This window comes from Elephas maximus, chromosome 6, assembly GCF_024166365.1.
Source record: "Elephas maximus indicus isolate mEleMax1 chromosome 6, mEleMax1 primary haplotype, whole genome shotgun sequence".
NCBI lineage: Eukaryota > Metazoa > Chordata > Mammalia > Proboscidea > Elephantidae > Elephas > Elephas maximus.
The window spans coordinates 99,054,324-99,111,758 of NC_064824.1; the positions used below are offsets into that span (position 1 = coordinate 99,054,324).

The 57,435-nt window shown below is 37.8% G+C and overlaps 1 protein-coding gene across 1 annotated transcript; it reads left to right on the forward strand.

Annotated features, from left to right (window-relative positions):
- Nucleotides 1–5,437: 5,437 nt before the first annotated feature.
- On the forward strand, nucleotides 5,438–40,352 carry SGO2 (shugoshin 2). The gene is made up of 9 exons (XM_049887765.1): nucleotides 5,438–5,540; nucleotides 6,805–6,939; nucleotides 7,794–7,969; nucleotides 8,764–8,841; nucleotides 16,849–16,934; nucleotides 25,354–25,595; nucleotides 27,076–30,279; nucleotides 34,831–34,978; nucleotides 40,077–40,352. The coding sequence occupies exons 2-9, from the start codon at nucleotides 6,807–6,809 to the stop codon at nucleotides 40,090–40,092; spliced, it is 4,083 nt and encodes a 1,360-aa protein (XP_049743722.1). The 5' UTR covers nucleotides 5,438–5,540; nucleotides 6,805–6,806; the 3' UTR covers nucleotides 40,093–40,352.
- The last annotated feature ends 17,083 nt before the right edge of the window (nucleotides 40,353–57,435 follow it).

The window sequence follows — 57,435 nt, forward strand, 5'->3', positions numbered from 1 at the left end:
AGAAAGGACTATTCAAGTTCCTTCTCCGAGCCTCCAGATTGTATGGTTTGGATTTATCACTGAAATTCTTTTTTTTTTTCCTTCAGCTATTTGCCATGAACTTTTTTTAAATTGTACTTTAGGTGAAGGTTTACAGAACAGACTAGTTTCTCATTAAACAATTAATACACATATTGTTTTATAACAATGGTTAACAACCCCATGGCATGTCAACATTCTCCCTTCTCAACCTTGGGTTACCTATTACCAGCTTTCCTGTCCCCTCCTGCTTTCTAGTCCTTGCCCCAGGGCTGGTGTGCCCCTTTAGTCTCATTTTTTTTTTTTTTTTTTTTTATGAGCCTGTCCAATCTTTGGCTGAAGGGTGAACCTCAGGAGTGATTTCATTACTGAGCTGAAAAGGTGTCCAGGGGCCATACTCTCAGGATTTCTCAAGTCTGTGTCAGGCCGGCAAGTCTGGTCTTTCTTTCTGAGTTAGAATTTTGTTCTACATTTTTCTTCAGCTCTGTCTGGAACCCTCTGTTGTGATCCCTGTCTTATCACTAAAATTCTTGAGTAAGGAAATACTTGAACCTTTTTAGGTCCTCTGCGGATGCATAAGGTAGAGGTTGGGAAGTAAATTCCAGCCCAACTCCCTGAATATAGTCCAGCATCTAAACCTTCTTTAGTGTAGGTGACAGAACCACAATGAGAACCACTGCTGGAGGTTATCCAGTAAACAGTAGACCAATTCCTTTGATTGTTTTATTCCTCCCCAGAGAAGACACCCCTGCCTATAACACACATATAGATCACAGATAAGGACTCTTGGTGCCTGTCTTACATGTTTCTTGCCATTGCTTAAATCAGAGAAACACCTCAAGTCTCATGGCCCCCTCCCATCTATCCCCAACACTGCTCCTGAATTTTATAGCTAAGAGTTAGATCTAATCATGTCACCCCCCACTTCTTAAACATCTTCAGAGGCACCCCCATTATCCACATGAAGTGAAGTCTTCTTAGCCAAGCACACAGGATCCTTCCACCACCTGGCTTCCGTCTAACCTTTCACCCTTGTCCCACCATTTGACCACATTCCCTGTTCCGCACCAGTGGAACTATTACCATGACAGGCTGTGTGCTGTCAGCCTTCGAGGTCCTACTGCACTTTGACTTCCCCCTGAAAGCTTCCCTTCCCTTTCTCAAGAGTTACTCCTTGTTTCATAAATGCTTAGGTAGCATCCTTGGCAAATCTCACTTATGGCCTACTTATCACAACGTGTGGTAATGAATTGTTTGCTTGTCTGTCTTCTCCTTTAAGGAAAGACTTTGCCTCATCCATCTTTACCTCAAGAATAATGCCAGGTATGCAATAGACTCCCAATAAATGTATGTTGTGGAAAAAAAAAAGAGGAGGCTTGCAAGCCAGCAACATGGGGAAATGCAATGCTACCTGCCCAGACTGCCTTGATCCAAATCCCAGCTGCATCCTTTACTACACATGTCACCTTGCAGAAGTTATTCAACTGTTCTATGCCTCAGTTTCCTCAACTGTAAAAAGGAGATAATAATACCTATCACATAAGATTATTATGAGCATTAAAATGCAGATAAAGGGCTCAAGACAGTGCCAGGACATGGTAAGCACTGATAAATGTCTGCTACTATTGTAATCATTACCTATCCCTCACTCAGCACAGCATGAAGTTTTCATGTTAAAGAGAAATAGAAATAACCATTGTAGAAGAGTAACGTAAAATGCTGTAATGGACTTTTGTCATTCTTGTGGCTGTCCAGTTCAAACTGCCCTTCCTGAGTTTGGGCAATTTCTCATCTTTATGACTCTAAGTGGGAGGCAGAGGATTGCACACCAAGAAACCCTAAAGGAGCCCTGGTGGTGCAATGATTAAGTGATAGGCTGCTAACTGAAAGCTCAGCAGTTTGAAACCACTGGTTACTCCATGGGAGAAAAGACCTGGTAATCTGCTAGATCACCAACTAGGAAGGCCTGTGTGGCAGTTCTACTCTGTCATATAGGGCCTCTGTAAATTGGGATTGACTCGACAGCACACAACAGCTACAAGAAGCCCAAAGAGCCAGACAAAGGCTGTCCAGGACTCTTTTGCAGCTAGGCCTTGTAGTGTATGATGCAACTTAGGCTGTCAAACATAACCTCACCCAGGTCTAGTAACAAGAGCTAGTGATGCCAAGCAGCAGGGATAGGGGAATTGCGGCCCAGCCATGTCCACTTTGTCCAGATGCAGTAATATCAGTGGTCTCAGTGGCAGGATCCAGTGTCACTGCTGGCTGTGCAACATCAACTGTGTCCTCACGAGGCTGTTTTGGTGGTTTGACAATGTCTGTGTCCCTATCTACCACCAAGGGCCCCCTTGGTCCTGCCTGTTTTCCAAGCCAGCACCTCTGTCCACTCCAGAAATGCTTTAAACCACCCAACATCCTTTCTTGCCTCTATCACCCTGGCTCAGGTTTCCTCGGTTGCAGTTCAAAAACCTGCCATACTGGTACAGATAGCAGATCAGATAGTTTAATAAAATGTTAAGTATGCTATTTCTATTTTGTTTTATTGGTTTGTAGATTTGCCCATGTGACTTTGACTTGGGTCCTGTTCAGAGATTGTTTTTCTTGAATGATTTTTGTATTAGTAATGCTAATATATTGTGAGTATGGCGCAGGACCAGGCAGTGTTTCCTTGTGTTGTTCATAGGGTCACTATGAGTTGAAACTGACTGGACTGCATTTAACAACAATAATGCTAATATGTTAAGGAGGATTTTTGGCAGTTAGCCTACCTCTCTTCCCATCTCCCCCATTATCTTTTGTTTGGTGTTGGAGTGTAGATAAGCACAATCAAATTTTAATTGACCGGAATCTATGTAACAGAACCTTCAAATTTTAATTGACCGGAATCTATGTAACAGAACCTTTAGGTAGAGAAAATTAGGTAACTAATGAGTCTAAGAGTAAAGGAAAATGGAGAGGAGTGAAATCAGTGCAGGAGAGTATTAGAATAGAACTGTGAGCTCATTTAATTTAACTATTTTATTTTATCAATAAAGAATATGCAACACATGGCTAATGGCTGAGCTACAACTAACTCTGCATCTCCAAACTCCTAGTCCAGGGCTCTTGCTGCTATCATGTTGTTAGCTGTGTGGAGCTGACTCCAGGCTCATGGCAACCCCATGCACAACAGAACAAAATGTTGCCTGGTCCTAAGCCATCCCCGTGATCAGTTAACAATTGGACCATAGTGATCCAGAGGGTTTTCATTGGCTGATTTTCAGAAGCGGATTGTCTGACCTTTCTTCCTAGTCAGTCTTAGTCTGGAAGCTCTGCTGAAACCTTTTCATAGCAACCCGTTAGCCTCCATTGACAGATGGGTGGTAGCTGCACATGAGATGCATTGGCCCGGAATTGAATCTGGATCTACCACATGGAAGGCGAGAATTGAACTACCAGTGTCTGCCTGTCCATTATACCATAAGACAAATGACGAAAAATCAAGCTGAGATCAGGCTAAACTCAGCCCTATTTATTATATTTCCTAGGTTTATGGTTCTGCATGGTAAGGATTTATATTTTCAAGAGCTTTTTACAATTAATAAAGCACTCAGCTCATTAAGTTGTCTTAACTTCTTTGAAATAAGATAGTCAGGACTTAAAAAAAACAGAAGTTGGTATTCATGTCTTGATAAATTTCTTAACATTTCTCCTACCTCTGACTTCTCTATCTCCCTTTTCTATTTGCTTTGGTTTTGAAGTTGTAGCTACAAAATGAGTCAGTTGAGAAGAAAGCAATATTAATGTATTTGAGCAAAAGAATCTGTTGATTGGAGCCATCATAAAAATATATGGAGTGTTGTTATTTCCATTTTACAAATGAGGAAACAGAAGCCTACAGAGATGAGGCGACTTGGCCAAGATTAAATAACCACTAAATGGCAAAACCATGTCATGGTTTATTTAAAAAAGGATATAATATATATTGAGTATTTAATGCGTTAGGAGGAGCCCTGGTGGCACAGTGATTAAATCGCTCAGCTGCTAACCAAAAGGTCGTCAGTTAGAGCTCAGAAGAAAGATGTGGCAATCTGCTTCCATAAAGATCCCTGCTTTGGAAACCCTACAGGGCAGTTCTGCTCTGTCCTATAGGGTCGCTATGAGTGAGAATCGACTCATGGGTTTGGTTCTGGGTTTAATGTGAAGGCTGGGTAAGCAAGATAGAATGCTAGTTAACCCATTCCAAAAATCAAACCCACTGCCGTCAATTCCAACTCATAGTGAACCCGTAGGTTTTCCAAGGCTATAAATCTCTACAGAAGCAGACTGCTATATCTTTCTCCCATGGAGCTTCTGGTGGTATTGAACCAGCAACCTTTCAGTTAGCAGCCCATCGCTTTAACCACTGCGCAACAGAAATTTCTATAACCAGAACATTCCATTCTCAACCACTATTATTGAAGTTTTTACTGTACTGTACCTTGTAATTTTGGCAGCTGGTAAACCAATAAATAATTTTCTATTTACACAAGATTTATGTAACCAGGTCTGTTTGAGACAGATCTTGAAATATATCAGACTAAAAGGTCTTACCACAATGTATGTTTTGCATCATTTTGTCTAGATTCTCTAAGATGTAAAGTTGTGATCCTGGGATGTGCTTCGTATGAATAAAAGTTTGACAAGGATATAAGGCTGAATGCATCACTATATTATCAATCATTAAACCCTAGAGTTAACAAGCCATTTTCATTCTAATGGTATACATAGAGGAAGTTTTACTCTCTGTAGGTATTCTTTGTATAGGTTATGAAAGTTATTTGTGAAAGAAAGCTAAGCTAAGGACTTGGTACATAAAGTGAATATTTTTTAATGTACTTGAATAGAGCAGAAAATCTATTCTTGTATATTCAGTTTAAACAGACCATTAGTACAGGACATAAATACTACTGAGATCTAGGATTTTCAAGGAAATTTTATCAACACTTTTCCCTCAGAAAAAAAAAATTTTTTTTTTTTTTGTAAAGTTAGAAAAAAAAAAAGAAGGGTGGCGAGAGATTTTAAGTAAAAACTAGATGAAGATGCTGGAATCACAACTGGGAATGCAAGGATGCAGAAGAAATAAAATGTGGGCAGGCAGTCTCACACAACATAAACCTTTAAACAGACTTCAGGTGACCGTCAAGCCTTTTAGCCATCTGGTCGATAAAAGTTTTGTCAATTGAGCGTTTGCTTTTTCATCAAGGAATGTTTCAGGACACAGCAAAACCCCACATGCCCCAAAGGCACAGAGGCGCGCCTTTTCTCTAAGCAGGCCTCGCCCCCTGCTAGGCCGGCCACGCCCCCTTCGGGCCCTCTCAGCAGAGTCCCGCCCCTTCCGCCTCTCACTTCCTCGGAACTGCGCAGTTTTTCACCGGCTACTCGGGACCTGATTGGCTGATATGACAACCGCCAACGGCTGTGGAGTTTAAACCAGAGCCCGGCGCTCGGCTCTGGGCCGAACTCCGGGTGCTGGGTGGTGGTATTCCCACGCGAAAAGAGCGGTAAGTCAGTGATCCTTGGCTTTTGACGTGGTTGCCCCCTTTTTAGCGGAATCGTTGCTTTTCTCGAGCCCAACCTCCCGGCTAGACCCGCGGTCCTGCCGGCTCTCCGCCCTCCGGGATCCCGAGCCGCGCCTCCTGCACCGGCCCGGCTGGGTCTGAGTCGCTACCTCTTTCTTATTCCCAGGATTTGAGCGCCCGACTGGGCGAGGGAGAACTGGCCGTCTGTTAGAATGTCAGCTTTTTGAGGGAAGGGATTTTTGTTTTTGTGACTGCTGTACTCCCTGCGTCTTGAACAGTTCCTTGTAAGCGCTCCATAGGTATCTGCTGAGTGAATGTTCGGGACTCTCTACCCAACTTCTTGAAGAAGTCCTCTCCTTTGGGGCGCTTGTTGAAAAGAGGATCATTATCTAGGCATTTTTCAGCCTTCCACAATCCGCCCTCTCTCCTCAAAGATTAACATGCAAAGTACATTCACCCCAGCCCAGCATCTCCAAGAGTCTCCACCCATTCATTACTCAAGTCCAAAATATTTAAATATCATCAGCTCATAAATCCCAAATCTCATCTAAATTAGGCGTGTGTGAGACTCTGGGTATGATTCATCCTGGAGCAAAATTCTCCGTCTCTGGGCCTGTGAAACTAGAAAAGAAGTTGTCAGTTCCCAAAATACAGTGGTGGAAGAGGCAAAGTATAACAGTTATAGACGATCCCATTCCAAAAGGAGGTGGAACTTCTTTGCTTTGTATATTATAGCCGTTGTTCTTGTCATTCTATAATGTAATTATTTATTCCTGTATCCCTTATTAGATTGTAAAGTCTAATAGACCATAAGTCTAATAAGCAGATAAAGTTTAAGATTTCCTGTCTGCTTCCTTTCCCCCTCCTCTCTAGGGTTAGGTATTTCTCGTCTGTGCCTCCATTAAACTGGGTGTTTATCTCCAAGGTTATACCTCATACTTGTTACCATAACAGTGTCTAACCCACATCGGACAATGCATTCCGTGAGAGCAAGGACCATACCTATCACCTGGCACAGAGATATAACAGGCTTGAATGAAAAAACAAAGTCATTTACTTTTCATATTCTACTTTAGAACACTTTTGATTAGTTCATACTTTCAGATTTTATATAAAGGGTTTTGCAAACAAAATACATTATTAAGCCATGACTATTTCTTTTTAGAATATTCTTATCAGTTACCCTTTTTTATTAATCAATAGTGTGATTTCTTTCTTCCTTTTTTTTCTTTTTTTTTCATTTCAGTGATGGAATCCCCAGTGTTGGAAACTGGCCCACTTTTTACCTCAAGAATTAAGAGACATGTGAAAGACAAAAGAATTTCAAAGACTGCTAAATTGAATGTGTCTCTAGCTTCAAAAATCAAAACAAAAATAATAAGTAAGTGCCATTAGTTTTGAAGTATACTCACATTTTTACTTTTTCCTGGAGAACTGGTATAATATTGGGTTCCTTATTTTATCAACTATAGAAATAGACTAAAATCATTATAGGTAGTCCCTGATTTATGACATATTCGAGTTACAACAAACCACACTTATGACTGTCTTTTTTTTTTTTTTTACATCTTATCATTAGTAATATGTACTGTGTACAGTGTTGCAGCGTGTAATTTGCTGATGTTATTCTCATGCCAACCCCCAAAGACAAAGACAACCCCCAAAGACAGATTTATAAAGATACTGATAATAAAAGGCAATAATAATGAAAACTAGAAAAAAAATGATGTATTCGATTTACGTCAGAAGTGACTTATATGGTGGAGTTGTCGCAATAGAACCCCCCCGTAAGTTGGAGACTACCTGTATATATTTTGTTGATAGACACCTTTTTCATTTGATCTTTTCTGCCTCCTTCAGTTCATCTTAGTTGGGTAGTTATGACTATTTGTCCTCAGTGGTGAAAGCTGAATTTTCATCAGTGAGTATTGACTGGCCTGAGCTGTCTCCTTCGTGTATGTATTATAGTCTTCTTATTTCTATCTCTGTGTTGGCATACCTTCTGCATTCCTCATGACTCTTATTCTTTATCTTTTCTTGATCTTGCGTTTCTTCAGAGCCAAACTCTGGGTACAATTTTTTTTTTTTAACTCCATCTCTATTCTCATTCTCTTATTTTTCAACCTTCAGTTAAAACACTTAGAGAGAAATATATTCTGCCTAAATTAGTTTTATTCAAGAGTAAGAAATTTTAAGTTGCAAGTTCAATATTAACTCTTAAAAATCTTTTTACAGACAATTCTTCCATTTTAAAAATTTCTTTGAAGCACAACAATAGGGCCTTAGCTCAGGCTCTTAGTAGAGAGAAAGAGAATTCTCGAAGACTTACAACTGAAAAAATGCTGTTGCAAAAAGAAGTGGAGAAATTGAATTTTGAGAATACATTTCTTCGCCTAAAGCTAAATAATTTGGTATGAAAACTGTATTGTGTTAAAATTCTGAAGCATAACTAAAATCTTTTAAGGACGTTGTTATAGAAGCTTTAAAAATGTTTTCAACTCTCTAATTATTATAAAAAATCATTGAAAGTCATGTGCCATGTAAATCTGTGTTAAAGGGCAAACATAATAGGATAATAAAATAGGTGTCTTACATCTGCATTCTAAGTGTGGGCTCTGCAAACCAGCATATTACCTTGATCAGCATTTAATTGCATATCATAAGCGAAGCTAGGTGCATTAATACATTTTAAAAAGCTCCTCCAGTAAATTGAAAGGAAAGTTTCCAGAGTGTTTGTATTCTTCCTTAATCCCAGCATTTCACTGGCCACAAGCCAAAGAGAATGAAGATTGTAGTAATTGCTTTTTCTTCCAACTTCCAACTCTGTCCAAGGAAGTTGGAGTGATTAGCTAGATTGTATCCATAGATTCTAAATCTAAAATGAGTGGAAATTTTAAAATGGAAAAATGACCTGCTATACTTGAGGGTTAAATTCCTGTGGCTTACAAACTTTATTCATTTGCCAAGTGATATGTTATTATAAAAGATAGAAAAATGTGGGAAAACTATGATTAATAGATCAAAAGCATTCAAAATATATATATGTGGCTATTTGGACTTTACAGTATAGTACTTTTTTAGCTTAATGTGATCTCAATTATTTTCTAAGTCTTCTTACAGTGAAGCTATTTGTAAATGTATGGTATGATAATAAACTCCAGGTTTTAATTGATTAAAAGTTGTCTTCTTTATTTTACATATGCAGAATAAGAAGCTTATAGAAATAGAAGCACTCATGAACAATAACTTGATAGCTGCAATTGAAATGAGTAATCTTTCTGAGGTAAGTAGAATTGATATGAAAGGGTAATTTGTAAGCATCACTAAGGATAATTGAGATTAGTTAAATCACATCAAGGTTAGAGATTTGTATTTTAAAGTTTTTAGAAAGGAATGAAGATACCAGTTTTAACTAGCTGACAACACATTGTCATTTAGTATAAACAATTATTGAAATTGTTATATAAGAATTAGGTTTTTCTTTTTTATTAAAAATAACATAAGATTAGACAGTTTAAGGGCATATAATGGCCCCTAAATGGACTAAAAGACATAAAATAGGAGAAAGTAAAGATAGCATTTCAAATTAGGAAATAATTTATATTATTTAAAAAAAAAAAAAGATGGACACAAGTGAAGAGATTTGAGGGAAAATGGAATCAGATCCAACTTTATACCATCCTCTAAAATAAATTTTAGTTGGATTTGATACAAAAAGGAAATCATAAAATAAGAAAACACAAATGAGTTCAAGTTAGGTAGGAGAGGACTTTCTATACCTCCAAGCAAAGACAGCATAAAGAAAGCTACTGATAGATTTTCTCATTAAAAAATTTTTAGATGGTTAAAAAAATCGTAAAAATAAATAGCGAACTGGGAAAAACATTTAAGCATATGTCAGATAGCATTAATATTATGAATATTTAAGGTAAAAAGAATATTTAAGGAACTCTTATAAATTAGCCCAAGGAAAATAAAATCAGTAGAAAAATCAGCAAGGGAGAAGGACCAAATTATTAGTGAAATTAACTCAAGTATCTAAATAGGAAACTTGGTGTTGTGAAGGAATAACTAATGAGAAGGCGAAATATACAAAATATATAAGCTGAAGAAATGTTATGAAACAGTATGTGCTGTGAAATCCCAAGTTTAGATTAATTTCTAGATAGATTCTGGAGGCAGTTTAGTGCTTCAGAGAGTAGCTTTTAAATGGACTGCCTATACTGTATATTTAGATCCCAAGTCTGCTGTTTCTTTAAGTCCTGTGATCTTGAACTCTCACTCTTTAACCTTATTTAACCTTTTCTCATTTGCAAGATGCGAATAAAGGTAGTATATCTATAAAGAGTTATTGGGAAAGTTAAATGTGGCTAGCATGTGCCTGGCAATAGAAAAAGTGCAATAAATGTTTTTATTACTTTTTCTATGTATTTTTCTATAAAATTTTCTGTGAGTCTCTTTTAAAAGTCACTTTTAAGGCTGTTTGAGCCTAAATGCATAGTCTTTGTGTTAAGAAGGTAAGAACTCTTTAGACCTATGTAATAAATATTTCGCTCCTTTCTCAGAATATTTATAAAAAGCTAGCCAAAGGGTAAGTACTTGTGGTCTAATTTAATCCACATTTGAATGAAAAAAACATCTGCGTAACTATTCCTGTGAAATAATGGCCACAGCATGTGTGTCTACTGGAATTATAAATGTGACACCTAGGACAACCAGTGACCTGAGTTGTGCTTTGTACGTTTAACAACAGGTGTTTTTTTTTTTTAAAGGAGACAAGATGCTTTTTATTGGGACATCGATTGGTAGTGGTAGTAGGATAAGAGGTTAGGTGTCTTCTATTTTGCTGATGACCTTGCAGGTTAGAATTGAATTGCTATGAACCCGTTACTAAGACTGGAATTTGATATAGGAGTGGGGAGCACAGAATCAGTACAGGAAATGACATGGAAAGTTAAGAGAAAGAAGCAAGTTTGGCAGCGTATGGAAGGGAGGAGGATCATATCACCAATACCCTAAGGAACTCTGGAGAACAGATACCCCTAAAAAAAATTGCTCAACTCTATGTTTTGAGTTGTGTGGTATAAAGCCTTTTCCCCACATCAGGTTTTTAAAAAAGTCTTTAGTAAAGTCTGCATTGTTCACAGATGTTTTTGTGTGGTTTTCTTTGGAAAGCTTGAAGAGGGTTGGGGGTCAGCATCTAGTTTAAGGTAAGAGTAAAAGAAAAAGGGTTAGGTGGATAAAGTTGCTGGAGGATGAAGGGATCATATACAACTGTGGTGCTTGCTTTCTTGGGGTCTTATTATTTAGCAGATTCACTTTTGCATATCTTTACTACTCCTTGTTTAGTCAGCGATGGGGGAGCAACAGATAATATAGACACATGGTACTAATATCAGAACAATATAAGATAAGAAAGTATAGGGTCTCACACATGCTTGTATCCTGCCTCCAGCTACTTTCTTCTCCATTCTCTTCTCTTCCTTCTACACCTCATGCAGGTAATTGTTTTTGTTTGCTGCTTTATGTAAATACCAACAAAAAATAAATATTTTCTTAATTTTCCCTTTCTTACACAAAAAATAGCACACTAGATAGTTCTGTGCCTTACTTGTTTTTAACCTGGCGTGTCTTGGGAAACTCCGATTGCACAGAGTACTTCCTCATTCTTTTTCAGTGCTGCTGATTTACCGAATGGACTTCTAATCTGTTTAACTAGATTGCTGTTACCAGACACTTGGGTTATCTTTGGCTGTTGGCTTGACGTTAGTATAGAATGCCTTTCCTTCTTGTATTTTCAGTTTTTTCCCTTTTTCTGGATAATTCCCATCAGGATGCAAACTGTTTTTGTCTCTCCCATCTTAAAAAAAAAGAAGAAAACCTCTTGCTTCACTTACCTCTAGCTACCATCTCATTTCTCTCCTTTATAGCAGAATTCTCGAGAGGGTTGACACGGTCTCCAGTTTCTCTTGAACCCACTCCAACTGGGTTTTTGTCACCACTCAACTAAAACTGCTCTTCTGTAAGTCACCATTGAGCTCCACATCACAAGAACCTGTGCACATTTCTTGGTCTTCGTATTGACATTCACATGACTTGTAGGACACCACACTCCTAAGTTTTTCCCTACCTTTCTAGCTGTTCTTTTTCAGTTTCTTTGCCAGTTCCTCTTTATTTTCCTGACAGTTAAATTTTGGGAGTGCCCTGGGACTCAGTTCTTAGACTTCTCTTTTCTGTCTGTACTCATTCCCTAAATAATTTTGTCCAGTTGTATGTTTTTAATTACTACTGTGTACTGATGACTCCCAGATTTGCATCTTCAGGCTGGACACCTCATCTTATGTATTCAAATGATACATATCCAACTACATATTTGTATGAGGCATCTCAAATTTCACATATTTACCACCAAACTAGTTCCTTTTGTGGTCTTCATCTCAGGTAGTTACAGCTCTATTTTTCTGTCTTTTACTCATATAACCCATAACTGATCCTTTAGCAAATCCTGTTATCCCTGCCTTCAAAAATCAGTCCAGAATTGTATCACTTCTTACAACTTCACCTTTATCACACATGTCCAAGCCATCATTATCTCTTACATACGTTTTTGTAATAGCATCTCAGTTTTGAACCTCTTGCTTCTGCCCTTGCCAGAGTGATCCTGTTAAAATTTTACTCTGCTTACAATGCTCTAATGACTGCCATGGACCTACAGAAGAACAAACAATTCTGTTCTGAAAATAGTACAGCTAGAGTTACTCCTTGGAAGCAAGGATGGTGAAACTTCATCTCACATACTTTGGACATGTTATCAGGAGGGACCAGTCCCTGGAGAAGTACATCATGCTTGGTGGGGGGGCCAGTGAAAAAGAGAAAGACCTTCAATGAGATGAATTGACACAGTGGCTGCAGCAAATGACTCAAGCATAGCAACGATTGTGAGGATGATGCAGGACCGGGCAGTGTTTGGTTCTGTTGTACATGGGGTTGCTCTGAGTTGGAACCAGCTCGATGGCACCTAACAACAACAATGACTTCCTGTCTCCTCTATTGCCTGATAAGATCTAAAATGGAAACACTTCTTATTTTTTTCACTTCATCTCCTACTCTCCCTTTCCTTCATCTCTTTAGCCTCTTCAGTAGTCAGGCCTCCATCCTCTCCTTCAAACACAGGTAAGCTTCTGCCACAGGGCCTTTGCACTTGTTTTTCTGTCACATGGCTAGTTCCCTCACTTCCTTTAGCTCTTTTCTCAAGTCAATGAAGCCTTCCCTGGCAATCCTGTATACATTTAAGCCCTTCCCCACCCCTGTCCCCACATTTCACATCCTGCTTTTTCTCCTTAGCACTTGACACTATATAACATATTACAGGCATACCTCAGAGATATTGTGGGTTCAGTTCCAGACTGCTGCAATAAAGTGAATATCTCAGTAAAGCAAGTCACACAAATTTTTTGGTTTCCCAGCATGTGTAAAAGTTATGTTTACACTATGTTGTGGTCTATTAAGTGTGCAGTAGCATTATGTCTCAAGAAAAGTACCTACCTAAATTTAAAAATACTTTATTGCTAAAAAATGCTAATGATCATCTGAGCCTTCAGCAAGTCGTAATCTTTTTGCTGGTGGAGGCTCTTGCCTTGATGTTGATGTCTGCTGACTGATCAGCTTGGGGTGGCAGTGGCAATTTCTTAAAATAAACAATGAAGTTTGCCACATTGATGGACTGTTCCTTTCATGGAAGATTTCTCTGTAGCATGTGATGCTGTTTGATAGCATTTTACCTGTAGTAGAACTTTCAAAATTGGAGTCAGTCCTCTCAAACCCTGCAGCTGCTTTATCAACTAAGTTTAAGTAATATGCTAAATCCTTTTTTGTCATTTCAGCAGTGTTCACTATCTTCTTCAGGAGTAGATTCCATCTCAAGAAACCACTTTCTTTGCTCATCCATAAGAAGCAACTCCTCATCCATTAAAGTTTTATCCTGAGATTACAGCAATACAGTCAGATCTTCAGGCTCCACTTCTAATTCTAGTTCTCTTGCTATGTCCACCACATCTGTAGTTACTGCCTCCACTGAAGTCTTGAACCCCCCCAAAGTCATCCAAAAGGGTTGGTATCAACTGCTTCCAAACTCCTGTTAATGTTATTTTGACCTCCTCCCATGAATCACGAATGTTCTTAATGGCATCTAGAATTGTGAATCCTTTCCAGAAGGTTTTCAATTTACTTTGCCCAGATCCATCAGAGGAATCTATCTATGGCAGCTATAGCCTTATGAAATGTATTTCTTAAATAGTAAGACTTAAAAGTGGAAATTACTCCTTGATCCATGGGCTGCAGAATGGATGTAGTGTTAGCAGGCATGAAAACAACATTAATCTTCTTGTACATCTCCGTCAGAGCTCTTGGGTGACCAGGTGCGTTGTCAGAAAGGAATCTTTTTGTCTGAACAGTAGGTCTCAACAGTGTGCTTTCAGCCAGGCTTTGTGTTCCATTTATAAAGCACTGGCACGGTAAATTGAGCATAATTCTTACAGGCCCTAGGATTTTCAGAATGGTAAATGAGCACTGGCTTCAACTTAAAGCCATCAGCTGCGTTAGCCCCTAATAAGAGAGTCAGACTGCCCTTTGAAGCTTTGAAGCCAGGTATTGACATCTCATCTCTAGTTATAAGAGTCCTAGAAGGCATCTTCTTCCAATATAAGGCTGTTTCATTTACACTGAAAATCTGTTGTGAAGCGTAGCCGCCTCTATCAATTATCTGAGCTAGATTTTCTGGATAACTTGCTGCAGCTTCTACATCAGCACTCGCTGCTTCACTTTGCACTTTTGTGTCATGAGATGGCTTCTTTCATTAAACCTCATGAACCAACCTTTACTAGCTTCACACTTGTCTTCTGCAGCTTGTTTACCCTGTCAAGCCTTAATAGAATTGAAGAGCATTAGGGGTTCCTCTGGATTAGGCTTTGGCTTAAGGGAATGTTGTAGCTGGTTTGATCTTCTATTCAGACCACTAAAACTTTCTCCATATCATCAATAAGACTGTTTCATTTTTTAATCATTCGTGTGTTCACTGGAGTGGCACTTTGCATTTCTTTCAAGAACTTTTCCTTTGTATTTGCCACTTTGCAAACTGTTTGGCACAAGAGACCTAGCTTTCAGCCTATCTTGGTTTTCGACATGCCTTCCTCACGGAGTTTAATCATTTCTAGCTTTTGATTTGAAGTGAGAGACGTGTGACTCTTCCTTTCACTTGAACACTTACAGGCCGTTGTAGGATTATTAATTGGCCTAATTTCAATATTGTATTTCAGGGAACAGGGAGGCTTGAGGAGAGGGAGAGAGAAGGGGAACGGCCAGTTGGTGGAGCAATCAGAACACACATTTATCAATTAAGTCTTCCATCTTATATGGTGCCATCTTATGGGGCACAGTTTGTGGTGCCCCAAAACAGTTACAATAGTAACATCAATGATCATTTATCGCAGATCACCATAACAGATACAATAATAATGAAAAAGTTTGAAATACTGGGAGAATTACCAAAATGTGACACAGAAATCCAAAGTGAACACATGCTATTGGAAGAATGGCACCAACAGACCTGCTCGATGCAGGGTTGCTACAGATCTTCAATGTGTAAAAACGCAGTATCCGCGAACCGCAGTGAAGTGAAGTACAGTGAAACAAGATGCGGCTGCATAAAATTTTACTGATTGATTTTATTTGTTGTTCATTCCACAGGAATGTATGCTTCTTAAGTGCAGTGATTTTTGTCTATACCAGAACAATGTCTAGAGCATAGTACTCTAAACTAGAACATAGTAGAGAGTAAGAAATACTTATAAAATGTTGAATAGTGTTTCCTCACTAAGAACAGTGTGTGTTTTTTTTAACGACAAGGTACATGTTCATCTGGCAATACCTATGTTATCGTGCCTTTTAAATAAATAATGTTAAATATTTTCAGCATACATAATGATGATCATTCGTCTTTCTTTTTAGATGTATTAACGTGATGACTTCTTACCACATTAAGCTTTCCTAATTTTGCATTTCCAGAATAAACTTCAGAAACAATTTAGTAATCATTTATTAATCTTTTAATGTGCTGCTGAATTCTTATCACTATTTAGAATTTTTGTATTGTTCTTCATAAGTGAGATTTCTTTAAAGTTTTCTTTTCATATAGTCTTTTTTAGGCATTGATAAACATGTTACATACTAAGCTTTTTAAAAGAATTTGGATGTTTTCATTCTTTTCCTATCCTCTGGAAAAGTGGTATAGTATTGGAATTATTTGTTCTTTAAAGATTAGTAGAATTCTCACGTGAAACCATTTGGACCTGAGACTTTTTTAGTGGGAGTGGTAGCTCTTTGTTAACTTTATTTATTCTATGGATATTAGTCTGCTTAGATTTCTTTCTCTTGTCCCTAGTCAGTTTTATCAACTCTGGGGGAAGGGTGCCTTATTATAGTTTGACAAGGGTGGAAATCTAACCTCCCCATTTGACCTTTGTACCTTTGTCAAAATTTAATAGATTAAATAAATAGGTCTATTTTTGGACTCTGTTCTATTTCATTATCTATTTATCTATCTTTATGCTAATACCACACTGTCTTAATTACTGTAGCCCTCCAACTTTGTTTTCTTCTAAGTCCTTTTGACTATTCTAGGTCCACTGCATTTCCATGTGTTTTAAAATCAGTTTGTTAATTTGGCTGTACTCTCTGTTGCCATTATATACCTTAGCACTGTACTAGAAAAACATGGTTATATGTTGCCTAATCTTATAAAAAAAAAAATCTTGTAGTTTTTATTAAATAATTAAAACATACTCATTTCAGAAAATGTAGATATGCAAAAATTTAAAAGGTGTATTTACATCACCCAAATTCTGAATAAAAAAGCCATTTTAAAATATATAATCCAATATGTAGATGTGAATGTATTACATATATATGTAGAGATATAGTACGTATATGGGCATACACATGTGTATTTATTCCTATGTCAAAAAATTTTTTTTTATACAAGTAAACTTCTTCCAAAAGAAAGTCTGGAAGGTTATATACCAAAATATTAGTTGTTATCTTTGGGTGCCATGATTAAGAATGAACTACGTTTTAGCCTTATCAGCACATTATTCTTATTCAACTATTGAAGGCTAATGGAAGAATTGTTTTATTACTATTGGCATTCTTGTATGATTTAGTACTTTAATAAACATGAATTAATGAGATTAGAAATTTTGCTTCAATTCAGAAAATTTTCTTTGTTTTCAAATAGTTCCATCAGAGTCCCTTTGTACTGCCAGCTAGCCAGAAGAAACGAGTTAGTAAACAGTGCAATTTGATCCGCCTTCCATTTGCAAGGTAATTTCTTCAAAACTTTGTTAAATATTGACTTGGAAACTTCTATCTAAATTAGACTTTGAATAGTTTCTATTTGATTTGCTTCCTTGGAATATAAAAAAAAAAACATTTTAAAATAAATAATGAAAACCTGTTAACATTGCTCTGATAAAAGAAATTGAAGCCATAATCTAATAGAATTCAGTTTTAAACTTTGAATTATTCAGCTTTTCAATAAACCATAGAGAAAGAGGCACAGGTGGATTCTTAGGTATGTGAATTTGAATTACATTGGTTCAGATTACAAAGATTTTATATAACATGATCAGTGTTTGTATATGTTAAGCAATGTTTGGGTTTCACCGACCTGTAGTTACTTACTAAGGTCTAAATGAGATGGTTTGTGGTGTCTTGCTCCAGGTTTTGTGTCTCCAAGATACCAAGGAAACTTACCCCTCCATTTGATAACCAAGCTTGTCTATGGTATCCTGCCACTCTTCAGTTGTTTCTTTCTTTCCCCATGGGTCATCGTTGGGGTCTTCTGCCCCTACACTGCCCCAAGCTTTAAAATTAACTTTTACATTTGCTATTCCCCTCCCGGCCAAAATCCCCATTTCCTGATTAACTAGATTATAAGTCATAGAAAATACCGTAGTTCACACCTATCATTTTAAAGACTGTCATTCAGGCCCAAAGAAGTGAAATGGCTTGATGAATTAATAACATTTATCACAATCCTCTTCCCTCCTTTAGACAGTGTTCTTTTCATTATATAACGTATAGGTTTAAGGCTTTTGTATAAGTGTACAACTAAATGTATGTATATATTGACATTGTATCTGTACCATAGTAAAAAATTCTTAAATGTATCATGTCACTCTGTTCATTCTAGTTTGTTCCATTGATTTGCCTATTATACTGTAAAAATAAAACTAGTATCATATTGCACCAGTACATTTTGCTTGCTATACTTTTGAAATAGTAAATATGGTTGTCTTGTAGCTCCATTACTTAGTTTTCAAAAATGTCTTGGCCATCCTTGTATACTTATTGTTTCATTTAAACATGCAAATCAAGGGTCAACAAGTCTTCCAAAAAATTTCATTGAGTTTTTTTAAGTAAACTTTTGTTTGAAGTATAACATACATATTAGAAAAGCTCAAAAATCTTTAGAGCGTGGCAAATTTTCACTGAGTGAGCACTCTGTATAACCAGTACCCAGATCAAGAAACAGCATTACCAGTGCCTCAGATACCCCACCTTGTGCCCTCTTCTAATCACCATCCACCACCCACTCAAGATAACTACTATCCTGGCTTCTAACATCATATATAGATGGATTTGTTTTGCCTGTTTATAAACTTCATATAATAGAATCATACAATATGTACGAATTTTGTGTCTGACTTCTTTTCCTCAGCATTGTTTCTGAGAGTCATCCATGTTGCTGTGTGTAGTTGCAGATGTACAGATCATTCATTCTCATAGCTATATAGTATTCCATTGCATGATTATACCACAATTTGTCTATTCTTTTGATGAAGAACATTTAATTATTTCCAGTTTTGGGTTATTATAAGTAGTGCTGCCATGTGTATGTCTTTTGATCAATTTAAGTACACATTTCTGTTGGGTCTATAACTCAAAGTATAATTTTTGGGTTTATATATATTTAACTTTAGGAGAAGCTATAAGACACTTTTCTGAAGGGGTTGTACCAATTTACCTTCCTGCCAGCAATGTATGAGAATTTCTGTCATTCTACATCTTCAACACTTGTTACTGTCTTTTTCATTTTGTGGGTATGTAATGGTATAATGGGAAACCCTGGTGGCGTGCTGGTTAAGTGCTACAGCAGCTAACCAAAAGGTTGGCAATTCAAATCCACCAGGTGCTCCTTGGAAACTCTATGGGGCAGTTCTACCCTGACCTATAGGGTCACTATGAGTGGAAATCGACTCGACAACAACGGATTTATTTTTTTTTTAATTTTTATTGTCCTCTAAATGAAAGTACAAATCAAGTCAGTCTCTCACACAAAAACTTATATACACCTTGCTACATACTCCCGATTGCTCTCCCCGCAATGAGACAGCCTGCTCCCTCCCTCCACTTTCTTTTCATGTCCATTTCGCCAGCTTCTAACCCCCTCTACCCTCTCATCTCCCCTTCAGGCAAGAGATACCAACATAGTCTCAAGTGTCCACCTGATCCAAGAAGCTCACTCCTTACCAGCATCCCTGTCCATCCCATTGTCCACTCCAATCCGTGTCTGAAGAGTTGGCTTTGGGAATGGTTCCTGTCCTGGGCCAACAGAAGGTGTGGGGGCCATGATCACCGGGGTCCTTCTAGTCTCAGTCAGACCATTAAGCCTGGTCTTTCTACGAGAATTTGGGGTCTGCATCCCACTGCTCTCCTGCTCTCTCAGGAGTTCTCTGTTGTGTTCCCTGTCAGGGCAGTCATCAGTTGTAGCTGGGCACCATCTAGTTCTTCTGGTCTTAGGCTGATGTAGTCTCTGGTTCATGTGGCCCTTTCTGTCTTTTGGGCTGGTAATTACCTTGTATCCTTGGTGTTCTTCAATCTCCTTTGATCCAGGTGGGTTGAGACCAATTGATGCATCTTAGATGGCCACTTGCTAGCGTTTTAGACCCCAGACGCCACTCTCCAAAGTGGGATGCAGAATGTTTTCTTAATAGATATTATTATGCCAATTGACTTAGATGTCCCTTGAAACCATGATCCCCAAACCCTGGTCCCTGCTACACTGGCCTTCAAAGCATTCAGTTTATTCAGGAAACTTCTTTGCTTTTGGTTTAGTCCAGTTGTGCTGACCTCGCTTGTATTGTGTGTTGTCTTTTCCGTCACCTAAAGTAGTTCTTATCTACTGTCTACTTAGTGAATACCCCTCTCCCACCCTCATTCCCAACCCCCTCTCATAACCATCAAAGAATATTTTCTTCTCTGTTTAAACTGTTTCTCAAGTTCTTATAGTAGTGGTCTTATACAATATTTGTCCTTTTGCAACTGACTTTTAATTTCACTCAGCATAGTGCCTTCCAGATTCCTCCATGTTATGAAATGTTTCACAGATTTATCACTGTTCTTTATCGATGCATAGTATTCCATTGTGTGAATATACCATAATTTATTTATCCATTCATCCATCGATGGGCACCTTGGTTGCTTCCATGTTTTTGTTATTGTAAACACTGCTGCAATGAACATGGGTGTGCATATATCTGTTTGTGTAAAGGCTCTTATTTCTCTAGGATATATTCCAAGGAGTGGGATTGCTGGATCCTATGGTAGTTCTATTTCTAGCTTTTTAAGGAAGCGACAAATCGATTTCCACAGTGGTTGTACCATTTTACATTCCCACCAGCAGTGTATAAGTATTCCAGTCTCTCCACAGCCTCTCCAGTATATATTCTTTTGTGTTTTTTGGGTTAATCCCAGCCTTGTTGGAGTGAGATGAAATCTCATTGTAGTTTTGATCTGCATTTCTCTAATGGCTAATGATCCTGAGCATTTCCTCATATATCTGTTAGCTACCTGAATGTCTTCTTTAGTGAACTGTCTGTTCATATCTTTTGCCCATTTTTTAATTGGGTTATTTGTCTTTCTGCAGTTGAGTTTTTACAGTATCATGTAGATGTTAGAAATCAGACGCTGATCGGAAATGTCATAGCTAAAAACTTTCTCCCAGTCTGTAGGTAGTCTTTTTACTCTTTTGGTGAAGTCTTTGGATGAGCATAGGTGTTCAATTTTTAGGAGCTCCCAGTTATCTAGTTTTTCTTCTGCATTGTTAGTAATGTTTTGTATACTGTTTATGCCATGGATTAGGGCTCCTAACGTTGTCCGTATTTTTTCTTCCATGATCTTTATTGTTTCAGATTTTATATTTAGGTCTTTGATCCATTTTGAGCTTGTTTTTGTGCATGGAGTGAGGTATGGTCTTTTTTCATTTTTTTTCAGATGAATATCCAGTTATGCCAGTACCATTTGTTAAAAAGACTGTCTTTTCCCCATTTAACTGTTTTGGTTCCTTTGTCAAATATCAACTGTACATATGTGGATGGATTTATGTCTGGATTCTCAATTCTGTTCCATTGGTCTATGTATCTGTTGTTGTACCAGTACCAGGCTGTTTTGACTACTGTGGTGGTATAACAGGTTCTAAAATCAGGTAGAGTGAGGCCTCCCACTTTGTTCTTCTTTTTCAGTAATGCTTTACTTATCGGGGCCTTTTTCCCTTCCGTGTGAAGTTGGTGATTTGCTTCTCCATCTCATTAAAAAATGTCGTTGGAATTTGGATCGGAATTGCATTAGATCTATAGATCACTTTTGGTAGAATAGACGTTTTTACAACGTTAAGTCTTCTATCCATGAGCAAGGTATGTTTTTCCACTTGTAGGTCTCTTGGTTTCTTGCAGAAGTATTTTGTAGTTTTCTTCGTATAAGTCTTTTACATCTCTGGTAAGATTTGTTCCTAAGTATTTTATCTTCTTGGGGGCTACTGTAAATGGTATTGATTTGGTGATTTCCTCTTTGATGTTCTTCTTGTTGGTGTAGAGGAATCCAGCTGGTTTCTGTATGTTTATCTTGTATCCCAATACTCTGCTGAACTCTTCTATTAGTTTCAGTAGTTTTCTTGAGGATTCCTTGGGGTTTTCTGTGTATAAGATCATGTCATCTGCAAATAGTGATACTTTTACTTCTTCCTTGCCAGTCTGGATGCCCTTTATTTCTTTATCTATCCTAATTGCTCTGGCTAGGACCTCCAGCACAATATTGAATAAGAACGGTGATAAAGGGGCATCAGCATCGGGTTTTTGGTTTTGGATGGTGGTATAATGAGGTTTCAATTTTCATTTTTATGGTAACTAATGAAGTTAAGCATCTATTCACATGTTTATTTTTTTCTGTTGGGTTGTCTTTTGTTTTCTTACAGATTTTTGACAGTTCTTTGTATATACTATGCCTGAGCTATTTGTATATTACATATATCTTCTCCTACTCTGTGGCTTGCCTCTTCACTTTCTTAATGGTGTCTTTAGGTGAACAGAAGTTCTTTACACAGACGTGTGTGTGTGTGTGTGTGCATAAAAAACCAAACCCATTGCTGTCGAGTCGATTCCGACTCATAGCGACCCTATAGGACAGAGTAGAACTGCCCCGTAGGGTTTCCAAGGAGTGGCTGGTGGATTTGAACTGTCGAACTGTTGGTCTTTTGATCAGCAGCCTGAGGTCTTAACCACTGTGCTATCAAGGTTTCAAGTATATATATATATATATTTCCATTTATAGTTAGTACTTTTGGTACCCTTTTAAAGAAATCTTTACCAATTCAAGATCATAAGGTGTTCTATGTTTTCTTTTAAAAGCTTTATTATTTTCCCTTCACTTTTAGATCTTCAGTCTACCTAGAGTTTTTGGGTATAGTATGAGGGAATGGTCAAGAATCATTTTTTTCATGTGTTTATCTAGTTGACCTTATACCATTTGACTCAAGGTCCAACTTGAGTTTAACCAGTTGACCATTTTTTGAAAAGACCATTCTTTCCCCACCTCACTGCCAATCATTTTTGTCATAAATCAGGCAAGGAGATTAAGAGATTGCTGCTAACAAAAAGGTCAGCAGTTTAAATTCATCAGCTACTCCTTGGGAACCCTATGAGGCAGTTCTACTCTGTCCTATAGGGTTGCTATGAGTTGGAATCAACTCAACAGCAATGAGTTTGGATTTTTTTTTTTGGATATATATGAGTTTGTTTCTCAACTCACTATTACATGAGTTCTTTTGTCAATACCACAGTTTTAATTATTAGCTTTTTAATAAATCTTGCTATCTGATAGTATAAGTCTCTAATTTATTTGTTTTATTACTTTGGCTATCCTTGACCCTTTGCATTCCCATGTGAATTTTATAGTCGGCTTGTCGATTTACACACAGTTGCACACACTGCTGGAATCTTGATTGGGATTGTGTTGATTCTAGTTCATTTGGGGGAAAATTAACATCTTCATAAAATTGAATCTTCTGTCCAGGGACATGGTATAGTATTAAGTATAATGGTTTGTAGTTTTTTGTGTAGTTATTGTGCATAATTTTTAGATTTATTCCTATGTATTTGATGTTTTTATTGCTATTCGCAATGTTATTGGATTTTTTATTTCATTTTTTCTTAGTGCTAGTATGTAGATGTACAGTTGATTTTGTTATATTAACCCTGTTTCCAATGACCTTGCTATTAATTCTAATAGCTTATCTATTTTTTTTTTTATAGTTGTTTTTTTTTTTCATTTTCTTTGGCTACAGTTTTGATATTTGTGAATAGTGATGTTTTTGTTTTTACAGAATTATTGCAATCACTACTTCCTGTTCAATACTGAATACAAGTAATGATAGTGGGTATTATTATTGTGTTCCCATCATTAAAGATGGTGTTTACTCTTGGGTTTTTGTATATTGTCTTTATCCAGATTAAGGAAGTTCTCTTGTACTCCTGGTTTGCTGAGAGTTTTTTTCAGCAATGGCTGCTGAATTTTATCAAATGACTTTTCTGTCTCTATTGAGAAGATACTACTTTTCTCCTTTTTTTTTTTCCTACTAAGGTGAAGAATTACAGCATTGATTTTTGAATATTAAACCACCACTGCATTTCTGCAATGAACTCGTCTTGATGTGATGTATTCTTTTAATACATGCTGAATTCTATTTGCTAATTATTTTTTGGATTTTTGTATGTATGTTTATGATGTAATATGGCTTTTAATTTTTCTTTGTTTTAATGCAGTGTGACAGGTTTTGGCATTTAGGTCATACTGGTTACAGTAAATAGATAAGCACTTTTTTTTTATGTATTTTCTGGAAGTATTTGTGTAAAATTGGTGTTATTTCATCTTTAAATGTTTTGAAGAATTTCTGAGAGTCTAGTTTTTTTCTGGAGAGGTTTTTAATATCTCGTTTCTTTAATACTCTGTTTACATTGAATGTATATGCTGATATATTTAGATTTCTATCTATCACCTAGTTATTTTCTATTCGACCCACTTGTTCCTTTTTTTCTCTTTTATTGAATAACAAATGTTTTTTATTGTTTAAGGTTTCCTGTCTATTATCTTTCACTGTGCCTTTATGATTATCCAATTGATAGCAATATTCATCCTTGATTTATTACACTAATACAAATTAATCATTTTACCACTTCCTCAGTAATACTAATATCTTAAAAAAAAAAAAACCCAATGCTGTCAAGTCGATTCCGACTCATAGCGACCCTATAAGGCCAGAGTAGAACTGCCCCATAGGGTTTCCAAGGAGTGCCTGGTGGATTCAAACTGCTGACCCTTTGGTTAGCAGCCATAGCACTTAACCACTACGCCACCAGGGTTTCCAATACCTTGGAATGCTTTAAAAACACCATATTCCCCTGTCTTGCCTTTTGTTGTTATTATTACGTAATTTCATTTTGTATGTATTTTGATCCCATAAGCAATTACTTTCGTTGTTTTGTGTAGCCAATATGAATTTATAATGACCTACATGTTTACCTCTTCTATTGTACACAACCTATCCTGCATTTGATATTTCTTTCTGAGATAATTTTACTTCTGCCTGAAGAAATCCTTTTTTATTTATTTTAGTGCAGGTTGACAGGCAATGGATTTGCTTAGTTTTGTTTCTTTTCTGGAAACATCTTTATTTCTCCTTCATTTTGAAGGATATATTTGCAATTATAGAATCTTACATTCGGAGTTACTTTCTTTCAACACTTCAGAGATGCCATTGCTAGTAATTACATTTAAATTTTACATATTTTTCAATATTTTTTTCTCACTATCAAAAATTTCTAAATATCTGATTTTTTTTTAGAGTACAAGGCAAGATCTTTAGCATTAGGGGGTATTAATCTTTGTTCTTTGAATTCAAGAATGTCGGTTTATCAGATCCTTTCTGTGAGTTTCTGTCTCCATTTTCCCTGATAGATTTAACTACTATAGGAATATCGTTTTCATTTCTGTGGATGCTTTTTGGAAACATAACAGACTTATTGCTAACATAACTTTATGTACAGTTATACTTGTTAGAAGCCAGAGGAAGAGTTTTGGGTATTCATAGAACTAAGTATAAGAAAAGTATAAATATGATATATAGGTGTTTGTAAGGGTGTTCAGACTTCATTCATTTCTTTAGTATTATTATCCCAATACCCCAACTAGTGGCTATGGAGATAAGAAAGCATTTCTATTTTACTCCAAGTTCTGTGCTACTAAAAACTACCTATTAGTATCTTCATTAAGCACACAAAGGTTCCTAGGTGGGTTTGTGGTTGGATCGTAAATAAATGGAATATAGAAATCACTATTCATGCAATTTTCTAAATAATTTTTGTAAGATATAAAATTCCTTATTCCAGAATTTCCCACTTGTCTGTAGGGTTCCATTAACTTCAAATGATGATGAGGATGATGAGGAGGATCATGATAAAGAGAAAATTCAGAGTGACAGCAACATTATGTCAAAGTTATCACCAGATATTTCTTCTTTGGTATCAATGAGACAACCTTTATCAACTCAGTATAATTTGGAATTGTCATTTCTTAAAGAAAATAACCAGAATGTGCATGGTTTAGAGGATTCAGAACACATTTCTTCTGTTGTTGATGTACTTTCCAAAGGTGAGATTGTTTTAAAAAGTCTTTTTGAATATTCATATGAAATAGTTGTATCTATCTGATTTTCTTCTTGAGGTCAATAATGTATAGACAGTTAATAAGTTAGATCCCTTATAGATTTCCTCATTTCTACTGTTTAAAACTGTTGATGAAATATTTAATTTAAAAGTAAATATGTTGATAAGTGTCAGATCCACAGTAGCCTAATACTATTACTGTAGAAGCAGTGTTTAGAAATGAGCTGGCCTAAAGAGTATTTTCTTGGTTTCCTAGCATATTGTCTTAGTTATCTAGTGTTGCTATAACAGAAATACCGCAAGTGGATGGCTTTAACAAAGATAAGTTTATTCTCTCACAGTTCAGTAGGCTAGAAGTCCAAATTCAGGGTGCCAGCCCCAGGGGAAGGCTTTCTTTCTGACAGCTCTGGAGAATGGTCCTTGTCATCAGCCTTCCCTTGGTCTGGGAGCATCTCAGTGCAGGAACCTCAGGTCCAAAGGACATGCTGTGCTCCCGGGGCTGCTTTCTTGGTGGTATGAGGTCCCCAACTCTCTGCTTGCTTTCTTTTCCTTTTATCTCTTCTAAGATAAAAGGTGGTACAGGCGACACCCCAGGGAAACTCCTTTTACATTGGATCAGGGGTGTGACCTTAGTAGGGGTGTTACAATCCCACCCTAACCCTCTTTAACAATAAATTACAGTCACAAAATGGAGGACAACCACAAACGGATACACACATTTTTGGGGAGACATATTCAGTCCACGACACATATGAATCAAAATATCCCATATACGTATTTAGTTTACCTTCTCCTTTTTGTAGATAAGAAAATTGGGGTCTACATAGATGTACTGACTTTTTCAATATCATGATCATTCAATAGTAAAACAAAAGCTCGAGCCTGTGTAATAGTTGAGCAGGAGAAAATGAAGACACTTATTAATATGATATTTGTAAATGATAACCCTATGCTTGTATTCTGTGGTGCTTATGTATTTGTCATAGATTTTCAGGTTGGAATAGGGAACCATAAATATATTGAATTTTGAGCTTAGAATTATTTTTCATTTCTGAAAAATTATATATTTACATAAACTTTAGTGGCTTGTCGATTGCCTTTTTATCTTTATCAGAGTTATTACTGTGATTTGGGTTCATTTGCTGGCATCCCTCCACTTTAGAAATATTTGTTAGTGGCTATACTTTGGCTGTACATCATCCTACTGTTGGGGCTGAGACACAGTGAATTTTCAGTATGTATTTTCCATAGATATAAATGTAAAACGTGGCTTACAATTATTCTGATTATTTACACTTTATTTTTATAAGCACAGATTCTTAATAGTATAACAATCTTAACAAAACACATCCTACAAAAATCATATCTGTGAAAGAGCTTGCTTTCTAATTTCATTTGTTTAAAATAGTAAATTCCTTTTCACTACTTATTTCTGAATTTTCTTTGTTTCTATTTGTTTTATATAGAAAGCCATTCTCATTCAGACCAAAGTTCCAAGAGTTCCCAAATGAGTGAGATGAAAAGTGTCCAGTCCATCAGCCACAGAAAGGAGAAACCATCTAGTAATGTGACTGAAAGGAAGAAGCATGTACCATCTTGGGAGTCAAATAATCCCTCTGCAAACACTGCTTTTGTGGGAGATTTAGATCAACAAATGATTCCAAATCCGGATTTAAATTGGAGTAATGAGATAAATAATCATACTGATAAAACAAATACTAAAATGCAAGAAGAGGTACAGTGCCTTCCTGGCTCATCTTCTGAGCCTGTTAGTGAACCTAACGCAGAGGGCATGAATGAAGTCCAGGGTAATGATGACTTACAATTGCAGAAAACTGTGTATGACGCTGACATGGATTTAACTGCCGGTGAAGTAAGCCAAATTATTACAGTTTCAACATGCACTAAAAATAGAAGTAATAAAAAAACAAATGATTGTGGAATGAAAACTTTCAGAAAAGTAAAAGATTCAAACTCCAAAAAAAAGAGAGAAAGATCAAAGAAACAATTTAAAAATACTTTAGGTGTGGATATTGAGGAAAAGATTGAAAACAGGCCAGAGAGATCTGCTTTTGTAGATGGCAAAGGCGATTCAGAAGATCCAGACTTTGTCTTCAGTTCTGAACAGCTGGCTCACTTGAACATACCGAAGAAAATAACCCTTCATAATGACTTGGATCAGGATGACGGACAAAGTACACAATGTGATAAAAGGAAAATAACGTATTTAATGAATGAGCAAGAGGAAATAAGCTCTTTCTCCCAAAGTTCCGGTAAATTCCAGCAGGAGAATAAACTTGATATGGGTCAGATTTCCCTTACTTGTAATAAAAGTAAAGCTTCGAGACAGACATTTGTGATTAATAAATTAGAAAAACATAACTTAATCCCAAACCAAAAAGATAAAGAAACCATTTCTGAAAACCTAGAAATCACAAATGAATTTCAAACAGCTGATATTTCCACCAAAGATAATGGAAATTTACATAATTGTGAGACCCAGGATTTGTGGGGCTTGAAAAAGCATGTCACCGATATGCAACCTGTTCAGCAAAATGAATCAAAAGTAAATAAGAAGCTTAGGCATAAAGTAAATCGGAAGACAGAAATAATTTCTGAAATGAACCAGATCTATGAGAATAATGATAAAGATGTGCATGACCTAGAAAAAGTTGACTTTTTCTTCCAAGCCCAAGAGAATAAAGAAACCATCTCTGGAAATGTGGAAGTCTCAAGTGAGTTTCAAACACTTGCTCTTTCCAACAGAGATAATGGAAACCTGTGCCACTGGGAGATCCACAATGTTTTGGGTTTGCAAAAGGAGATCACCAACATGTACCCTCTTCAGCAAAATGAGTCAAAGATAAAGAAGTTTAGGCAGAAAGTAAACCGGAAGACAGAAATAATTTCTGAAATGAATCATACAGATGATAACAAAGGTATTCATTGTCCAGAAGAGGGTAACTTTTTTTCCCTAACCCAAAAGGATAAGAACGACATCCTTGAAAACCTAGAAAACTCAAATGAGTTTCAAACACCTGATCTTTCCACCAAAGATACTGGAAACCTATGTGATTATGAGACTCAGAATATTTCAGGGGTAAAAAAGCAGGTTCATGATATGCAACCTGCTTATCAAAATGAATCAAAAATAGATAAGAAGCTTAAGCAGAAGGTATGTCGGAAGACAGAAATAATTTCTGAAATGAACCAAATATATGAGAATAACCCAGAAAACAGGAAATTCTTTTCTGTAACCCAGAAGAATAAGGAAACCATCCCTGAAAACCTGGAAAATGCAAGTAAGTTTCAAATAGCTGATTCTTCCACCAGAGGTAATGGAAACCTATGTGATTATGAGACCCAGAATATTTTAGGCTTGAAAAAGCATGTCACTGATATGCAACCTGCTCAGCAAAATGAATCAAAAATAAATAAGCTTAGGCAGAAAGTAAATCGGAAAACAGAAACAATTTCTGAAGTGAACCAAATAAATGACTATAACAATGAAAGTGTATATGACCCAATTTCTGAAATGAACCAAATATATGAGAATAACCCAGAAAACGGGAAATTCTCTTCCCTAACCCAAAAGGATAAAGAAACCGTTTCTAAAGACCTAGAAATCACAAATGAATTTCAAACAGCTGATCTTTCCACCAAGGATAATGGAGATGTATATGATTATGAGACCCGGAATGTGTTGGGTTTGAAAAAGCATGTCACAGATATGCAGCCTGCTCCGCAAAATGAATCAAAAACAAATAAGAAATTTCGGCAGAAAAGAAATCGGAAAACAGAAGTAATTGCTGAAATGAACCAAATATATGACGATAATGACAAAGGTATGCATGGTCCAGACAGCAATCTTGATTTTAAAATAAGTAAATATAAAGGGAGACCTGAATGCCAACGCATTAGCAGTGGATACTGTATGGAAATCAACAGTAATGAAAAGGAAAATTGTGATCAAATACCCAGTCCTTACAAACTAATTAAAAAGCATAGGAAAGAATCATCAGGCAAGGCAAAGAACATTTTGCCTAAAGGTAAGCACAAAACTAGTTTGAAGTTAACAGATTGTTCACAGACTTCCGTCTCCTTAGAGTCAGGTTTAAAACAAAGTACTAATGAGTCAGATTCTAATGCTAGAAGCCAAATTGAACTACATGGAAATCAGAGGCAAAGCACTAGGACTCTGAATAAAAAAAGAGATTTCCCCTTTGTAGAAGTGATAGGAGAATGCCAGGTCAAAAAAGTAAATAAAATGACACCCAAATCAAAGAAAAGGAAGACCGACAGAAATCCTTCTCCAGATAGTCATGAAGAAATGGAGATAATATCAAACACTGTTCAGGGAAATTTAGTTGAATCTGAACAAGTTGATAAGGAAAAAATTTTGGAGAATGAGAAAGTTGTCAAAATTGAGCCAGACTTTTACAGAAAGGCGTTTAAATCTTTATCGCAAATACATTTACCTAAAATACAAGATTCTTCTAACACTGTTTTTGAGGATTCAACACCTTTGAGTATTTCTTCTAGTAAAAATACAGTAAGAGAAAGTTTTGTTCCAACAAGCTCACCAGTCTTTCATGTAAGTGATGATGTACACGAGAAGATGAGAGAGATGAAATTTAAAGTCATCCGGAGAACACAAAAATCAGGAATAGGTAAGTCAATACCAGATATAATCATGTCTTTATTTTTTTCCCCTTCACTTAGACAGTAAGGTATTTCCTGTTTTAATTGACATTTTTTATGGAATTTTAAAACAGTATATACCTGTATAGCCTGACCTATAAAAACAACGCAAAGGAATTTAAAGAAAGTGTAATACTTTGAGAAGAGACCAGTGAGAGTATCTTGGGTGTTTACGGCCTACAAAACTGATTTGGCCTTTACCACAAACTTTTCTGTTAGTGGCGTTAGGTAATTTCCTATTACTTTTCTTTTTCTTTTTTTAATTGTGCTTTAGGTGAAAATTTACAGCTGAAGTTAATTTCTCCTACAAAAATTTATGCACATATTGTTTGGTGAGATTAATTGCAGTCCCCACGATGTGACAGCACACTCCTCCATTCCACCCCGGGTTCCTTGTGTCCTTTCAACCTGTTCCTGTCCCTTTCTGCCTTCTCATCCTGCCTCCTGACAGGAGCTGCCCATTTGGTCTTGTGTATCTGATTGAACTAAGAAGCACACTGTTCACATGTATTATTTTTTGTTTTATAGTCCTGTCTAATCTTTGAAGAGTAGGCTTCAGGAACCATTTAGTTCTGGGTTAACAGAGTGTCTGGGGGTCATAGTTTTGAGGGTTCTTCCCAGTCTCTGTCAGACCCTTAAGTCTGGTCTTTTTATGTGAATTGAGTTCTGCTCTACACTTTTCTTCGGGACTCTGTTGTGTTCCCTGTCAGGGCGGTCATTGGTGGTAGCCTGGCACCATCTAGTTCTGATCTCAGGCTGATGGAGTCTGTGGTTTATGTGGTCCTTTAGTCTCTTGGACTAACATTTTCCTTGTGTCTTTGGTTTTCTTCATTCTCCTTTGCTCCTAGTAGGATGGGACCAATTGATGCATCTTAGATGGCTGCACGCAAGCTTTTAAGACCCAGATGCCACTCACTAAAGTGGAATGTAGAACATTTTCTTAATAAACTTTGTTATGCCAATTGACCTGGATGTCCCCTGAACAGTGGTCCCCAGGCTCCAGCCCCAGGTACTCCGTCCCTCAAAGTGTTTGGGTGTGTCCAGGAAATTTCTTAGCTTTTGCTTTGGTCCAGTTGTGCAGACTTCCCCTATATTGTGTGTTTTCCTTTCCTTCACTGAAGTTGATCCTGGTCTACTATCTAGTTAGTGAATTCCCCTTCCCCTCCCTCCCTACCCTCATAACTATCAAAGAATGCTTTTTTCAGTGTTTACACCCTTTCTTGAGTTCTTATAATTGTGGTCTCATGGAATGTTTGTCTTTTGTGACTGACTAATTTCACTCAGCATAATGCCTTCCAGATTCACCCATGTTGGGAGATGTTTCACAGATTCGTCATTGTTCTTTATCGTTGCATAGTATTCCATTGTGTATATTCCATAATTTGTTTATCCATTCGTCTGTTGATGGGCACCTAGGTTGTTTCTGTCTTTTGCTATTGTGAACAATGCTGCAATGAACATGAGTGTGCATATGCCTATTCCTGTGACAGCTCGTATTTCTGTAGCATATAGTCCTAGGTGTGGGATTGCTGGATGATATAATATTTCTATTTCTAGCTTTTTAAGGAAGTGCCAAATCATTTTCCAAAGTGGTGGTGCCATTTTATATTCCTCCCAGCAGCGTATAAGTGTTCTGATCTCTCTACAACCTCTCCAACATTTATTATTTTGTGTTTTTTGGATTAGTGCCAGCCTTGTTGGGGTGAGATAGTATCTCATTGTAGTTTTGATTTGCCTTTCTCTAATGGCACAGGACCAGGCAGTGTTTTGTTCTGTTGTACATAGGGTTGCTATGAGTCAGAGGCAACTCGATGGGATCTAACAACAACAACAACAGCTAATGATCAAGAGCATTTCCTCATGTGTCGTTAGCTGCCGGATTGTCTTCTTTGGTGAAATGTCTGTACATATCCTTCGACCATTTTTAAATTGGATTATTTGTCCTTTCGTTGTTGATGTGTTGCAGTATCTTGTAGATTTTAGAAAATAGACCCTTATTGAATATGTCATACCTAAAATTTTTCCCAGTCTGTAGGTTCTGTTTTTACTCTTTTGGTAAAGTCCTTTGATGAGCATAAATGATTCTTAGGAACTCCCACTTATCTAGTTTCTCTTCTGGTGTTTGTGCATTGTTTGTTATGGTTTGTATACTATTTATGCCATATATTAGGGCTCCTAATGTTGTCCCTATTTTTTTCTTCCATGATCTTTGCCATTTTAGATTTTATATTTAGGTCTTTGATCCATTTTGAGTTTATTTTTGTGTATGGTGTGAGGTATGGGTCCTGTTTCATTTTTTTGTAGATAGATATCTAGTTACACCAGTACCATTTGTTAAAGAAACTATCTTTTCCCCATTTAACAGACTTTGGACCTTCGTCAAATATCAGCTGCTCACAGGTGGATGGATTCATGTCTGGGTTCTCAGTTCTGTTCCATTGGTCTATGTATCTGTTGTTGTACCAGTACCAGGCCGTTTTGACTACTGTAGCAGTATAATAGGTTCTAAAATCAGGTAGTGTGAGGCCCCTATTTTGTTGTTCTTCAGTAATGCTTTACTTATCCAGGGTCTCTTCCCTATTCATGTGAAGTTGGTGATTTGTTTCTCCATCTTGTTAAAAAATGCCATTGGAATTTGGATCACGATCCTTTTTCATATGTTTGAAGAAAATTAAGTGTTTTAAGTGAATATAATAATGAATTCCACTGGTTTTATTTTACCAAAGACAATTACAAGTTTCTTAAGGGCAGGCCTATTTTCCCATTCAGTAGCACTTATATTTTATGTGATCAAATCATTGAACTAGGTATTGTAGAAGATTAAAATATAAACAGTACCAATTCTTCTCTGCATACAGTCATGTAAAAGTAACAAATGGAGGTGTGAAATGTGGTTAGTACTTTAATGAAAGCACAAACATTATGCTAACAGGTTATGATGGAGAATAATTTTGACTAGAGGAATTTACAAATACTTCGCAAATTGAGTAGCATTTCAGGCCCTGAAGGATAGGTAGGATTTTTACCTTTAGTGTTTCTTTTTTATTTTTCCCCAGTTATTAAAATAATATTAATTTATTGCAAAAAATTGAAGGTAAAGAATCAGAAAAAAGCAGGAAAAAAATCACATGGAGGAACTACAGTCAACATTTTGACGTATGCATCCGTACGTTAATGTGTGGATTTTAAAGTTTATATTTGAAATCATACTATATATAAAGTTTTGTATCCCACTTTTTTTCTTCATCTCAAATTAGACATTTCCGTATCAATAAGAATTTTCTACAGGGACCCTAACATTTCAATATATGTATATAGGACACAAGGATTTTGATGGTAAGGCTGTTCCAGGCAAAAGGTAAAAGATAACACTGAAGCAAAAGAAGTATGAAGGTCTAGAATTGTAGGTAGGCTATGTTAGAGAACTGGTGACCCATTTTTCATCTCTGTCCTCTTCATGGTGCCTTCACTGCACAATCAATGACACATGAATGAGTGTGCAGTCATTTGTGCAAGTTTCTGAACAGAGTTGAACCGTGAAGAATTTTTATCAGCCCATGTGCAAATTCAGAATAAAAATGTTAGAGGCTACTTTTCCTCTCAAAATTATTGGAAAAATTTTAACTGATTTACAAATATTTTATTGCTATTATTGTAACATTTAAAATGATAACTTGAAAATTGTTAAGTTTTAAAATGTGTTGACCATGATTTGCAAACCACTACACCCACTGCTCACTTGACATGGTTAGGTTCCAAAGACCAGGCCGTTATACAAAAATCAGCTTTATGCAAGAGTTGGACCGTGTCCACTCTTTGGCACCGGTGTCCCCCTGGTTGCTCGCCGCTCATCGGGCGCCCCCAGTGCGTCTTAGAATGTGCGTGCCTGGGCGGGCCCCACTGGCCCACCACACCTTCCCCACCACGTCAGAATCCAAGGTGGTGGTGGTGATGGTGGTCGGAGGTTGCCGGCTACCTCCGAGCAGCAAGGGCCAGCCATCACCAGGCCACGCCCCAGGTTTCCCGTGGATCGCAGTGCCTCGCCTCCCTACCATCCCTCTCAGCCAGCCCCAGAGAAAGGCCTCAGTGGTGGGCGGCTCCCGGGCCTACGGGCTGGTAAGGTGCAGCCGCCTGGGCCCAGCAGAGCTGCAGAGGTAGCAGAGGGCCTCTTTGGAAGAAAAGATTTCCGAGCGCCTGTACTCGACTCCCGCGGACCAGTCTCCCACAGTCTGCTCTCGCTTGCCTGGGGTCTGGCCTGGCGCCTTCACCTGACCTGGGTAATATGAACCGCAGGTGGCCTGCTGGCCTCACTCCTTCTCACAGACCTCACCCTCTGCTACCCCCTCTGCCTGGCTCCTCGTTAATGCATGAAACAGGCGCATAGTAGATTTTTTACTATTCGAATGTGAAACGTCAGATAACAAGATAGTTGATAAGTAAGGAGTAGGTGTATATTTTCTATATCTACTATTATTTATTTTTTTTTTTTACAAATATTTGTGAAAATATGTTCTCTTTAGGTGATAGAACGCTACAGGACTTAACGAATACTAGTTTTGTTTCAAGTAACACTCCTCAATCTGAAAAGGCAGAAGATCCATCTTCAGAACTGCCAGGCAGAAGAAGAAGATGTATTCCTCTCTCTTTAAAAGAGCCAAGTCTCAAAAGGTTAGTATTTCTGTGATATTAAAGTGGTTTTAATATACCATTGTAAAATATATTCTTAAAAACTCATTCCTGAATTAGTATTGGACACTTCTGAAGTAAATTGTTTGGGTGACTGTAAAGTTGCTGTCTTGTCTTCTAGAATTTATGAACATTGGGGGAGAGATGCTTTCAGTCTGTGCATCCTGTTCTCAGATTTCCAGCCACTGATTTTACCATCCATTGGTAGATCTCACCTGCAACAAGTTATTACTGTGATGCTTGCCCAATGATTTTCTATTTGCCTACTTCCTTCTACGGTTATTAATGAGAATCCTTCTGTAAAGCAGAGCTGTCTCTTCTCCCCCATTTATTTAAATCCAATACCGTGATTATTTTGTTGATGAAATTATTTGAACTTTGGCCATTAGGAGTTCTTTCAGGTTGGCTCCTGTGTCTTTTCAACAAAACCACATACTATTTTGAACAGTTCCTTATTTTCTGACACAAAGGTTTTTCAGACTCAAGTTTTTCCTGCCAAAGTCCTGGAATCAGGCACTTTTCTAAGGAGCCTGGTTCCTTTGATTGGAGAATGGTGTTTAGTAACCAAGATCTGGGATGATTTTGTATATGTATATATATAATTTATCATGTTAAGAAAGTGTCTTTCAGTTCTTGAATGTTTTTATCATGAACAAGTGTACAATTTTCTCAAAAGCTTTGTCAGGATCTATGGAGATAATCCTATTCTTTATTTGCTTAGATTCATTACCATGGTGTATGGTGATGGGTTTTTAATATTGATTCAACCTTGCATTCCTGGAATAAATCCCACTGGGTCATGGTAGATGTTTTCCATAATGTGATGTTGGAGTTTGTTCCCTAAAATACTTTGTTAGAATATATGCACCAATATCCATAAGTGATATGGGTCTATAGTTTTCTTTTTTTTAACTCTCTTTATCTGGCCAAGTATCAATATTATACTTATTTCATAAAAGGATGCTTTGAAATAATTTATGGAGCATTGAGACAATCTGGTCTTTGAATATTTGGTAGAATTCCTCACTGAAACCATCTAGACGTGGTGCATTTTTTGTGGAATCCCATTGCCGTTGAATTGATTCTGACTCATACCAGAAACCCAGTGCTGTCGAGTCGATTCTGACTCATAGTAGCCCTATAAAAAAAAGCCCTATAAGACAGAGTAAAATTGCCCCATAGGGATTCCAAGGAGCAGCTGGTAGATTCAAACTGCTGACCTTTTGGTTAGCAACTGAGCTTCTAACTGCTGCACCACCAGGGCTCCTGTTTTATAGAGCAGTTCCTTAACAACACTATTTCTCTTGAGAAAATTGGTCCGTTTAAGCTTTCTCACTCTAACGGGATCAGTTGTAGCTATTTGTATTTCCATAGGAAATTATCCATTTCAGCTAGGTTTTGAAATTTATTTGCTTAGAAGTCTACAGAGAATCTTATGAATTTTTAAATATCTTTCAATGATTGTTTCTCCTTTGTCATTTATCGTTTTTTATATTTGTACTTTTCCTCATTTTCTTCTGCAAGTTTAGCTAGTGGTTTGTCTATTTTGTTAACTTTTCTAAAAAAAAAAAAATCAGGATTTTGATTTACTGATTACATCTACAGGAGCCTGGGTGGCACAGTGGTTAAAGCAATCAACTGCTAATCAAAAGTTTGTGATTTGAAACCACCAGCGGCTCTGCGGGAAAAAGATGTGACAGTCTGCTTCCATAGAGATTTATAGCATTGAAAAGCCTGTGGGGCTGCTATGAGTTGGAAGCAACTTGACAGCAGTGGGTTTGGTTTGGTTTTGGAATTAGATATACTGTTTTTTTTATTCTGTGCATTTAGTTCCTGTTTTTTCTCTACTCCTTCCTTCTTTGTGAACAGAGTTTTCTTTAGTTTATTTTGTTTTTGTTTTCTAGTTTTTGGAAGTGGGAATTCAACCAATTTATTTTTATTCTTTTGCTTACGTTGGTAAAACTGTTTAGTGCAAATGAATTTTCCTCTGATCAGTGCTTTAAATGCTCCCCATAGATTCCAATACATAGTGTTTTCATTTTTATTATTTGTTAATTTCCCCTTTTACTCAGGATTTGTTTAATAGGAAGATTTTTTTAAATTTCAGTTTTCATTTGCAAGTTCTAATTTTGTTACATTGTGCTTAGAGGTTTTTTTTGTAGTATTTCTACCTTATGGAAATTAATGATGTTTTCTTTGTGACCTAGTATATGATCAGCTTTTTTAACTGTGCTGTGAGTACTTGAGAAAAATGTGTATTTTCTGTTGATCCCATTGCTGTTGAGTCAATTCCAACTCATAACGACCCCATAGGACAGAGTAGAACTGTCCCATAGGGTTCCAAGGCTGTAATCTTTCCGGAAGCAGACTGCCACACCTTTCTGCTGTAGAGCAGCTGGTGAGTTTGGACTGCTGGCTTGCAGGTAGCAGCTGAGCACTGAATCACTGCACCACCAGGACTTCTTTGTATTCTCTATTAGAATTCAGTGTGTATCTAAGATTTACCCTATTGACTATGTTGTAGAGATCTTCTGTCTCCTTATTTATGTTTTTGAACTGTCTCATACTGAGAGTAGATATTAAAATCTATTACTTATTGTGTTTCTAGTTATGTCTCCATGGATCTCCTGTAGTTTTTGCCTCATAAAGATGGTTGCTCTGCTATTTTGTACATGTTGTTATGTTCTTTTTGTTGTTAGATACTGTCGAGTTGGTTCTGGCTCACAGCAACCCTGTGTACAACAAAATGAAACACTGCCCGGTCCTGAGCCATCCTCACAATCATTGCTGTGACTGAGGCCATTGTTACAGTTGCTATGTCAGTCCATCTCACTGAGGGTTTTCCTTTCTTTTGCTGATCCTCTACTTTACCAAGCATGATGTCCTTCTCCAGGGACTGGTCCCTCCTGATAACATGTCCGAAGTACCTGAGACAGAGTCTTGCCATTCTCACTTCTAGGGAGCATTCTGGCTGTACTACTTGCAAGACAGATTGTTCGTTCTTCTGGGAGTCCATGGTATATTCAGTATTCTTCGCCAACACCATTGTTTTAATGCATCAGTTCTTCAGTCTTCCTTATTAGTGTCCAGCTTTTACACGCATATGAGGTGATTGAAAATATCATGGCTCGAGTGAGGTGCAAAATACCAACACAAAATATCAATAGCAACAGAACCAATGGTATTTTGTGCATAAATATTAATTGTTATACATTCATTGTGGATATTTCTTTTGCTATTTAAAATGCCCACTTTTGTCATGTACGGTGCTTTGAGACTTAAGAGATAAAGGACTTTAAAATGTATTTGTATTACCTTCCTGGTGACTCCAGTTACTGCTGTCCTAAATAGCTCTGTTGGTCACTCCATAGCAGCAATTAGCTTCAGTCAAGATCTGCTCTCACGGAGGCTACCAGAAGTTTTGATATACCTGCTGCATTCCATTCCCAATTCCAAAAAGACAGAAAAAAATGGATGACAGTTGAATTGTCATCACTCTTAGTATTTATATTGAGCTTACATTGTGATTTTTGCTTTAAAAATTGCTGTTTGCCAAAAAACCTGTATGTACGATGTATCTAAATTAGAATAGAATAGTATTTCATTACAGCATTTTGCTGTATTTTAGTAATAAGTAGCTCTTTTGAAATAATTAAATTCTAATTATCCAAGACAGTGGTATTATATTAGCTCTGGGGAGGGACACAGAGGAGAAAGAGAGACTTACTCTCCTTTTAGCCTTTTATACCTTTCTAATTTGGGACCATGATGCATGTATTTCATCCAAAAACTATGTGTGTGTGTATATATATATATATATATATTTATATAAATAATGTAAAGATAAACACAATTCCACTTCTTGCAACATGATGTACTGGGAGCATGATCAATCCTATTACTGAAAAAAAAAATTAAGTTAACTGGATAAAACAAACAAAAAGCCTTGAATGCATTTGCTAGCTAGTAGGAACTGAAGAAAAGCTCAGATAAGGGACCTAATGAGTGCAAGAACCCAGAGAGGTCAGTGGAGACTGAAACTGGTTTTTGCCTTGAGGGCATTGGATTCACAGCCTTAAGCAACGGGGGACAGAAGACAAATTCTAGGGTTCAGCTGAAGTGAAGACTCTTAATAGTAGGTCTTCTTTAATATAAAGTTGGGCCGCAGTAGAAGCACAAACTAAAAATAATCTCCCCTGAGAATTTAGAACCATAATCTAGCCTTCATGCAGATTGCAGCTAGAAGTCACACTATCTGGAAGGTGAGGATTTAGTGTAAGTAATCCATGACTTGGAGTACCCCTGGTACAAATGCAAATTCTCTCTAGAGGAACCCTCCCTCATCTCAGGCACATTTTTCACAGATTTAGTTGCAAGGGAAATAGCTAGCTCACAGTAAAGAAAACACTGAACACACAAGGGAAGAAGACACTAGCAGAAATAACTGATAGCAGAATCAGATAGAGAATTTAAAATAAGTATGTTTAATGTTTCAGGAAGTAAATAGAGGCTTGAAAATGTTAAGATGTTGAGTGAAAAAAGCAAGTCACAGAAAACACATACAGTATGATTTCCATTGATAAAAAGGTCAAACACGGACAAAACCAAAGAACAAACTTTTAAGGAGTACAATACACAGGTAGTAAAAAAAAGCAGTGTAAAGAAAAGCAGAAAACTGATTAACACAATTCAGATAGTACTTACTTCTTGGGGAGCGGAGGGATGTGGTCAGGCTTCAGAGGGGTGGTAATATTTTATTTGGGAGCCTGGGTGGTAGGCACATGAGCATTTATTTTATTGTTTTTAAATTGCACATGTTCATATATTCTGTATGTATGCTAAAGTTCATAATAAAAGAAATACATAGCAGTAAAATTAATGTATGAAATCTGTGTTGATTAATTTTTCTTATAAACCTTATTTTTAATTCCCATGATCTTTGAACATTTCAAATATATAGCAAAGCCTGGGGTTTGAGGAAGCTGGTAGGATGCAGCCGGTTTCTTCTCCATGTTTCACAGTGTCAGCATTAGTTAGTTAGGGGTTGTTATCATTATTAATCCTGTTTTCTGCTTTGCAGGAAGATGAGAAGATGAGGTGAATTTATGGATACTGGTTTTCTGAATTCTCAAAGCGTGAAGAGTCAAAACAGATAAAACTGTGATCAAGAAAATGAAACACTTGAAAAGCGGTTTTTTGTTTTGGTTTTTCATTTTTTGCCTTCCAATGGAGTATTGACTTACCCATTCTTATATTTAGATGTATGTGTATAAAATAGCTATTCTGTAATATTAGTCTTTTAAAATCATTTTGGTCGTCATATAACTTATCTTTCTGTTCATCATCTAAGCTTCTTTCTGCCTAAGAGCCTTTAACCAAATAATAGCTATTGTCCTTTTAGCCAAATAAAGTATATCAATAAATACTTTTGCATTGGTTTCCTTGTTGTATGCCTTTTTTTTTTTAATCATTCAGTATATGATGAAATCTAGAAGGCTTTAAAAATCTCTTCCTGTCCTGGCCAGTTTCCTCTCACCCTTTGTTCTGCTACTTTTAGAAATACTTTTTTAGGTGCCAGCTTCTATATTAGTTCTATAATATGGTAATCTAATGATTTGGGGTAAAGGATTAACTTCTCAGGCTCTTTGGAATTTGTTTTTTATGACTTTATTTATTTAAAGATTGTTTACTATTCCAGGGTAAAAGTCATAAGTTCCTATTCACATCTGAGATCAGTTCACATACTATATTCAAATGGCTAATCAAATTCTTTTCTGCCTAGAAGGAAAAGCCTTGACAATCTAAGTTCTAGCTCCAGGAACCCCTTTTCTTAGCTCCTGAGGTATTAATAGCAACTGAGCAGTGCCCTCCTCCTGAGGTCGCCTCCAAATTTCTAGGTTCTCATAAACCCTACCTTTTTCCTTTTTACCCTGTTTGGTTCCTATACATTGCTGAAGGGAATCCAAAATGATATAGATCTCACAGAAACGATTTTGACAGTATCCACCAAAATGGTATATGCATTTATCATTTAACCCAACAATCCTACTTTTAGGAAAAACAAAAACCAGACCCATTGCTGTTGAGTTGATTCTAACTCATGGTGACCCTATGTGTCACAGAGTAGAACTGCTCCATAGCGTTTTCTTGGCTGTAATATTTATGGAAGCAGATCACCAGGCCTTTCTCCATGGGACCACTGGGTAGGTTCAAACTGCCAACGTTTAGGTTAGTGGTGGAGTGCAAATCGTTTGTGCCACCCAGGGACCACTTTAAGGAAAATAGACCAAAAATTGGAGCTACCTAAATAACCATCAATAGGGGACGGTTTAGTTGAAAGCAAACTGAAATGAATGAAAATAACTTTCTATCAAGTTGATGACATAAACACAGAAAACAGAGAAACTTGACCTTAGAAAAAGTATTTTGAATTTTTATGGGAAAATGTTCTAGGTGTGTTTAATAGAGTATACTCTAAGGATAAAAAGAACTGTAAAAAAATCTTAAACCTTTAAAAAAAAAAACTTATTCGCTAGTTTTATTGCTACTGTAATATTGATATGGTTATTTTGAAATAAATATATAGACGGGATAAAGCAATTATGTTAAAGCTTTAGAGCAAGGTTTTTTTTTTTTATTATTGTGCTTTAAGTGAAAGTTTACAAATCAAGTCAGTCTCTCACAAAAAAACTTATATACACCTTGCTACATACTCCCGATTACTCTCCCCCTAATGAGACAGCCCGCTCTCTCCCTCCACTCTCTTTTCATGTCCATTTCGCCAGCTTCTAACCCCCTCTACCCTCTCATCTCCCCTTGAGGCAAGAGATACCAACATAGTCTCAAGTGTCCACCTGATCCAAGAAGCTCACTCCTCACCAGCATCCTTCCCCATCCCAATGTCCACTCCAATCCGTGTCTGAAGAGTTGGCTTTGGGAATGGTTCCTGTCCCGGGCCAACAGAAGATCTGGGAGCCATGACCACTGGGGTCCTTCTAGTCTCAGTCAGACAATTAAGCCTGGTCTTTTTACGAGAATTTGGGGTCTGCATCCCACTGTTCTGCTCTCTCAGGGGTTCTCTGTTGTGTTCCCTGTCAGGGCAGTCATCAGCTATAGCCAGGCACCATATAGTTCTGGTCTCAGGCTGATGTAGTCTCTGGTTTATCTGGCCCTTTCTGTCTCTTGGGCTGGTAATTACCTTGTGTCCTTGGTGTTCTTCATTCTCCTTAGGTCCAGGTGGTTGAGACCAATTGATGTATCTTAGATGGCCACTTGCTAGCATTTAAGACCCCAGACACCACTCTCCAAAGTGGGATGCAGAATATTTTCTTAATAGATATTCTTATGCCAATTGACTTAGATGTCCCCTGAAACCATGGTCCCCAAACCCCTGCCCCTGCTACGCAGGCCTTCGAAGCATTCAGTTTATTCAGGAAACTTCTTTGCTTTTGGTTTAGTCCAGTTGTGCTGACCTCGCCTGTATTGTGTGTCATCTTTCCCTTCACCTAAAGTAGTTCTTATCTACTAAAAAAAATCCCTCTCCCACCCTCCCTCCCTCCCCGTCTCATAACCATCAAAGAATATTTTCTGTTTAAACTATTTCTCAAGTTCTTATGGTCTTATACAATATTTGCCCTTTTGCAACTGACTAATTTCACTCAGCATAATGCCTTCCAGATTCCTCCATGTTATGAAATGTTTCACAGATTTATCACTTCATTATCGATGCGTAGTATTCCATTGTGTGAATATACTATAATTTATCCATTCATCTGTTGATGGGCACCTTGGGTGCTTAGAAGCAAAATTTTTGCCATAAAAGAAAAGAGGTACAATTTTAAAATTCAAGAAATTAAAAAAAAAAGTGCAGTCTGAAATTGTAATTAGAAATATCAATGTAAACTCTTGCTTTTTACACTTCTTTTTAAAATTATGTATTTCCTAGCTGTAGCCACTGAAAGTGTCTAAAAACAACAACAGCTCGTTAGCAATGAACAATTTTAGCGTCCAGATTGTGCTTTCTAAAATGCTGTTTCCCAGTAAAAGGAATCAGTTCTCCTTGTAGAAATAGCTGATTCCAAGTCTGGGACAGGATATAGACAAGGTGAGCCTGAGACACCTTATGCCAGAAAGCAAGGAAATTATCAAAAACTAATGTGACCATGTCAAAAATACGCACGTGCCAACTTGAAGAGACTCCCAGTGGCCTAAAATGGGACAAACCGAGCATCAGTAAGAATGATGAGTATAATTGATTACAGCATATTAACTGCAGAAAACGTCACCAATTCCTAATGATTAAAAAAAAGAAAAAGAAAAGCAAGACAAAGCATACTGGGTACCACTAAAGCATTAACTCAATACTCTGAAAATTTATAATTTAAAGGAAAATATTAAAAATATGTCTTGCTTTTCTGGTATGAATATATGTGTACAGGTAGTCCCAACTTAAAACAGGGTTCTGTTCCAACAAATCCACCATAAATTTGTTCTGATGTAAGTCAAAATACATCTTTTTTGTTTTTTTACTTTCTATTATTACTGCCTTTTATTATCAGTATCTTTATAAATCCAATCTTTATTTGTCTTCGAGGGTTGACATGAGTGTGATAACATCAGCAAATTATGCACAGTGACATTGTATGTAATACATATTACTAATGATAAGATGTACAAAAAAAAAAGATGGTCGGAAGTGCAGTTTGTAGTAACTCCAGTGTGTTGTAAGTCAGGGACTACCTGTAGTCTCTAGTGGATGATGGAAAGTTCTATTCAGACAATTCCCAGTTGATGAATGCAGAAGGAATGCATTAGAAGAATTAGAAATATATATATATATATATTAATTGTACTTTAGATGTTTTGTAGAACTAGCTTCTCATTAAAAAGTTAGTACACGTATTGTTTTGTGACATTGTTCTACAACCCCACGACATGTCAACACTCTTCCTTCTCAAACTTGGGTTCCTCATTACCAGCTTTCCTGTCCCATCCTGCCTTCTAGTCCTTGCCTCTGGGCTGGTATGCCCCGTAGTCTTGTTCTGTTTTATGGGACTGTCTGAGCTTTGGCTGGAAACCCTGGTGGCATAGTGGTTAAGTTCTATGGCTGCTAACCAAGAGGTCAGCAGTTTGAATCCACCAGGCAGTACTTGGATACTCTATAGGGCAGTTCTACTCTCTCCTATAGGGTTGACCTGATGGCAGTGGGTTTTTTGTTTTAATCTTCGGCTGAAGGTTGAACCTTAGGAATAATTTCAGTACTGAGCAAAAGGGTATCCGGGGGCGATACTCTCGGAGTTTCTCCAGGCTCTGTCAGGCTAGTAAGTCTGGTCTTTTTTCAACAATGGGAATTTTTTTTTTTTTTTCAATACAAAGCTAAACAATTAATTCTCCATATAGTGACTATAGATTACCTCTCTTCCTGGTAAAATTTTCTAGGATTCCCTAGGTGGATTCTTCTATTTATTTTTTTTTAATTGTACTTTGGATGAAGGTTTACAGAACAAACTAGTTTCTTATTAAACAGTTAGTACACATTGTTTTATAACATTGGCTAACAACCCCACAACATGTCAACACCCTCCCTTCTCGAGCTCGAGTTACCTATCACCAGCTTTCCCGTCCCCTCCTGCCTTCTAGTCCTTGCCCCTGGGCTGTCGTGCCTTAATAGTTTTGTTTTGTTTTATGGGCCTGTCTAATCTTTGGCTGAAGGGTGAACCTCAGGAGTGACTTCATTACCGAGCTACGAGTATGTCTGGGAGCCATGCTCTCACGGTTTCTCCAGTCTCTGTCAGGCCAATTAAGTCTGGTCTTTTTTTGTGAGAATTTTGTTCTACATTTTTCTCCAGCTCTATCTGGGATGGGACCCTCTACTGTGAGTGTGCTCCCTGTCAGAGCAGTCAGTGATGGTAGCCGGGCACCATCTAGTTGTACTGGACTCAGTCTGGTGGAGGCTGTGGTAGATGGGGTCCATTAGTCCTTTAGACTAATCTTTCCCTTGTATCTTTAGTTTTCTTCATTCTTCCTTGCTCCCAAAGGGGTGAGACCAGTGGAGTATTTTAGATGGCCACTCACAGACTTTTTTTTTTTATTAACTTTTATTGAGCTTCAAGTGAACGTTTACAAATCAAGTCAAACTGTCACATATAAGTTTATATACGCCTTACTCCGTACTCCCACTTGCTCTCCCCCTAATGAGTCAGCCCTTCCAGTCTCTCCTTTCGTGACAATTTTGTCAGCTTCCAACACTCTCTATCCTCCCATCCCCCCTCCAGACAGGAGATGCCAACACAGTCTCAAGCGTCCACCTGATAAAAATAGCTCACTCTTCATCAGCATCTCTCTCCTACCCACTGTCCAGTCCCTTTCATGTCTGATGAGTTGTCTTCGGGAATGGTTCCTGTCCTGGGCCAACAGAAGGTTTGGGGACCATGACCGCCGGGATTCCTCTAGTCTCAGTCAGACCATTAAGTATGGTCTTTTTGTGAGAATTTGGGGTCTGCATCCCACTGATCTCCTGCTCCCTCAGGGGTTCTCTGTTGTGCTCCCTATCAGGGCAGTCATCGGTTGTGGCCAGGCACCAACTAGTTCTTCTGGTCTCAGGATGATGTAAGTCACTGGTTCATGTGGCCCTTTCTGTCTCTTGGGCTCTTAGTTATCGTGTGACCTTGGTGTTCTTCATTCTCCTTTGCTCCAGGTGGGTTGAGACAAATTGATACATCTTAGATGGCCGCTTGTTAGCATTTAAGACCCCAGACGCCACATTTCAAAGTGGGATGCAGAATGTTTTCATAATAGAATTATTTTGCCAGTTGACAAACCCCAAACCCCCACACTTGCTCCGCTGACCTTTGAAGCATTCAGTTTATCCTGGAAACTGCTTTGCTTTTGGTCCAGTCCAGTTGAGCTGACCTTGTGTGTATTGAGTATTCTCCTTCCCTTCACCTAAAGCAGTTCTTATTTACTAATTTATCAGTAAAAAACCCTCTCCCACCTTCCTTCCCTCCCCCCCTCGTAACCACAAAAGAATGTGTTCTTCTCAGTTTATACTATTTCTCAAGATCTTATAATAGTGGTCTTATACAATATTTGTCCTTTTGCCTCTGACTAATTTCGCTCAGCATAATGCCTTCCAGGTTCCTCCATGTTATGAAATGTTTCACAGATTTGTCACTGTTCTTTATCGATGTGTAGTATTCCATTGTGTGAATACACCACAATTTATTTACCCATTCATCCGTTGATGGACACCTTGGTTGCTTCCAGCTTTTTGCTATTGTAAACAGAGCTGCAATAAACATGGGTGTGCATATATCTGTTTGTGTGAAGGCTCTTATTTCTCTAGGGTATAGTCCGAGGAGTGGGATTTCTGGGTTGTATGGTAGTTCTATTTCTAACTGTTTAAGATAACACCAGATAGATTTCCAAAGTGGTTGTACCATTTTACATTCCCACCAGCAGCGTATAAGAGTTCCAATCTCTCCGCAGCCTTTCCAACATTTATTATTTTGTGTTTTTTGGATTAATGCCAGCCTTGTTGGAGTGAGATGGAATCTCATCGTAGTTTTAATTTGCATTTCTCTAATGGCTAATGATCGAGAGCATTCTCTCATGTATCTGTTAGCTGCCTGAATATCTTCTTTAGTGAAGTGCGTGTTCATATCCTTTGCCCACTTCTTGATTGGGTTGTTTGTCTTTTTGTGGTTGAGTTTTGACAGAATTGTACAGATTTTAGAGATCAGACGCTGGTCTGAGATGTCATAGCTGAAAATTCTTTCCCAGTCTGTAGGTGGTCTTTTTACTCTTTTGGTGAAGTCTTTAGATGAGCATAGGTGTTTAATTTTTAGGAGCTCCCAGTTATCTGGTTTCTCTTCGTCATTTTTGGTAATGTTTTGTATTCTGTTTATGCCTTGTATTAGGGCTCCTAACGTTGTCCCTATTTTTTCCTCCATGATCTTTATCGTTTTAGTCTTTATGTTTAGGTCTTTGATCCACTTGGAGTTAGTTTTTGTGCATGGTGTGGGGTATGGGTCCTGTTTCATTCTTTTGCAAATGGATATCCAGTTATGCCAACACCATTTGTTAAAAAGACTATCTTTTCCCCAATTAACTGACACTGGGCCTTTGTCAAATATCAGCTGCTCATATGTGGATGGATTTATACCTGGGTTCTCAATTCTGTTCCATTGGTCTATGTGTCTGTTGTTGTACCAGTACCAGGCTGTTTTGACTACTGTGGCTGTATAATAGGTTCTGAAATCAGGTAGAGTGAAGCCTCCCACTTTCTTCTTCTTTTTCAGTAATGCTTTGCTTATCCGAGGCTTCTTTCCCTTCCATATGAAGTTGGTGATTTGTTTCTCTATCACATTAAAAAATGACATTGGAATTTGGATTGGAAGTACATTGTATGTATAGATGGCTTTTGGTAGAATAGACATTTTTACTATGTTGTCTTCCTATCCATGAGCAAGGTATGTTTTTCCACTTAAGTATGTCCTTTTTAATTTCTTGTAGGAGTACTTTGTAGTTTTCTTTGTATAGGTCTTTTACATCTTTGGTAAGATTTATTCCTAAGTATTTTATCTTCTTGGGGGCTACTGTGAATGGTATTGATTTGGTTATTTCCTCTTTGATGTTCTTTTTGTTGATGTAGAGGAATCCAAGTGATTTTTGTATATTTATCTTATAACCTGAGACTCTGCCAAACTCTTCTACTAGTTTAAGTAGTTTTCTGGAGGATTCCTTAGGGTTTTCTTTGTATAAGATCATGTCACCTGCAAATAGAGATAATTTTACTTCTTCCTTGCCAATCCAGATGCCCTTTATTTCTTTGTCTAGCCTAATTGCTCTGGCTAGGACCTCTAGCACAATGTTGAATAAGAGCAGTGATAAAGGGCATCCTTGTCTGGTTCCCGTTCTCAAGGGAAATGCTTTCACGCTCCCTCCATTTAAAGTGCTGTTGGCTGTTGGCTTTGCATAGATGCCCTTTATTATGTTGAGGAATTTTCCTTCAATTCCTATTTTGGTGAGAGTTTTTATCATAAATGGGTGTTGGACTTTGTCAAATGCCTTTTCTGCGTCAATTGATAAGATCATGTGGTTTTTGTCTTTTGTTTTATTTATATGGTGGATTATATTAATGGTTTTTCTAATATTAAACCAGCCCTGCATACCTGGTATAAATCCCACGTGGTCATGGTGGATTAATTTTTTGATATGTTGTTGAATTCTATTGGCTAGAATTTTGTTGAGGATTTTTGCATCTATGTTCATGAGGGATATAGGTCTGTAATTTTCTTTTTTTGTGATGTCTTTACCTGGTCTTGGTATCAGGGAGTTGGTGGCTTCATAGAATGAGTTAGGTAGTATTCTGTCATTTTCTATGCTTTGAAATACCTTTAGTAGTAGTGGTGTTAACTCTTCTCTAAAAGTTTGGTAGAACTCTGCAGTAAAGCCATCGAGGCCAGGGCTTTTTTTGTTGGGAGTTTTTTGATTACCGTTTCAATCTTTTTGTTATGGGTCTATTTAGTTGTTCTACTTCTGATTGTGTTAGTTTAGGTAGGTAGTGTTTTTCCAGGAATTCATCCATTTCTTCTAGGTTTGCAAATTTGTTAGAGTACAATTTTTTGTAATAATCTGATATGATTCTTTTAATTTCAGTTGGGTCTGTTGTGATGTGGCCCATCTTGCTTCTTATTCGGGTTATTTGTTTCCTTTCCTGTATTTCTTTAGTTAGTCTAGCCAATGGTTTATCAATTTTGTTAATTTTTTCAAAGAACCAGCTTTTGGCTTTGTTAATTCTTTCAATTGTTCTTCTGTTCTCTAATTCATTTAGTTCAGCTCTAATTTTTATTATTTGTTTTCTTCTGGTGCCTGATAGATTCTTTTGTTGCTCACTTTCTATTTGTTCAAGGTGTAGGGACAGTTCTCTGATTTTGGCTCTTGCTTCTTTTTGTATGTGTGCATTTATCAATATAAATTGGCCTCTGAGCACTGCTTTTGCTGTGTCCCAGAGGTTTTGATAGGAAGTATTTTCATTCTCATTGCATTCTATGAATTTCCTTATTTCCTCCTTAATGTCTTCTATAACCCAGTCTTTTTTCAGGAGGGTATTGTTCAATTTCCAAGTATTTGATTTCTTTTCCCTAATTTTTCTGTTATTGATTTCCACTTTTATGGCCTTGTGGTCTGAGAAGATGCTGTGTAATATTTCGATGTTTTGGATTCTGCAAAGGTTTGTTTTATGACCTAATATGTGGTCTATTCTAGAGAATGTTCCATGTGTGCTAGGAAAAAAAGTATACTTTGCAGCAGTTGGGTGGAGAGTTCTGTATAAGTCAATGAGGTCAAGTTGGTTGATTGTTGTAATTAGGTCTTCCGTGTCTCTATTGAGCTTCTTACTGGATGTCCTGTCCTCCGAAAGTGGTGTGTTGAAGTCTCCTACTATAATTGTGGAGGTGTCTATTTCGCTTTTCAGTTCTGTTAAAATTTGATTTATGTATCTTGCAGCCCTGTCATTGGGTGCATAAATATTTAATATGGTTATATCTTCCTGGTCAATTGTCCCTTTTATCATTATGTAGTGTTCTTCTTTATCCTTTGTGGTAGATTTAAGTTTAAAGTCTATTTTGTCAGAAATTAATATTGCTACTCCTCTTCTTTTTTGCTTATTGTTTGCTTGATATATTTTTTTCCATCCTTTGAGTTTTAGTTTGTTTGTGTCTCGAAGTCTAAGATGTGTCTCTTGTAGGCAGCATATAGACGGATTGTGTTTCTTTATCCACTCTGAGACTCTCTGTCTCTTTATTGGTGCATTTAGTCCATTCAGCGTAATTACAGATAAGTGTTTAGTGTTGTCATTTTGATGCCTTTTTATGTGTGTTGTTGGCAATTTCATTTTTCCACTTACTTTTTTGTGCTGAGATGTTTTTCTTTGTAAATTGTGTGATCCTCATTTTCATAGTATTTGACTTTATGTTTGCTGAGTCGTTACGTTTTTCTTGGTTTTTATTTTGAGTTATGGAGTTGTTACACCTCTTGGTGGTTACCTTAATATTTACCCCTATTTTTCTAAGTAAAAACCTAACTTGTATTGTCCTATATTGCCTTGTATCCCTCACCATATGGCAGTTCTATGCCACCTGTATTTAGTCCCTCTTTTTGATTATTGTGATCTTTTACATATTGACTTCAATGATTCCCTGTTTTGAGCATTTTTTTTTTTAATTAATCTTAATTTGTTTTTGTGATTTCCCTATTTGAGTTGATATCAGGATGTTCTGTTCTGTGACCTTGTGTTGTGCTGATATCTGATATTATTGGTTTTCTGACCAAACAATTTCCTTTAGTATTTCTTCTAGCTTTGGTTTGGTTTTTGCAAATTCTCTAAGCTTGTGTTTATCTGTAAATATCTTAATTTCGCCTTCATATTTCAGAGAGAGTTTTGCTGGATATATGATCCTTGGCTGGCAGTTTTTCCCCTTCAGTGCTCTGTATATGTCATCCCATTGCCTTCTTGCCTGCATGGTTTCTGCTGAGTAGTCTGAACTTATTCTTATTGATTCTCCCTTGTAGGAGACCTTTCTTTTATCCCTGGCTGCTTTTAAAATTTTCTCTTTATCTTTGGCTTTGGCAAGTTTGATGATAATATGTCTTGGTGTTTTTCTTTTTGGATCATTCTTAAATGGGGTTCGATGAGCATCTTGGATAGATATCCTTTCATCTTTCATGATGTCAGGGAAGTTTTCTGTCAGCAGATCTTCAACTATTCTGTGTTTTCTGTCCTCCCTCCCTGTTCTGGGACTCCAATCACATGGAAGTTATCCTTCTTGATAGAGTCCCACATGATTCTTAGGGTTTCTTCATTTTTTTTTAATTCTTTTATCTGATTTTTTTTCAGCTATGTTGGTATTAATCCCCTGGTCCTCCAGATTTCCCAGTCTGCATTCTAATTGCTCAAGTCTGCTCCTCTGACTTCCTATTGCAGTGTCTAATTCTGTAATTTCATTGTTAATCTTTTGGATTTCTGAATGCTGTCTCTCTATGGATTCTTGCAAGTTATTAATTTTTCCACTATGTTCTTGAATAATCTTTTTGAGTTCTTCAACTGTTTTATCAGTGTGTTCCTTGGCTTTTTCTGCAGTTTGCCTTATTTCATTTCTGAGGTCATCCCTGATGTTTTGAAGCATTCTGTAAATTAGTTTTTTATATTCTGTACCTGATAATTCCAGGATTGTATCTTCATTTGGGAAAGATTTTGATTCTTTTGTTTGGGGGGTTGTAGAAGCTGTCATGGTCTGCTTCTTTATGTGGTTTGATATCGACTGCTGTCTCCAAGCCATCACTAAGATATTGTAGTGATTTATTCTATATTTGCTCACTGAGTGTTATCTTGTTTTGTTTTCTTTCAATATACGTGGATGGGCTACTAGATTGTGCTGTCTTGATTGTTGTAGCCCTTGACTTACTTATGACCTATTACCAGCTGGTCTGGGCTGTTGCCAGATATATATGTCTGAGTCCATTCACTATTCTTGAGTAGAATCTGATTTTGGGTCATCAAGTGTGTGATGCACCCTAACACCTATCCACCTTGAGAAGTAGTGGTGATAGTTGTGTGCACCAGATTCTATTAGCAGCTGGGGTTCACACTCCAGAGGGGGGCAGGATGCTGACAGGCTTCCCCCAAGTGTCAGTGAGGTAGGTGTGTCTCTATTCCTAAAGCACCTTGGTGGGAGGGCTCAGCAGCTGTATGTTAGGCCCCCAATGCAAGTACCTCTACAGATTGGTAGGTGTCACTCTCCTTAGACCCCTAAGGCAGGAGGCTAGGTGGTCTGGGGGGAGCTTCAGCCCTCAGTTCCCTGTTGTGGGTCAGTGAGGGCTCTGTTGAATACTCAGAGATATCAGACCTGGGAAACTTGTTTTTCCAGTAAATCCGCTAAAAAAAATGCAGTCAGATCCCTATCAGAAATGCCTTTGCATCATAATAGCCACTTTGTTCCCTGTAGGGAAGAAAGCCCGAGATATGGATCACATATGCTTGGCTAGAGCTGGTTCTGTGTTTTTAGTCCAATTAGGGAAGGATTTTTGGTCCCTGGGTTTTTTGTGGTTGCTTCTCTCAGGCCGGAAGAATGGGTTAGAAAAAGACCAAAAAAAAAAAAGGGAAAAGAAAAGCCACGGAGCAGTTCTCCCTCAGGCTCAGGAAATTCCAATGTTAATGAAGCCGCCTGGGAAGGGGAGGAGAGGGTTCAGAAACACAGGAGAGAGTAGCACCCCGGAATATAGACAGAGTTACTTATCTTGCTTGGGATGACTATTTTATCTGAGCTTCCCGAGGGGCGTGTCACCTATGTGTGCTGGCTGCGTAGAGATTGCCCCCGAGGGTCAGGTCCGCAGAAGCCATGGTCAGTTCCTCTGCTGCCAGTCCAAAGCCCAGCGTCAAGGTTCCCCGGCTGGGACGCTGCACTCCCGGCTCCAAAACCAGTCGCTGCCTCCCAGGCACTTCTCCTCCTGCCAGCTGCATCCCCGTGCCGCCGCGCGGACCGGCTGGGCCCCCTCCCGGGGTCAGTTCAGGGGGGTAGGGCTGCGCCCCGTGTTTGCGCCCTCACAGGATGTTGTGTTCAGCTCTCCTGCGCCCAGTCCTAAGCCCGGCGCCAAGGTTACCTAACTGGGACTCTGGCTCCAGGCTCCGAAAATAGTCTCTGCTTCCCTGTAGTTGTTCGTTCTCCGTCTCTGTCACTTAGGTCAACTCTTGAAATCTGTGTTTGTTGCTCAGGGTTCGTAGATTGACATGTATGTGATCAATTCACTTGTTTTTCCGAGTCTTTGTTGCAAGAGGGATCCCAGGTAGCATCTACCTAGTCAGCCATCTTGGCCCCCCTCCTCACAGACTTTTAAGACCCCAGACACTACTCACCAAAGTAGAATCTAGAACATTTTCTTTATAAACTATATTTGCCAGTTGAGCTAGATGTTCCCCAAGACCATGGTCCCCATAACCCTCAGTCCCGCATTCAGTCCCTCAGGGAGTTTGGATTTGTCTGTGGAGCTTCCATGACATTGCCTTGTACAAGTTGTGCTGGCTTCCACAGTATTGTGTACTGTCTTACCCTTCACCAATAGAAAAATATATATTTTTGCAATCCCATAAGAAAATAACTGCTTCAGGCAATGGTCAACATTGAAGGGTAAACCCATGTTATGAGATCTTGATGATGAAATTCATGATGAAGGGATAACCCAGTGATCAATCTTAGCATCACTGAGACAAGCAGACATGGTATGACTCCTGATGTGATGCAATATAAAGTTTGTGACACCACTGTGAAGAATTCTTGCACTCTCCCCCCACCTCCCCCCCAAAATTAAACATGAATATAATTGAGTTAACACCAGGAGGAAGCAACCAGCTATATTTAAAATGTGGCTCATTCTATATCACAACCGACCTAGTTTTTTCTTCAATATGTCAATTGCATTAAAGAGAGGAAGTGTTGAGGAAATTGTTCTAGATTAAAATAGACCTAAAAGAAACTGCTATTCATAAGGTTTTCACTGGCTAATACTTTTCAGAAGCAGACTGCCGGGTCCTTCTTCCTATGAAGTAGCAGCGGAACACTGTCTGATATAGTGCTGGAAGATGAGCCCCCCAGGTTGGAAGGCACTCAAAAGATGACTGGGGAAGAGCTGCCTCATCAAATAGAATTGACCTTAATGACATGGATGCAGTAAAGCATTCAGAACCTTCATTTGCTGAGGTGGCATGACTCAAAATGAGAAGAAACAGCTGCAAACATCCATTAATAATTAGAACCTGGAATGTATGAAGTATGAATCTAGGAAAATTAGAAATCATCTGAAATGAAATGGAACTCATAAACATCGATATCCTAGGCATTAGTGAACTGAAATGGACTGGTATTGGCCATTTTGAATCAGACAATCACATAGTCTACTATGCTGGGAATGACAACTTGAAGAGGCATGGTGTTGCACTCATCATCAAAAAGAACATTTCAAGATCTATCCTGAAGTACAGTGCTGTCAGTGATAGGATAATATCCATAAGCCTACAAAGAAGACCAGTTAATATGACTATTACTCAAATATACTCACCAACCACTAGGGCCAAAGATGAAGAAATAGAAGATTTTTATCAGCTGCCACAGTCTGAAATTGGTCAAACATGCAATCAAGATACATTGATAATTACTGGTGATTTTAATGCGAAAGTTGGAAACCAAGAAGAAGGATCAGTACTTGGAAAATATGGCCTTGATGACAGAAACAATACCAGAGATTGAATGACAGAATTTTGCAAGACCAATGACTTCTTCATTGCAAATACCTTCTTTCACCAACATAAACGGCGACTATACACATGGACCTCGCCAGATGGAACACACAGAAATCAAATTGACTACATCTGTGGTAAGAGACGATGGAAAAGCTCAATATCATCAGTCAGAACAAGGCTGGGGGCCGACTGTAGAACAGACCATCAATTGCTCATATGCAAGTTCAAGCTGAAACTGAAGAAAATAAGAGCAAGTCCACGAGAGCCAAAATACAATCTTGAGTACATCCCACCTGAATTTAGAGACCATCTGAAGAACAGATTTGACTCATTGAACACTGGTGACCAAAGAGCAGACAAGTTGTGAAATGACATCAAGGACATCATACATAAAGCAAGAGGTCATTGAAAAGACAGGAAAGAAAGAAAAGACCAAGATGGATGTCGGAGGAGACTCTGAAACTTGCTCTCAAACGTCGAGCAACTAAAGCAAAAGGAAGAATTGATGAAGTAAAAGAACTGAACAGAAGATTTCAAAGGGCATCTCGAGAAGACAAAGTAAAGTATTATAATGACACGTGCAAAGAGCTGGAATTGGAAAACCAAAAGGGAAGAACATGCTCAGTGTTTCTCAAGCTGAAAGAACTGAAGAAAAAATTCAAGCCTCGAGATGCGATAATGAAGGATTTTATGGGGAAAATATTAGACGATGTAGGAAACATCAAAAGAAGATGGATGGAATACACAGAGTCATTATACCAAAAAGAATTAGTCGATGTTCAACCATTTCAAGAGATAGCATATGATCAGGAACTGATGGTACTGAAGGAAGAAGTCCAAGTTGCTCTGAAGGCATTAGCAAAAAACACGGCTCCAGGAATTGAGATGTTTCAACAAACGGATGCAGCGCTGGAGATGCTCACTCATCTATGCCAAGAAATATGGAAGACAGCTTCCTGGCCAACTGACTAGAAGAGATCCATATTTATGCCTATTCCCAAGAAAGGTGATCCAACCAAATGTGGAAATTATATCATTAATATCACACTCAAGCAAAATTTTGCTGAAGGTCATTCAAAAATGGCTGCAGCAGTGTATCAACAGGGAACTGCCAGAAATTCAGGCCGGTTTCAGAAGAAGACATGGAACCAGGGATATCATTGCTGATGTCAGATGGATCCTGGCTGAAAGCAGAGAATACCAGAAGGATGTTTACCTGTGTTTTATTGACTATGCAAAGGCATTCGATTGTGTGGATCATAACAAACTATGGATAATATTGCAAAGAATGGGAATTCCGGAACACTTAATTGTGCTCATGAGGAACCTTTACATAGATCAAGAGGCAGTTGTTCAGATAGAACAAGGGGATACTGATTGGTTTAAAGTCAGGAAAGATGTGCGTCAGGGTTGTATTCTTTCAGCATACCTATTCAGTCTGTATGCTGAGCAAATAATCTGAGAAGCTGGACTATATGCAGAAGAACGGGGCATCAGGATTGGAGGAAGACTCATTAACAACCTGCGTTATGCAGATGACACAACTTTGCTTGCTGAAAGTGAAGAGGGCTTGAAGCACTTACTAATGAAGATCAAAGACCACAGCCTTCAGTATGGATTGCACCTCGACATAAAGAAAACAAAAATCCTCACAACTGGACTAATGAGCAACATCATGATAAACGGAGAAAAATTGAAGTTGTCAAAGATTTCATTTTATTTGGATCCACGATCAACAGCCATGGAAGCAGCCATCAAGAAATGAAAAAACCCATTGCACTGGGTAAATCTGCTGGAAAGGACCTCTTCAAAGCATTGAAGAGCAAAGATGTCACCCTGAAGACTAAGGTGCACCTGACCCAAGCCATGGTATTTTCAATTGCATCATAAGCACGTGGAAGCTGGACAATGAATAAGGAAGACCGAAGAAGAATTGATGCCTTTGAATTGTGGTGTTGGCGAAGAATATTGAATATACCATTGACTGCCAAAAGAACGAACGACTCTATCTTGGAAGAAGTACAACCAGAATGCTCCTTAGAAGTAAGGTTGGCGAGACTGTGTCTTACATACTCTGGACATGTTGTCAGGAGGGATCCGTCTCTGGAGAAGGACATCATGCTTGGCAGAGTACAGCGTCAGCAGAAAAGAGGAAGACCCTCAACGAGGTGGACTGACACAGTGGCTGCAACAATGGGCTCAAGCATAACTATTTTAAGGATGGCACAGGACTGGGCAGTGTTTCGTTCTGTGGTGCATAGGGTCGCTATGAGTCGGAACCGACTCAACGGCACCTAACAACAACAACAAAGACAAGAAAGAAACTGAAGAGACAGCAATCAAGTACATTGAATGACCCTTGTTTAATACAAAATGAAGTATAAACAGACATTTTTAGAAGTCTGAAAAGAAACCTAATGGTCAATGATTACTTTAAGACAAAGGGTGAGAATGCAAGGGAGAAGGGAAGCTAGATTCATGGAAACTGAACAACCAGAACGGAAATACTAAGAATGTTCATGCATTGTGAAGAACATATCCAGTATCACTGAACAATTTGTACAGAAATTGTTGACTGGAAACATAAACCGTTATGTAAACCTTCACCGAGAACACAATAAATACTAAAAAAAAAAAAAGACAAAAGGAAATTTGAGAATATTAGGAAAATACTTTTTTTAGGTGTAATAATGGCATTGTGGCTAAGAAAAAAATTAATATATACTGAAGTATATGGGGTAAAATATGTCTCTGATTGGCTTTAAATACTCCAAAAAACTAAGGAAGTATTGCAAAATGTTGATGGTTGTTATAACTCAGCGAAGGGTATGGATGAGGCAGGCAGCCTCAGAGTCCAACCCTTCTAAGAGACAACTGCTCTGACTTATCCTCCTACACCGAGCAGAATAAGCTGTACTTTCTTCTGAAATTGTCCTTGACAAGAAAACCACAGAATGGGCCATAGATGGCTCAACCTGCCTCTAGGTAGAGACTTAAAAAAAAACAAACCCACTGCCATTGAGAGGATTCCTACCCATAGTGACTCTATAGGACAGAGTAGAACTGCCCATAGAGTTTCCAAGGAGCGCCTGGTGGCTTCCAACTGCTGACCTTTGTTTGGTTAGCAACCGTAGCTCTTAACCAT

Excerpts from the sequence above, each read along its gene's own strand:
- SGO2 (XM_049887765.1), top strand. The coding sequence starts at position 6,807 with ATGGAATCCCCAGTGTTGGAAACTGGCCCACTTTTTACCTCAAGAATT. Across the intron at positions 7,970-8,763 it reads GCCTAAAGCTAAATAATTTG|AATAAGAAGCTTATAGAAAT; the intron begins GTATGAAAACTG and ends TTACATATGCAG. Across the intron at positions 30,280-34,830 it reads AACACAAAAATCAGGAATAG|GTGATAGAACGCTACAGGAC; the intron begins GTAAGTCAATAC and ends TGTTCTCTTTAG.